This window comes from Lepidochelys kempii, chromosome 2 (genome assembly GCF_965140265.1).
Source record: "Lepidochelys kempii isolate rLepKem1 chromosome 2, rLepKem1.hap2, whole genome shotgun sequence".
Classification (NCBI taxonomy): domain Eukaryota; kingdom Metazoa; phylum Chordata; order Testudines; family Cheloniidae; genus Lepidochelys; species Lepidochelys kempii.
This window is the reverse complement of record NC_133257.1, coordinates 9224536-9277028: the sequence shown is the minus strand read 5'-3', so window position 1 is coordinate 9277028 and position 52493 is coordinate 9224536. Positions and strand designations below refer to the sequence as shown.

Below are 52493 nucleotides of genomic sequence, written 5' to 3'. Positions count from 1 at the left end.
AGGGGTCAGAAGAAGAGCCACAAGAATGATTTCAGGTCTGGAAAACCCGCCTTAAAGTGAAAGACTCAAATTCAATGTGTTTAGCTTATCCACGGGAAGGTTAAGGTTATGGTTTACAAGTACTCACACAGGGAGAAAATATCTGATGCCAGGTTTTTTTAAAATCTAGCAGACAAAGGCACACAATCCAATGGCTAGAGTTTGAAACTAGACAAATTCAAACTGGAAATAAGGTGCAATTCTTTTGAGCAGTGAGGTTAGTTAACCATTGCAACCACTTATCAAGGGATACAGCAAACTCTCCAGCCACTTCATGTCTTTGACTGGCTGTCTTCCTCTGGACACGCTGTCGCTCAACCAGGAGTTACAGGCTTGATGCAGGAATCACTGGGTGAGGTTCTACGGCCTGGGTTATGCAGAAGATCAGACTAGATGACTATAATGGTCCCTTCTGGCGTTAAAAATCTATGGGGAAAAATATCCAGCAAGTTACAGGGGCTACAAAAGCTGCATGCCTTGGTTTTAAAGCTGTAGGGGTTAATATACACTAGGGTGGCTTGCAGAAGGCTTCTCGGCTACATGAGCTTTGTATGGCTAAGCTGATGATTCCCAGATATAGCAGTAGAATCAGTGCAGATGTTTAGATTGCATAGATATGTACCATCTTCAACCTCCAATAGTTTGCTTTAATGATGACATCATGGATTTGTTTGCTTTACTCAGTGTTTGTCATAGGATGAAACATGATTACCAAATTTATACCATAGGCTCCTCTGTATATAACGGCAGGCCAAGAGGTTAGAAGAGCAAAGACTTCCTGGTTGTGTAGTAGGGATAAAGGAAAGTTGCCAGATAAACAGGACATAATTTCTGTCAAGAACCTATCAACAGATTCCCACTACACATGTGACCGGGCAGCTCCAGTGAGAAATTCATCTGAGTTGGCATGCTGGGTGCACTGTGGTATTTTCAGAGCAATGCTGGCAGGATGGCATTTCAGATTCTAAATAATATCAATCAGAGAAGGGCCTGACCCAGAAAGTTTGGAATCTGGTCTACTTCTGAGCTATCCCAAAGTTCAGGGGTTTTGGTTGAGACTCATCTTTGAAGCACTGTACAGAATGTATGCACAGGGATCATTTACTCACCAGGGAAATGCAGCTACCTCTGGGATCAAAGATAAGATGGTCCAATGCTTGTGGGGTATTAGGTTGCGACTTGGAAACTCAGTGTAACTCCTTGCTCTGCTACAGGCTTCTTGCATGACCTTGGGCAAGTCACTTTATTATTTGTATTATCATAGCATCTGGGAGCCCCAGTGATGGGCCAGGACCCCATTGTGCTAGGTGCTGCACAGCCAAGAACAAATACAGTCCCTGCCCCAAAGAACTTTCAATTTAAGTATAAAACAAGAGACAACAGATAGGGGAGTCCAAGGAAACAATGAGGCAATAAGATACTTAGTCTTTCTGCCTCTCAGTTGCCTATAATAGCACTTCCTTACCTCATGGGGTGGTGGTAAAGACTGTAAGTATCTAAGAGAGCCAGCAATATTACACAGTAGTGAAGAAGAGACAGAGGAGCAATCTTATGCCCTGAGATCTTTTAATAACCTTAAGAGGTCAAGGATTTGTTTGAAATACTGATCCAAAAATACCACCTCTCCAGGACTGAAGCCAGTATCTTCTGTTGAGTCATTCTGATGTCAAAAGAAAAAGGAGGACTTGTGGCACCTTAGAGACTAACCAATTTATTTGAGCATAAGCTTTCGTGAGCTACAGCTCACTTCATCGGATGTATTCAGTGGAAAATACAGTGGGGAGATTTATATACACAGAGAACATGAAACAACAGGTGTTACCATACACACTGTAATGACAGTGATCAGGTAAGGTGAGCTATTACCAGCAAGAGAATGGGGGCGGGGAGGAAACTTTTGTAGTGATAATCAGGGTGGGCCATTTACAGCAGTTGACAAGAACGTCTGAGGAACAGTGGGGGGTGGGGTGGAGGGAGAGGGAAATAAACATGGGGAAATAGTTTTACTTTGTGTAATGACCCATCCACTCCCAGTCTTTATTCAAGCCTAAGTTAATTGTATTCAGTTTGCAAATTAATTCCAATTCAGCAGTCTTTCGTTGGAGTCTGTTTTTGAAGTTTTTTTGTTGAAGAATTGCCACTTTTAGGTCTGTAATCGAGTGACCAAAGAGATTGAAGTGTTCTCCGGCTGGTTTTTGAATGTCCCCTGAATAGATATGTGGACACAGTTGGCAACGGGCTTTGTTGCAAGGATAGGTTCCTGGGTTAGTGGTTCTGTTGTGTGGTGTGTGGTTGCTGGTGAGTGTTTGCTTCAGGTTGGGGGGCTGTCTGTAGGCAAGGACTGGCCTGTCTCCCAAGATTTGTGAGAGGGATGGGTCATCCTTCAGGATAGGTTGTAGATCCTTGATGATGCATTGGAGAGGTTTTAGTTGGGGGCTGAAGGTGATGGCTAGTGGCGTTCTGTTATTTTCTTTGTTGGGCCTGTCCTGTAGTAGGTAACTTCTGGGTACTCTTCTGGCTCTGTCAATCTGTTTCTTCACTTCAGCAGGTGGGTATTGTAGTTGTAAGAATGCTTGATAGAGATCTTGTAGGTGTTTGTCTCTGTCTGAGGGGTTGGAGCAAATGCGGTTGTATCTTAGAGCTTGGCTGTAGACAATGGATCGTGTGGTGTGGTCAGGGTGAAAGCTGGAGGCATGTAGGTAGGAATAGCGGTCAGTAGGTTTCCGGTATAGGGTGGTGTTTATGTGACCATCGCTTATTAGCACCGAAGTGTCCAGGAAGTGGATGTCTTGTGTGGACTGGTCCAGGCTGAGGTTGATGGTGGGATGGAAATTGTTGAAATCATGGTGGAATTCCTCAAAGGCTTCTTTTCCATGGGTCCAGATAATGAAGATGTCATCAATGTAGCACAAGTAGAGTAGGGGCATTAGGGGACGAGAGCTGAGGAAGCGTTGTTCTAAGTCAGCCATGTGGGTACCCATAACAGTGCCGCTGATCTGAAGGTATACATTGTCCCCAAATGTGAAATAGTTATGGGTGAGGACAAAGTCACAAAGTTCAGCCACCAGGTTTGCCATGACATTATCGGGGATACTGTTCTGATAGCTTGTAGTCCATCTTTGTGTGGAATGTTGGTGTAGAGGGCTTCTACATCCATAGTGGCCAGGATGGTGTTATCAGGAAGATCACCGATGGATTGTAGTTTCCTCAGGAAGTCAGTGGTGTCCGAAGATAGCTGGGAGTGCTGGTAGCGTAGGGCCTGAGGAGGGAGTTTACATAGCCAGACAATCCTGCTGTCAGGGTGCCAATGCCTGAGATGATGGGGCATCCAGGATTTCCAGGTTTATGGATCTTGGGTGGCAGATAGAATACCCCTGGTTGGGGTTCCAGGGGTGTGTCTGTGCGGATTTGTTCTTGTGCTTTTTCAGGGAGTTTCTTGAGCAAATGCTGTAGTTTCTTTTGGTATATAAATCTCCCCACTGTATTTTCCACTGAATGCATCGGATGAAGTGAGCTGCAGCTCACGAAAGCTTGTGCTCAAATAAATGTGTTAGTCTCCAAGGTGCCACAAGTCCTCCTGTTCTTTTTGCGGCTACAGACGAACACGGCCGCTACTCTGAAACCTGCCATTTTGATGTCAGGCACTTGAACCTTGCAGATGTATTTTTGCTGATGTGTCTGATTAATTTCAATCGAGGAGTGCAAGAGAGGGAGAGTCTGTGAGAGAGGGAATGAGGGGCAGAGATGGAGAGGTCTTCCCAGGAATACCCCAGACAAGCTTGGGGTAAAAGCTCAGGCTGATTAATTTAAATAGTAACAACAAAACTATATCAACAACAAAGACAAAATCCAAGATGGAGATAAGTTTGGATCATATCCAGTGTGAATATCCTTTCAGCTGAGCAGGGTGGAAATGTCACCGGCTTACAGATTTGTGAAGCATTATATATTTTGAAGGGCTGTCAAGCGATTAAAAAATTAATCACGATTAACTGCATGATTAAAAAAAATCGTGATGAATTGCACTGTTAAACAATAATATAATACTATTTATTTAAATATTTTGGATGTTTTCTACATTCTCAAATATATTGATTTCAACTACAACACAGAATACAAAGTCTACAGTGCTCACTTTATATTTATTTTTGATTACAAATATTTGCACTGTAAAAAACAAAAGAAATAGTATTTTTCAAGTACTGTTGTGCAATCTCTTTATCATGAAAGTTGAACTTACAAATGTAGAATTATGTACAAAAAATAACTGCATTCAAAAATAAAACAATGTAAAAACTTTAGAGCCTACATGTCCACTCAGTCCTACTTCTTGTTCAGCTAATCGCTCAGATAAACAAGTTTGGTTACATTTGCAGAATATAATGCGTCCTTTTCTTGTTTACAGTGTCACCTGAAAGTGAGAATAGGTATTTGCATGGCAGTGTTGTAGCCAGCATCGCAAGATATGCCAGGTGCACTAAAGATTCATATGTCCCTTCATGCTTCAACCATCATTCCAGAGGACATGCGTCCATGCTGATGATGGGTTCTGCTCAATAACCATTCAAAGCAGTGCGGACCACTGCATGTTCACTTTCATCATCTGCGTCAGACGCCACCAGAAGAAGGTTGATTTTCCTTTTTGGTGGTTCGGATTCTGTAGTTTCTGCATTGGAGTGTTGCTCTCTTAAAACTTCTGAAAGCGTGCTCCACACCTCATCCCTCTCAGATTTTGGAAGGCACTTCAGATTCTTAAAGCTTGGGTTGAGCTTGGGTGCTGTAGCTATTTTTAGAAATCTCACATTGGTATCTTCTTTGCATTTTGTCAAATCTGCTGTGAAAGTGTTCTTAAAATGAACACGTGCTGGATCATTATCCGAGACTGCTATAACATGAAATACATGGCAGAATGCGGGGAAAACAGAACAGGAGCCATACAATTCTCCCTGGAGGAGTTCAGTCACAAATTTAATTAACACATTATTTTTTTAAGGAGTATCATCAGCATGGAAGCATGTCCTCTGGAATGGCGGTTGAAGCATGAAGAGGCACATGAATGTTCAGCATATCTGGCACGTAAATACCTTGCAATGCCAGCTACAAAAGTGCCATGCGAACACCTGTTCTCACTTTCAGGTGACATTGTAAATAAGCAGGCAGCAGTATCTCCCGTAAATGTAAACAAGCTTGTTTGTCTTAGCGATTGGCTGAACAAGAAGTAGGACTGAGTGGACTTGTAGGCTCTAAAGCCGTGGTTCTCAAACTGTGAGTCCGGACTCCAAAGTGGGTTCCAACGCCATTTTAATGGGATTGCCAGGGCCGGCGTTAGACTTGTTGGGACCTGGGGCTTTGGCTTTGGGCCCCCCTGCGTGGGGTGGCAGGACTCAGGCAGGTTCAGGCTTTGGTCCCCCCTCCTGGGGTCATGTAATAATTTTTGTTTTCAGAAGGGGGTCACGGTGCAACAAAGTTTGAGAACTGCTGCTGTAAAGTTTTACATTGTTTTGTTTTTGAGTGCAGTTATGTAATAAAAAAATCTACCTTTGTAAGTTACACTTTCATGCTAAAGAGATTTCACTACAGTACTTGTATGAGGTGAATTGAAAAAATACTATTTCTTTTGTTTATCATTTTTACTGTGCAAATATTTGTAATAAAAATAATAATATAAATGGAGCACTGTATACTTTGTATTCTATGTTATAGAAATCAATATATTTGAAAATGTAGAAAAACATCCAAAATATTTAATAAATTTCATTTGGTATTCTATTGTTTAACAATGTAGTGAATTGTGAATAATTTTTTTGAGTTAATCATGTGAGTTAACTGCAATTAATCACCAGCCGTAATATTTCTATAGTGCTGTATAAATCTCAGTTGTTACTATACACATTCCCACCCAGGATCCATAGGAGGACCTAACTCTTCTTTATCATGTCCCCCTCCCCTCCAACACACAGAGACAGATACGTTCAGTTCTTGGTTACAGTCACTACTGTCTTTCAAGGATCAGCTTTAAGACGGATCCTCACAAACCTCTATTGAAACAACTCAACCTTTGTATCTTTTTTTTTTTTGGTTTTCATCAAAGGTTCTTAAAAGATGATTGAAATCCACCCCACCCACAAATTGCTCTGGGGTGACACAATCCAAGGCAACAGGTTAATAGTCTTTTGGGGCCAGAATGCACCAAGCTAAGGAAAAGCTAGAGGCTGTAGCAGGCACACTGAGATCTCTTATGGCAACTCCAAGTCAGACGTGTGTTAGCCTTGGTGGGTGCTGCTTTTGGGGGCAGCAGGTAGAGACGGTGGGTTCTTCATTCAATTTGGATTGAAACAGAAGAATATAATGAAGAGTCTGATGTGGAAAATGTTTCCCTCACTTGGTCCCTTTGTTTCATCTCTCCTTGATGTTTTAAATGGGTTACATTTTCTGCTGGGCTGTCGCCAAGCTGGTCTTAGATTGTCAAGACAATGAAGAAAGCAGGAGATCAGAACAGGCTGCCAGTTGTTTAATTTCCTGCTATTAATGGAGCATAATCTAAACAGCAATGGCAAATATTTACCTTCACATTCCTCTGGTTCAGTGTCTTGATGGGTGATAGACAGCATTCGGCCCTTCTCATTCTTGATGCTTATTAAGGCAAATCCAAAAGGAGCAATGGAGACCGAAAGAAGGATGCTTATCTTTTGATAGATACAGACTCAGGCTGTTGCAATCAGTCGAAGTCATTGTTAGATTAACCCTGGATTTCTCTTGGGCATGCTCTGAGCCTGATTTCATCTGGGTGCTTTGCTTCTTGCAGAGGGTGGCTCTCAGATCTGTGTTGAGCGGCACATTCCCTCCGTGGCCATGGTAAGTGAGAACGAGGACTGTGCCAGAAAGAAAAGGCTAAGGGAGAGGAAGACACTCGGGCCCTGCTTCAGGGCAGCACTTAAACACATGCTTAAAGTTAAGTAAAACCCCATGGGACTTAAGTTAAGCACATGTTTAAGTGCTGTCTTGAAGAGGGCTGTTTTCCTAAATCAGAACCTAGATCAGTGGTGGGCAACCCGCATGGCGCATGCGGCCCAGCAGGGTAATCGGATTGTGGCCCGCAAAGCATTTTGCTGCAGGCACAGCCCCCCGTAGCTCCCAGTGGCCACGGTTCACTGTTCCCAGAAAATGGGAGCTGTGGTCACTGGAGGAAATTAATAAACAGCAGGTTTAAAGCAAACAAACAGAAGAAAGCATAAGAAAGTACAATGCACAGTCAACCTGTGGAACTCATTGTCAGGGGTTGTTGTGAAGGCCAAAAATATAAAATGGTTCAAAAAAGAATTAGGTGAGTTCATGGAGGATAGGTCCATCAATGGCCATTAGCCAAGATGGTCAGGGACACAACCCCATGCTGTGGGTGTCCCTAAATTTCTGATTGCTAGAAGATCGGACTGGACAGTAGGGGACGATCACTCAACAACGTGGCCTGTTCTGTTCACTCCCTCTGAAGCATCTGGTACCAGCAGTGCCAGAAGGCAGGATATTGGGCTAAATGGACCATTGGTCTGACCCTGTATGGCTGTTCTTATGATCTATTACTACTAAGCAGCTATGGGAGCTCTCCTTTGGTTCTCGTGGTAAAGATCTGCAGCATTACCAACCCCAAACTTTGAAAAATCATAAATCAGGCCTCGCAAAATCCTGGGATTAAAAAAAAACAAAATACTTTGTGGATGCTTTTTATTCATCTTCTGGTTTCTGAGGCCAGGTCTACACTAAAAAATTAGGTCTACCCTGCTACATTCCTCAGGGATTTTTTATACACCCGAGCAACGTAGTTAAGACAGCCTAGCCCTGGTGTTGATGGAAGAATTCTTACGTCAACCTAGCTACCACCTGGTGGGGAGGTGCTTAACTACAGCAATGGGAGAGCCTCTCCCATCCCACCCTGCCTGCCCTGCCAGCACATTTGGCCCCTGTCCCTGGCAGCTGGGCCCAGGCAGGGAGCCGAAGGAGCATGACCAGCCACTTCTCACGCCAGCCGCTCTGGCTGCCTGTGAGAGCCTGGCTAGGGAGGTGGCAGCGGCTGGGTTCTCTCTTAGGCAGCTGCTGAGCAGCCACCGTCAGCTAGTGTGAGAAATGGTTCTGCCACCTCCACTCCCCACCTGGGCCCGGCTGCCAGAGAGAGTGGCAGAACATGCCAGTGGGGGAGACACAGTGGGAGAAGGACAGAGCCCTCCCTGCAGAAAACTCTGGTGGGGTGGGGAGAGCTCAGCAGCCCCGGGCTGGGCGCATGGCCGGGGGTGTGTGTGTGTGTCACAGGGCAGAGGAGACACGTGGGGCAGTCATTTGTCCTCCCCTGTAGATTGTCCTCCCCAGTATTAGGAGGCACGGGTCATGTATGGATCTGGAGGTCTGTGATGCAGTGGGGGGACCCCATACAATGTGGGGTGAGCTTACCCCATCCTTCAAGCCACCCCATCTCCAGGCAGTGAGGCCTAAAGGGCTCAAGTCTGCAGAGTGACCCTTTTCCTCAGGGCTGTAAGGCTTAGAGGCCATAGTCAATAGAGATATCCTGATTCACACGGCAGCGAGGCTTAGTGGCCAGAGTCAATAAGGCTCCGCTGGTTCACCAGGCAGCAAGGCCTAGTGGCCAGAGTCAATAGAGTTGCCCTGCTGGATGCGGCTGGATGGCCGGTGGGTGGTGGCCTGGGTAGGGGGAACTTGGGCCCTCCCTACTCCACCGGGGCCCTGTCAGTGGCAAGTAAATCCACCACTGAGTCAACGGGGGTCCATCCACAACACGCTGACTACCGTCAGGACAGCAGCTAGTCCCCCCACAGGCCATGGATATCCTACCGTGATATCCATGGCAGCGATCTGTGAGTCTTCTGGATTCCTTGGCGGCCACAGCTCATGGTTGCTCAGACCTCTCTGGGACGTCTGCAGGTAGCTGGGCATCTGCCTGGGTCTCAGACCCTCTGGTTTCCATGGTCTGGGGCTTTGGCTGTTCCCGGGCTGGCACCGGCAAAATGCAGCCTTCCTCGCTGGTAGTCCAGCGGCTGGGCTGCTCCCTTTTATACAAGTACTGCGTTTGGTGCATGCCCGGTAGGACAAGGGGGCATGGCTTCCTCAGCCAACAATGAGGAGTTAACCCTTTCCCTTCCGGTGCGGGGTGAGTGCGCCCCGTCACAGGATCATAGCGGGTCACAAACTAAATATGAATCAACAGTAGCCAAAAAAAAAAAAAAGGCTGCAAACATTTTGGGATGAATTAGCAGGAATGTTGTAAGCAAGACATAAGACGTAATTCTTCCGCTGCACTCCGCACTGATTAGGCCTCAGCTGGAGTATTGTGTCCAGTTATGGGTGCCACATTTCAGGAAAGATGTGGACAAATTGGAGAAAGTCCAGAGGAGAGCAACAGTAAAGGTGAAAGTTTGAGAAAACATGTCCTATGAGGGAAGATTGAAAAAAATTATTTGTTTAGTCTGGAGAAGAGAAGACTGAGGGGGACATGATAACAGTTTTCAAGGATATAAAAGTTGTTAAAAGGAGGAGGGAGAAAAATTATTCTCCTTAACCTCTGAGGATGGGACAAGAAGCAATGGGCTTCAATTGCAGCAAGGGAGACTTAGGTTGGACATTAGGAAAAACTTCCTAGCACTGGAATAAATTGCCTAGGCGTGTTGTGGAACCTCCGTCATTGGGGATTTTTCAGAGCAGGTTCAAAAACACCTGTCGGGGAGGTCTAGATAGAACTTAGGCCTGTCACGAGTGCAGGGGATTGGACTAGATAAGTGGTTTTCAAACTTTTTTCTGAGGACCCAGTTGAAGAAAATTGCTGATGCTCATGACCCACGGAGCTAGGGATGAGGGGTTTGGGGTGTGGGAGGGGCTCAGGGCTGGGGCAGAGGTTGGGGTGCAGGAGTGAGGGCTGCGGAGTGGGGCTGGGAATGAGGGGTTCAGGGTGTGGGGAGGGGGCTCTGGGCTGGGGCAGGAGATTGGGGTGCAGGAGAGGGTCAGGGCTCTGGGCTGGGGGTGCAGGCTCTGGGGTGGGGCTGGGGATGAAGGCTTTGGGGTGCAAGAAGGTGTTCCAGATTTGGGAGGGCTCAGGGCTGGGGCAGGGGATTGGGGCATGGGGTTGGGGCGTGGACTTACCTCCAGTGGCTCCCAGTCAGCTGTGCAGCCGGGGGGCAGAGGCAGGCTTCCCATATGTCCTGGCATGGCGGACCGCGCTGCACGTGAAGTGGCTGGCAGCAGGTCCGGCTCCTAGGCAGAGGTACGCAAGCGACTCTGTGCGGTTCTGCACGGCTCTCACCTGCAGGCTCTGCCCCTCCCCCCCCGCTCCCATTGGCCAGAGCCGGTGCTTGGGGGAGGGGCTGTGTGCAGAGCCCTGTGGGCCCCCGTGGCTAGAAGCCGGACCTGCTGCTGGCCACTTCCAGGGCACAGCGCGGTGTCGAACAGCTAGGCACTTGCCTGCCTTAGCTGAGCAGTATCGCTGATGGGACTTTTAATGTCCCGGTCGATGGTGCTGACTAGAGCGACCCAGTGCCTGACATGCCATGACCCAATACTGGGTTGTGACCCGAACTTTGAAAAACACTGGACTAGATGACCTTTCAAGGTCCCTTCCAGTCCGACAGTTCTAACACTCTATGATTCTATAATAATCAAATGATGTTACTAATAATATATTCTTGCATGCTCCAATATAGAGGGTATGTGTGAAGATCTTCAAGTCCCATCAAAGTCCATCACCTCTAAAAATCAGGCTCAGATCTGCCTTTATGTGCTAATGGGACTTCTGTGCATAAACTCTCCACATCCGAGGGGTGGCAGAGGCCAAAGAATTAAACAGCACGGACGAAATATCCGTTGACTATGTGGAATGGATCGTTGTTCCATTTCCTTTTTGAATGAACAGGATTTAAATGCACACATGGAGGGGGGAGTAGAGCTCGTTAACTGTCCTAACGGAAGTTGGTAAGTTGGGGGACCAGATGTTTGGAGTCAAGGCTTCTCATGCTGGACGTACATCTGGCATTCGACGGAAGCATTTTAACCCTTTCAGTTGGAGTGTGTTTGCAAGCAAGTTAAATGCTGGTCATTGCTACACGCTGTCGCTCCGCCGTGCCCCAAACTGAAACATGTCTCTGTAAAGAAATATGTGGAGCCCTGGTCCATGACGAATGCCCCCAAACATGATAGCAATGCCCCTTTGAACTAGTGAACATCCTTCATGAAATCAAGGTGGCCCACACAGGCATGGTAGTAAAAGACAGCTTTATTTCCTGGCCTGCATCACCTGACATATGTCAAGGTTACAGAAGGTTATACACCTCTGCCACATGACAGAAGTCAGCACCCACTGACTCCCGCGGCTACTATTACACTGAATACAGAGCTTCTTGCAATACAAATTGTTTACATCAGATATAAATACACATGACATTTTGCAGATATTCTCTTTGTTAGCCATTGACAACCAGTGGAGGAGGAGATTTCACCAACAGTACTTGTCTTTCAGAGATTCTGGATACAGTCAAAGAAACCCCAGGAACCAAAGGAAAATGGACACCATGGCGACACTGAAATATATAGCCTTTTCACAAAGCTCTTTCTATTGAGCTTTTAATGACCTTTAGAGAATGTCTTCTGCTTTAAATTCCAGGCTTGATTATGTGGAATTTCCAGCCATCCCTATTATTATTATTTGTACTTTGGGGCTGAGATCCTGACCCTGCAAGCTGTCCATGTGCATAGCTTCCATTGACTTCACCAGAAGAATCGTGTGCAGAAGGCTTTAAGGAGCCAGCCCTACATTTTCAAACCTAGATGTCTGCAAAATATGTGCACTGTGAGGAATGCTGGAAGAGACCAATTCATGATGAAGGAAATAAAGTCCAGGCCAGCCTGACAGAAGAAATACACACATACTGCATCTACAAAAGAGGTGTTTAACCTCAGGCCAGGCCAGTGCATGCATGGGTACTGGTTTGTGTGTGAAATCTGAATGTGCACAATTACCCACTTTTCACTTTTCACGTGCATGCTTTCCTTAGGCACAATTCTCTGTGTTGTGCAGGTGCATTGTGGGAAGGGAACTGGTGTAGGCAGCCATTCATCCCTGGTGCAGCAGTGTAACAGCTGGGGAGGAGACCCACCTAATGCTCAAGAGACTTTTACGAGTGTGGCCTGGCTGGTGGTTCTCCACTATCCAATGGGGTGGGATCTGCTAGTTTGGGGGTTTGGTTAGGTGGTTAGGGGGTGTGGTTAGGTACAGTCTGTAGTTTGCAGTGTGTGTTAGCAAGGGGTGCTGCTCTGCTCCTTTTCACAGAAGTGGCAGCGTGCCCAGCACCGTGCCCACCCTGCCCTGCGCCAGCAGGAGTCCTCCGGGACCAGTTGCATCCTGGACAGCACCCAGGATGGCCAAATGTCATGCCTCGAGTGGGGCATGCACGCATCTGGCAGACGGCGCACACCTTCATGCATCCCAGTGAAGAGCTCCGGCATTCATTCCCCTGGCAGTAAGTTGCAATTCCTGTGGGCAGCTACAGGGGTTGCTGTGGTGCAGGTTTCTTGCAGCGAGGCGGGTCTCTGCCATGACCTGCTGGCGGCAGACCCATACCCAGCCCCCCAGGAGGAAGTGGTGGTGGCAGCTGGGCGAGGGGAGGAGTGTGTATGCGTGTGTGTGTGTGTGAGCGCACAATGAAGGACAGGGCTGGAGAGGGCAGAATGGGGGGATGCTAATGGAGTGCCACAGGTTCCCCCCAACAGTCTCCCCAGGCTCCAAACCCCTAGTGCCCCGTCCCCCTTATTCCCCAACAGCCCCAATGATAGACCGCCACAGGCCCTCCCCCACCCCCTGCCAGACCCTCATTGTCCCCCAATAGCCCCAACCCCAGGTTGCCACAGGCAACCTGTTCCCACCCCTCGATGCTCCATCGCCTGTTGCTTAACAATCCCTCTTCCAGACTCTTCCCCACTGCAGCCCCCTGACCCCCTTTAGCCCCCGAGGCCCCTGACTCCTTCCCGGACCTTGGCCTTCACTAAATCCCGCCAACCCCCCCTTGCTCCTGGGGCTTGCCAAGAATAGGCGCCTACCTCCCCCAGACCTACCGCCACTTGACTGAGGTGGGGGAGCACCTTGAGGGGGAAATCCCTGACTTTTCCCCACAAGCAAGAAATGGGACACATAAAGCTGCACAAACTCCACTGCCCCATTCCTTCGCTTGGCTCCCTGTAGCAAGAGCAGGTTTTGACCCTAATTTGTAAATTTTGGTGTGCAGATCTCCTTTGCTGGCTCCTGTGCAGAGTTTGCTAGTGGAAATTCCAGTGGGTTCCATTAGAATCCTTTAACTAGTCTCAATTGGTTTCTACTGGTTTAAATTGGAGGACCAGTAGTCCCAGTAACCAACAGACCAATAGATCCATTGCTCTGTTCCTCAAACCTAGTTAGCCAGGTGGAACCCGTTGAAAATATTTCAAGTGACATTTCCACTAGGAGAATAATCACAGCAATGATCATTTTCATTCATGCTCTGGGTCTTGCTGTTTCTCTGGGATGCTTTTTCATGCTTATGCTTTTTAAATGGTGCAATATAGAATGCAAACGATACAGCCACTAGCCAGCACTGTAATATTGAAATAGGGACTCTCATTTGCGCCGATGTTGTGAGTCAAACATTGCGATGGGATTTTTACAAAGGGTTGGCTCATTTTATGACACTGCACGATGAAAAGGGTAATTCATGCTCCAAGAAGGGTGTAAACCTACCCGCCTGCTTTGGGGTGTAAACTGATTGCTGCAGGGGATCAGGAGTGAATTCATCCCTTCCCAGGAACAGCATGACGGAATTTGAAAGAGGTGAAGTTCTTCCCTGGGAAAAGGCCCTCAACATAATTTAAATCCTAAACATAGGTCTTAAATTATGCCTAAGGTTCTGCCCTGAGATGGATTTCAACCTAGATATTTTATGGGGTTGTGGAGTTAGTTGTGGGATTTGTTGTTGTTGTTGTTGCTTTCCTCTGAAGCCTTAAAGGAAAGGTAGATACAGATTAGTTGGACCAATGGTAGGATCTGCTATAGCAAACCCTATTTTAATGCTGCATCACAAAATAAACTTAAACAAGGCTGACACATCTTCGTCTTTCAGTTCTGCTTTTCATCACCACCGATTTGCTAGAAGAGGGAGCAAATGTGGGAAACAGAGTTTCCAAGAAATCACATATGCTTGGACAGCTTCTTTCCATGCCTCTCTGAAACAAAAGGAAACTGGTGATCCAACTGAATAATCTGAACCAAGCAATACAAATCCTTGCATGTTTATATATTATATAAAGTCATACAAATCCTCTCCTTATAGCTGATATATTAAGGGTGTGTGTGTTGAGGGGGTGGGGGGGATATTGTTTTGCTTTAGAGTGCCTTCCCTGAGGAAGTTCAGATGTGTTTCAGAAACAACTGAATAGCTGCTAGTGACAAGTGGGTTAGATTTATTTTGTCCCGCTTCAGTTCAGTCACCTCAAACTGACAACTCTGCTTGGTGTCTTAAATCTTTGCTGTCTCTAGTAGCTTGGAAAGGTCAGCAGAATCCGCGTTACTCAACAACAATATTCCTTCCCGAGGCTGGGAGGCTTTCACCGACAAGAAGAGTGTTTATGGCCTTCTAAGTCCTCCTGCAGTTTGGTATCTTACTGTCACACTGCCGTGTGAAACAGTGAAAGAAAGACCACAACAGTAAGGGATTTGCTGCTAGTAAAACATCTATATTAAAATGCAAACAGAGCATTCCTGTTGTGAACTGTAATTAATGGACTTTCTTTTGTATTGGTACTAATGGCACTGAGAGTTCCTCTTTCCAAAAAGAGCATAATGTTCTCGTGGAATAAATTCTAACACAGTCGCTCCAAAGCTCGTATTTGAAAACAAGAGGCCAAGGGCAATAGTACCAGACAGCCCAGCAATATTCCACACTGGCTTACTGTAGCATGTCCCTCTAGGAGCTGATTATATCTGTGTACTGTTTGTTGAAGGTAAGCTCAAAGGGCTGCCTATTGTGTTTGAGAAGGCAATGATCGCATTTGTACCTGAGCCCTTGGAGCTCTTGTTCATAGTGATAATGTCCCCACTTATCTGCTCAGGCTCTGACTTCCTGAAGATATTTTTCATGGTCAACTGGAAGTTGTTGGTGACAAAGCAGTAGACGATGGGGTCCATGCAGCTGTTGAGGCTACTCAGAGTCATGGTCACATGGTAGACAATTAAGCTGATGTCACGGGGCATGTCTGGGTTGATGGAAATGGCCACCTGGCGCACATGGAAAGGTGTAAAGCAGATCATGAAGATGATGAGAACGGTGGTGAGGAGCTGAACGGCCCTCATTCGCCTCTCACGGCTCTGGTGCATGAGGCTGGGCTTGGACAGCGCACACATTATCCTGGTGGTGAAGAAGGTGATGATGATGAGTGGGAAGAAATACTCGCAGACCATCACGGCAAAGATCTTGGCGAGGCAGCAGGGTGCGAAGGTTATCGCCATGGTCAGGATGGAGAAAGTGACCACAGTTGCAAAGACCCAGATGAAGACACAGATCCCCTTGGCACAGCTGGGGTTCCTCCACTTACGTGAGGCTTCTACCTGCACGATGGCCAGGTACCGGTCGATGCAGATGCACGTCAAGAAGAGAATGCTGCAGTACATGTTGACGAAGTAGCTGAAGATGTGAACAAAGGAACATTTCAGGCAATCCCCTGCAGTGTAGTACATGATGATTCGGGTGGGCAAGGAGAAGCCCACCAGTAGATCAGTAACGATCAGGTTGATGGTGTAGATGACAGAGGTGGTTTTCGTCTTGGTGCGGAAGCAGAACACGTAGAGAGCTAAGCTGTTCAGCACAACTCCCACCAGGAAAATGATGGCATTTACCACCATCAGGGCTATCCACAGGCTGTAGAAGTCTTGGTAAAGTTCTTGGTCCAGATGGATGAACTTGTTGAACAAGTTGTCCTCATCTGAGATGCTAGAGTTGGGCGCCCTCGTGGAGTTGAGAAGGTTAAGGGCTGGTACTCGGGTGGAGGAGGCGTGCATACTCAGTGCTCTGGGGACCTGGAAGAAGGAAGCAACAGCAAAGAGACATTTACAGGCATGTGCAGGGGTTCACAGAATAGAACACTTGCAGCCACATTACGAGGCATTTTGAAGGCATTTACCAAGGGTTGTGGTGGATTCTCTATTAATCGCAATTTTAAAATCGAGATTGGGTGTGTTGCTAAAAGATCTGCGCTGGGAATTATCTGGGGGAAGTTCCATGGCCTGTGTTACACAGGAGGTCAGACTAGATGATCACAATGGTCCCTTCTGGCTTGGGAATCTATGGATAATTATATCTCCCCAGGGGCCTGCAGCCAGACCATCTCAGTCTGCGATCACATCACATCTCACAAGCTAAGCAGAGTCATGCTACTGCTCTGAACAGCTTACACTCCATATTATAGATACGGCCCAACATGATGGGATAACAAACCACAAGGAGGGAAAGATCTGTGGATGGACAAGAGGTACAGCAATAGGCAAAGTGAATGTAGGGAATGTCTACATTTGGAGCTGGGGGGAGTGGTGAATTCCAGCTTGAGGAGACATACCCGGACTAGCTGTCCTTGAGCTAGCAGACCGAAATACATGCCCATCAGAGACCCTAGGCATGTACTCAGGGCAACTAGCCCCTCCTGCTGGTTGCACTGCTGGGGCTATGCTCTATTTTTAGCACACTGGTAGGATGAGAGCTAGCGCAGGTATGTCTCCTGGAGCTGGGAATCGTACCCCCAGCGCCAAGTTCAGATGTACCTTTAGGCATGCACACATCTGTTCAGTTTTTAAAGTAAAGAAGACACAGATCTGTTGACTCACTTATTGCTGGGAGTCAATGAGAGGCACTATCTTTCAGCAGAGTTTCACAGGAATCGTGAGTAAGGACTGGGCAGACCAGAGCAGGGTGACTTTGTTCCTTGCATACAGGTGGTATGATTGATGCCACTGGGCACAGAGGTGAGCCAACCATGGTGGAAAAATGGTCTCCAAATTCTTCATTCTCATTTAAAAATCTTCACTTAGCGGGCTGGGGAAAATCCTATTGCTCAGAAGCTTGGGACATGTAGAAATGCTATCTAGGCAAGAATTAGGCAGCTGGTGTGCTGACATCACAGCCTGTCATGCTGAGCAGTAGTGTCTGATTGTTTCCTTGTGCTTCCACTATTCGTCTGTCTGTATCCACCTTGTGTCTCTTGTCTCATACTTAGATTGCATAAGCTTTTTGGAGCAGGGACTCTTTGTTTGTTCTGTTTCAGAGTAGCAGTCCTGTTAGTCTGTATCCACAAAAAGAAAAGGAGTACTTTTGCATCCGATGCATCCGATGAAGTGAGCTATCTCACGAAAGCTCATGCTCAAATAAATTGGTTAGTCTCTCAGGTGCCACAAGTCCTCCTTTTGTTTTTGTTTGTTCGGTGTTTGTCCAGTGCCTAGAGCAACGGGGTCAATGACAGGGGCACCCAGCACTATTCTCATACAAATCCATAAGTAAATAATAATTATAATTAAAGTGCCAGACAAGCACAGCAGGTGGGCCTTGGGGCAGTGTGGGAACACTGGCCACATCAACAGTGGTCTGGGGTAAGCTTCTAGCCCTCAAGCTTGGGAAGGTATTGAAAATATGAAGTGGGCATAACCAAGACAGCAACATCTGCCTGAGTGTGCAAAGAGCCTGAGACACTTGCTCTGAGAGGTGTGAACTGTCCTATGAATTTCAATAGGGTGTTAACTACACCTGGAAGTGACAGCAACATCTGCCAGAGCGTACAAAGACAGCAACATCTCCCTGAGCATACAAAGAGCCTACAATGGTTGCTCGGAGAGGTGTGAACTGTCCCATGGATATCAATGACCCGTTAACGACACCTGGAAGTAGCAGGGGCCCTGCCAATACTCCCCCAAGAGAGGATTGTGTGTGGCAGAAGGAGAAGGTGCAGCATGCCCAGCTCATCCAGCCAGGCAGAGACAGCTCAGAGGCCAGCATGTAAATATTGGGACCCTCCCCACTGCCTGGTGCAGTCTGAATGTAAGAAAGGGCCCCAGATCACTACCCCTGTCCCTGCCTCTCTTCCTTCTTTTGCCACTCCAGATGGAGGGGTGAGGCCATGGAGAAGTGATGGTGTCACAGCCTGGGACTGACCCACAGGGGCACTCTCTCTGCCTAGAGCTCTGTGTTGTCTTGGGGGTGGGTTGTCTAGGGGTTAAGTGGTAGCAGAGAAGTGAGCTTTGGCAGTGATGCTGTAGGGTTGAACTATGACCAACCTTGATTGCCCATTAAGAACAGTTCCCTCTCACAACGGGCCAAAGGAGAAACTCATTCCACTTGGATAAGTCTTTCTGTGAACACCTTAGGACGGATATGGCCAGTGGCTGCCCCTGTGAGTCAGCAAGCCATGTAAGGGCATGTGACATGCTCCTGAGGCCCTGGACTCCATCTTGTGCCAGTAATTTCCCGCAAACTGTGCTGTGAGCTTTGTTTGGGACTGTACATTTCCAGGCACATGACAAAGGGTATCACAGACCCCTGAAATGACTCCATTTTTCCTTCTCTGATTCTCTGGACTGTGAATTTACAACCAAAAGGAGCATATTGGACTATGGACTGAGGAACTTCCAATCTTTTGGAAGTTACCAGAGACTTTACAAGCCAGCCGTCTGTAACATCACTGCTAAAAACCTGCTATAAGAACATTGCCATTATTGTAGGTATATGATTCTATTAACCATTTTAACTCTCTTCTTCTTTTCTTTATTAATAAACAACTAGACTTTAGTGACTAAAGGATTGGCAGCAGTATGGTTCTTGTATATTGACCTGGCTGTGTGGTCTGATCTCTTTGTCTGATGAAACTGGATTTCAGGAACCACTCATCACAAAGTCCAGTGGTGCAATAAGGGCTGGAATGCCAAAGGAGCCTGCATATTTTGCTTCTTGTTAACCAGTGTGGTGAGACCGAAGTTTACTTTTATTACTGGCTTTGTACAATCTAATGATTATTTAATCTGCAGAAGAGAAGAATGAGGGGGGATTTGATAGCTGCTTTCAACTACCTGAAAGTGGGTTACAAAGAGGATGGATCTAGACTGTTCTCAGTGGTAGCAGATGACAGAACAAGGAGTAATGATCTCAAGTTGCAGTAGGGGAGGTTTAGGTTGGATATTAGGAAAAACTTTTTCACTAGGAGCGTGGTGAAGCACTGGAATGGGTTATCTAGGGAGGTGGTGGAATCTTCTTCCTTAGAGGTTTTTAAGGTCAGGCTTCACAAAGCCCTGGCTGGGATGATTTAGTTGGGAACCAGTCCTGCTTTGAGCAGGGGGTTGGACTAGATGACCTCCTGAGGTCCCTTTCAACCCGGATATTCTATGATTTTATGATAGAATAACCACCAGTTTGAGGTGAGCCTGCCCTATTTCTCAGCAGTTTGTCCTGAATCTGGTATTCTCAGCTGCGACTCACTGAGGCACGGGGACAGGTGGGAACAGGGAGAAGTGCCCTGTTGAGTGTACCAGAGGCTGAGCCTTGCTTTGAGTGTCTGCTGGTGCTCTGACCTGTGATTGGGGTGCGCAGATAGAGGGTCTGAGTTCTTCAGATACAGTCAGATAGTTTCCAGGCAGTTACCTTCGCCATAAAAGTAAGGAACAACTTCATTTTACACCCAAGACTCAGTCAGCTGTGTAGCAGCTTCTAGAGCTTTGTAGACATAGCAACATTAGCCTTGAGATTCCAAACCAAGCTGCTACTGCCAGGGTCCAATAGTTTAATTTTCAAATCATTCCCGACTTACCCACTATTTTAAACATATTGGTATAAAAACTATATATATGGAAACTTGGCTGATTGAAATAAGTGGTTTGAAAAACATCTGGAATACCTCAAATCAGCCTCTTGGGACCTGGGGGTTAACCCCCCCCCGAGAGCATCAGCCGAGGATAATACTGAAAGCCCTGGGCCAAACGAGCTTAAAGCACATGAGATCAATGAATAAACTTAGTAATATGAGAAACTTAGATGTAAACAGAATTAACAGAACTTGAAATATCCTTGGAGTTCCCGTCAGAGAAGGTGAAATGTCCTGTGCAATCTGCAGAAAGCCTGGGAAGGTTTCTAGAAAGCCCAGTGCTCTTCTAAGTGAGCGTTGGAGCATTTGAAGAGATTCTCTACATGTGCTCAACCACTCTGCTGCTCATGAGAAATTCTTGGAAACAGAACGAGCGTTGCTTTGCCTGCAAGAAGCTCCTATTAATAGTTACCCCTGTAAAATGCAACCTAATGAGCAGAGTGGGTTGGAAATTCGCCAGGGGAACGGGTTTCCGTCCAGGAATGCCGATTAGATGCAATGCTTTGCTTCAATTTCAGCGAAGTGGCGGGCTGCTGGGGAGCCCAGACTTCTAGGTTCCCAGCTCTTTGGCAGCCTATCTGGTGGTCTGATGGGAAACTGGGAACCTGGAAGTCCTGGGAGCACTGGCTCCCAAGCTCCCTGGATTGTGGTTCTAGGGCAGCATGGAATTTCTGGGCTTCTAGGGTCAGCCCATGAGGCAGAAAGCCCTTGAACTGGAGATCTCAGGGTCCGTGGCTCTGGGGTAGCCCATGAAGGGCATGGCCCTGGAGCTGGGGATTCCAGGGGTCTCAAGGTTCGCAGCTCTGGGGAAGTCATGGAGAATTTCAAAATGGTTGGGTTTTGTTCCAAATCGCGGCAAAACCAAATCTGAAATATCAAAATGCTCCATGAAACAGAATCCCCTTTCTCTGGCCTGCCCTGATGAGGAGAGCCACAAGTTTGCTGCTTTGTCTGACTCTCCCCCTGATAACTTCCTGCCACTGTGAAAATTTAAATAATTAAAAGCTAAAAAAATGCTTTAAAATGAACATTGATATTATCTGTTGAAATGATAAAAAAATAGAAATCCAATTCTGCCCCGGCTCGATCTGAGAGTTTCTACCTGAGTCTGAAATACAGAATGACACAGTCTCTATTCTGCCTCTCAAGTTGGAACTGAGGGTGGCAATGGCATTTTAATTTATATTAAAGTAAGGACAGAATTAAACATATGAGACCAAAGGCCTAATCTCCCATGAAAGTCAAAGAAACACGCCCACTGGTGTTGGATCAGCCCCCAAGTAAGAGTCAGATACAATGCAAACAAGAGAATAAAAATGAAAAACACACCGACACAGTGATCCAAATCAGAGAAAGCAGAACACTGGAGATAGACGCCTTCAGACAATTACGGCACCAAAAATATTTCATTGTAATTTACATCAGGCAGTGAGAACAAAGCCTTGGAACTGAGACAGCCAAATTTGAATTGTTAGCTGCCCTTGGTCATGTGATCCGGTTTGCTCTTTGTCTATCATCGTTTCTACGCATCCAGTCTAGTTTTAAATGTCCCAAGTTATGAGCTTCCACTACTTCTCCTGTGCGATTTTTCTTCCTCTGGCATAGGAATTTCCAATATTCACCCTACATTTTCCTTTGCTCCAGTTTAGTTCAAGTTAGCCACTTGAGCAAAATATGCTGTAAACATGCCTCATTATCACTATAATTGAGAGTGTCATAGGTATGCATGGTGCTTTACAGGCAAATAAAATGGACATGCCCCGGCCTCGAGGAATATTGTTCATATACTGTAGATACTTGAGGCAAATCATATGGCTTGTTCACCTAGCCCCAGTTTAAAGTGAAGCAAGCTCTTGGCCTTTGCAGACCTAGTATCCAAAAGGTGGTAGGTAACCCTTTGTCTGCCAAACTGAATTTACAGTGTTGGATTTTTGTAAGGGAGAGGCCAACATGGTTGGTTTAGATCTGTTCACCCTGCCTCTGCTTGTCTCCATGGAAAAGGGAAGGATCTGTGTCGGAGAAAAGTAGATACAGGATGGCGTGGAGATGGCTTCTATTTGGCGTCCCTTGTGCCTGCCTTGGTACCAAGGTCTCAGTAACAAAGCCCAAAAGGTTATGCTAAAGCAGGGGTGGCCCACCTGGGGCTCCGGAGCCCCATGCGGCTCTTCAGACGTCAATATGCGGCTCCTTGTAGAGGCACCGACTCCAGGGCTGGAGCTACAGGTACCAACTTTCCAACGTGCCGGGGGGTGCTCACTGCTCAACCCCTGGCTCTGCAAAAGGCCCTGCCCCCACTCTACCCCTTCCCACCCCCTCCCCTGATCCTGCCATACCCTCGCTCCTCTCCCCCACCCCCAGAGCCTCTTGCACGCCACAAAACAGCTGATCAGGAGATGCAGGGAGGCGCTGATCGGTGGGGCTGCTGGTGGGCAGGAGGCACTGGGAGCGGGGACGGGGAGGAGCTGATGGGGGGCTGCTGTCGTATTACTGTGGCTCTTTGGCAGTGTACTTTGGTATATTCTGGCTCCTTCTCCTGCTCAGGTTGGCCACCCCTACGCTAAAGGTTTCCTCACTAGCGGGCAATGCAAAAGCCGCAAGTTGGGCCCCATGCAAAAGAGAGCTTGCACCTTCTCCAGATCAGAATTGAAATCGTTACAGGAGAGTTGTAATATAAGGTGAGTGGACTTTTATTGTTGGGTCACATTCTATTATTTTTCTACCCCCATCGCTTGGTAATATGCGTTAGGGACTGGGGAGCTGGTAAGGCAAAAACTAAAAAGCCTCCACCCATATTTTAAAAATGAGATGGCTCTGGACCAAAATCCCAGTTAATATTACTTAGTACTTTTCAGCTGTAGAGCTCCGAGGGCTTGACAAAAGGTATATTGTCCTCTTCTGTAAAATGGGGATATAGAGGCACAGAGGGGCAAAGGCCCAGATTTCTGTAGGGGTTTAAGCATTGCTGCACTCAACTTTGTAATGCCTACCTGATTTAGGAGCCTAAGTCTCATTTTTCACAAGTGATTTAGGCACAGAGGAGCCTAAGTCCCATTGGCTGCCAATGGGATTTTGGCTCCTAAGTGCCTATATCCCTTTTGAAAATGAGACTTAAGCACCTAACTCTGTTGGGCATGGCAATGCTGAGTGCAGCAATCTCTAAACACCTTTAGTAATCTTGTCCAAAGTGACTTGCTGAAGGGCAAAGAGAAAGTCAGCGGCAGAGTCAAGACTCTCCAGAGGTCTCCCAGGTCTCCTTATTCCAAACCGGGTGCACTGCTCACAGGACCATGTTACCCCTCTGGCTCAAGCACCCCTGACATGCTGGGACAGTTTGGAACTGGACTGCGTCAGATCTTCGCTGCTCAGATCTATTTATCTTTTTATCCAATTATTTTCATTTGCGTGTCGCGGTGACAGCAGAGTGGAAGCATCATAATATCATGAAAAAGCTTCTTCTCCCCCAAATTCCTACCCATTTCTGCAGACCTAATCATTGTCTAAGTATCTGGCGTCAGCCTAACTGTTCAGTTATCGACACCACTGTCAGATACCTTATTATCAAAGGCCAGATTCAGCACCTGAGGTTGTAAGGATCTGTATGCTGTTTCTTTCTGGGGCCGGGGTGGGGAGAGCGAGCTCCCCCGGCCCCAGGGCTGCAGCAAGGGCACAGAACCTGCCCCTCCAAAAACAGTGACATTTAAATGCCTGCACATGCCCCTGGTTTCTTTAAATCTGTAGCAGGCAGCTAGGCGGGATGGGGGTTGGGAAAGGGAGAAAACAAAGGCTTAGGGTTGCTATTGTTTTCCTTATTCTGATCAAGCTCCTTGTTCAGTGTTAGAAGAGCAACTCTCTTAGCGATTCTTTATCCCTGACCCATGCCACGGGCTGATTCCATCCAGGGCCAGCTCTAGGCACCAGCAAAGCGAGCACGTGCTCGGGACGGCACATTTCCAGGGGCGGCGCTCCGGCCAGTCTTTCTTTTCGGGGCAGTTGCGCTCTCGGAGCTGCGCCACTTAGACGGGGCGAGGGCGCCGTGCCCCCGGCCGCAGCGGGAAGGGGAAGCCCCAGCCCCGGGATGCTGAGCTGCCAGGGCCCAGCCGCTAACTGGGGAGGAGAGGGCGAGTCCGGCCGGGGAGCCGGGGCTGCGCTGCCTTGTGCCACCCCTTATCTCGGGGCTTCTTTGCGCGGCCGGGCCGGGGGGGGAGGTGGGGGGGAGAAGCCCCTGCAGGCACTGTGAGAAGGTGACATTGCTCCTTCCACTTCCAGCGCCGCCTGCGAGCCCCGGCCCCACCCCAGCTTGGGACAGCAAAAAACCTAGAGCCGGCCCTGATTCCATTCCATTTCCAGATAGGAAACGGACGGCTGCTTTGCTGGACCAGACCCTAAAGTCTCTTTCCCTGTTGTCAGCTTATTTCTCAGCGGTAGCTCAGCCCTGGGACTGTTGGGCCGCTCCCAGCAGGGCAGAGCTGACCACCAGGTTTTCATTCACTGCATTTTTAGTTTTGCTTCTGCAGCGAACATCGACGTCAGCCTCGTCTTTAGGGGCCTGGTCCAATGCTTAGCAAAGACCAGGGAAGTCTTTTCACTTGGCCTTTGGCTCAGGCCCTCTGATGCAAAGTGGGATGCAGAAGACAGGCAGCCAGGGGGAATGAACCAAGCTCTGTTGTAGCAGCACTTGCACCGTTAAAGGGTTATTTAGCGGCATGAGCAGACAGGATCTCGGCACGGGGGCACAGAGTGAGGGAACGAGAGAGCCACATGGTGCGACAGCCAAGACCGAAAAGAACATTAACAAACAAGCCAGAGTGTAATTCAAATAAACAGTCGAAGTTAATGCTTCGGCTTTTCCCCGTCTCACAGCCCTGAATCTGAACAGCTGGGCTAATTCCTACCCACCTCCTGCCTTCGAACGTTACCCAGCTCTCTGGGAACGGCTTCGGCGTGTGTTTAGCTTTGCAGCCACTCTGTGTTTAAATTTCCTCCAGTGATTTATCATCTTATTTATAAACGAAGGGTTAAACCCGCTCTCTTTCCATTTAAAATGGTCAGATCCGCGTGCTGGCAAGTTCCTGCTCAACTATGGCTCAAACTGGCCAAATATGGTATTTTTTGTAGACAGAGCACAGCTTTTATGCCATGTGTATCTCAGTGAGCTTGGAAAGGATGGCTATGCTGCATACTGCCAGCAGAATACCCTGAGTTCAGAACTGTTCAGAAGAAAGGAAACTAGCTAAACAAATCCAGGGGGAAGCTCACAGGCTTTGTGGAATGTGCTGGTTTTTCTAGGGGACAGTTGACTCCATCACTAAAAGACCCATCACTAAGTGGCACCCTCATTGGCATTCTCAGCAGAAGCTAAGGTCTGAAGGCACCAGAGCGGCTGAAGGGATTTAGGCCCCTAAAGATGCAGGTGGACACAGTGAGATTTTTAAAAAGTGCTTAACTCCTATTGAAACCAGTGGGAGTTAGGCACCAAGATGCTTTTGAAAATCTTGCCAGGTACCTAGCTGCATCTTTTGGTGGCTAGAATCTCTTTAAAAATCTGTCCCTGACTGATCACAATCAGCCCTAGTCTGGCCCCCATCATATCACAGTTGAGACAGGTAGGCTGGGGTTGAATGGGGGAAAGTTGCCTTTACCAAGCTCAGTGTCCACTCTGTGGCTGGAGAATTTCAGTACTCAGGAACATCAGTTCAGCACTTTTCACATTTGTTCACATTTATTACCCTCTCTCATAGAAAACACTGTTACGCCAGCATCTGGCTTTCAGAACGAAACCCTGCAAATCGAGGATGCTGCAGTTAAGGTTACGCACACCACACTAACTCTAGTCAGGTGTGTTCTTTCACCCAGAACGCTGGTTAGGAAAAAAAACCCTGTTTCAAGTCTTTTTTAAAAATTAGACTATGTCTGCAGAGAGGACAATTTTCAAGCCCTCATAACTTAGTCAAATCAAACCCCCGCCCCGGCTTTTTTTTTTTTTTAACCAGACCTCTCCAATGAATTTCTTTTCTGTTAGGGCTATTTCCATGCCAAATGCAACTTTCCCCAGTTGCCAAGCTTCCTCGGTACGTTGGCATTTAGAGCTCTTCAAAAAAGTCACCAGGGTTTTATAAATGGGGAAGTATTTTGTTCAAACTTAAGGAAAAAGCAAGGCCCTGAAAGTTTTGTTCTGACGGGCGAAAAGTTTGGAAGTTGGAAAGTAACTGAAAAGGGGGTTAGAATGGAAGTACTCATGGACCTTGAATTATTATCCACGCTCTCTGCTGGCACACTGGGGTTTGAACTGCAGCCTGCCAGAGCTAAAAGCATGACCTGATACAACTTGAGCTAAAGAACCAAACTTCTGTAGCTTGTGGCTTTAACAGCTCACCGGCTCTGCGGATCAGCACCAACACACACTGAGCGGTGGGTTACACATGCATACAGGTGTATACAGTTCCTGCTCCTCAGAGCTTGCAGTCTAGGGCTAGGATCCTGTCAACTGACCCACAAGGATGCAGGATCCTTCACGGATCACATTGCGGGAGCATCCCCTCAGAAAACTATACCTATGTTCCAGCAATTATATATCCTAACGTCCCATCAGTGTCATGCCAAAGACCTAAAGGGATTTTTGTCAATTACAGAAGGCAAATTCAATTTTTCAGAATTATTTTTTTAAAGTGTAATTGGGCCATTCAGTTGGGCACAGATGCATTCTTTCTGAAAGCAGGCTAGAAGCTGATGCTCTGGCGAAATATCAGCAATGCTAGACACTCTGGAGACTCTATTTAAAACCCGGAAAGAGCTGCACTCCTTCAGCCCTGTCATTGCTCAAGCATGGAAAATATGGACTGAAGCTTGTGAAAATACAAATCTGCATACTAGGAAATATTCAAGGGCTTGTCTATTACTATGTTTATTTTGCAGTGGTGTAACTCCACGGACTTCAACAGTTACGCCTGATTTACACCAGTAGACGTGAGGGAAGAAGAAGACCTATATATATATAGAAATATGTCACTTGCCTGTCACTAAATATACACACACAATGGTCAGTGCTGTTATGAGTTTATTCTTATCACGAATCAGAAATGGTTACATTACCCTGGTCGCCTGTCTCAGTGCCAATAAAGCCTTCAAGCCACCACAGACTTGTTCATGCCATGTTTTAGAGAAGAGTTGCTCCTGAAATGTTTAGACTTTTCAAACATCTTATTGGTGCCATAGTATTTTGTATGTCCCTCTTCCTGTAAAGCCTTAGGTTGAGCGGTACATTTTCATATCTGTACAAATGATCTATTAAGCTCTCCCATTGTGATTTGGAAGGTTCAATATCTCACAATCTGCCAGAGCTAGAAACAAACACCATCTATCGCTGAGAAGCATTGGAATGACACATCTCCAGTGGACACCATGTTCGTCTCTAGACCGGAGATTGTGTGGGAATACAGACCTCATTGATCCAGGACTGAGATCTGTCAGTCCCGGTCGAGGGATCAGTATAACCGGGGGAAAGTCCATGTCTGTGAGGAAGACAGGCCTTTTTGTAACAGGATCTTTATTATTTTAAAAAAGGGGCCGCTTTCAGAAAGAAGCTCAGAGATTTTGAATGCTAATAGTACACCTGGGTGAGATGGATTAGTGAGCAGAGGCGAGAAATACATCTTACATCATGCTGTCCATCATCTCTGTATCTCTATTACGTAGTAACTCCCTACAAGAGGCAAAAGACATCTGTGCAGTACCTTTTTGAAAGGGAAGGTTCTTTTATTTGAAAGACCTCTGAGCCATGAGCCATTTGTGTATTAAGGTGAAGTTCTGCTCTTTATTTTTCCTCCAGCTGCCTGGCTGCTCTTAGATTTGACAACAGGCCTGAGCAGAATTGGCTGGGGCTATGAATGGCAGAGCCTTTCAACAGGGAGTTATGTTTGGTCCCTTAACTTTCTCGCCCAGGGTTACGTGCCAAACAAAGGCAGACCTATGAGAATCACTCCATCAGCATGTCATCCAACATATGACTTCCCCACATAGGCTTCCTTTATTTTAGTCATTGCCACTAGAGAGAACACTATTGGCCACTCCAGAATTTGGTTCAAATGCTGAGTGAAAGTGCAGAGGACAAAGTGTACACTGCTTCTCCTGAATGCTAATCAAAATACTTCAGAATAGCAGTTTCATCCCTTGATCTCCAAGTGTTTTGCGAGTACCCTTATTCTCTGTCTACTGACGGGGAAACCGAGGCACATAGCAGGTTAGTGGCATACATAGAAAGAAACTGCACATTTTATGACTCCCAAACAACTGCCCTTTCCATTGGACTGGACTTTCTTGCTATTTCTCTCTCTGTAGATCGATAATAAAGGTTCCACAGGAAATAAACGTTTGCTTGGTTGAATTCTCAAATGTCTGAGTCTCGACTCTTTTTAGTGAAATTTTCACCTCTTGTTCTATAGGATTTTAGCACTAGACACGTGCCAGGCTCACTGCAATTCCGACCAACTGTATGGGCTTTGCAAGTTTAATTTTCCCTGAGGAAAAGGTTTGAAATGAGCAACGGATCGAGTATTTTACCCCAATTTCCCACTAGTAGCAGCCATATCAAAAGGGCATGTCATATGACCATGCTAAAGTGTTTCTTCTAATAGTGACCTAGGCACTTTATTAAAAGAAGGAAAGCTGCATTGTTCTGAAAGATTCTCTCACTTTCTGCTGCGCCGTCAAGCTTAGACCTGCACCATTCTCCAGCCCTCAGCAAGCCTAGCTTTCTGTGCCATGTGTGAAGAGACAATGAACAGAGCAGCATGGCCTTCCTACTTTTTAATCTGTGTAAGCCAACTTTAACAAGAATTCAAGTTTAACAACCAAATACAGACCCAAAGTAGTGACAGATGTTAATGGCGATGTGATGCCTTTCACACGAGCAATGCAAAACACTTTGTAAACCTTAAATAATTCTCACTGTGAATTAGGTAAATTCCCTGTGAAGTAGATAAATACGGTGATACCATTTTACAAACTCAGCTGCAGAGAAGTTCAGGGGATGTGCACAAGGCCACACAGAACAGTCAGGAACAGAGTCCGGCCGGGACTCATTCCCCCTTCACGGGCAATGAGTGACTCAACCAAAACCAGAGAGTTACTGCAATGGGAAAATCAAGACCAGGAGAGCTTATATACCCCACTGTTTAGAGTGCACTACATCTGCACCTCTCCTCCCAATCCATGGACGATCTGAGTTGGCTACAGCTGCCTGCTATGGGACTCTCAAACTCATAGCACTGGATTGCTGAGTTCAGTCCCCCGGAATGACCAAGCAGAATTGATTCACTTACTCCAAACCTTTTCTGAAACGACTTCAGTCATTCTCCCTGGCGAATAACTGATCATTGTTCATCAGAGCAATAATTATTATGTGCTGCCTCAGAAGTGACAGGCTGACTTACCTCTGATCTGCTTTCCTCTTTTGCCTTTACAGAAGCCCTGGTTAAGAAAATTCCCTGGTGGAGCTGAACAATATCCCAAAAGGAGACATCGGTTATGAGGAGCAGAACAACTGGAGTGACTACAGAAGATGAAGAAATGCCTAATCTCTCTCTCCCCTCCCCCCACCTCCCTAAATATAGCATTGAAACCAAGAGGAAAAAATATACTAACAAAAAAATTCCACTTCTTGCCTTCAGCATTCAGAATTTCTTTGCAAGCATCTGGCTTCTCGCCCAAGTCTGTCTGAAGTTTATGAAGTGTTAGAAATGTTGGAGAGGACTTAAGACCTTCCCTGTGATACTAATGCCTAAGCATCTCTACTCAATAAATCTCGGTGTCCATTGCCATGGGGTAGCTTTCCTATCTCCATAGGGGAGATGAGCTTCCCCGCCTTGGTACAAATCAGGAGACATATTTTTTGCTTCAGGGTGTAAGTCAAGTTTTAAATTGCCTTTGTCTAGTCTCATTGCTCTTATCAAGATCTCCAAGAGCTTCCTCCTCCGCTGGTGAATTCAGGGGACAGGCGAGAGGTCCTGCAGACCATCTTTTGCACTTTCATTAATATAGATACCATCTGACATACTGCTTTGTTCCTGCCAAGCTCTCATACAGAGCCTGAATCTCTACCAGGGGCTGGGCATGGTACGAGGAGGACACATTGGGGGAGCAAAAAGGGAGGAAGTTGCCTAGACAGGGACTACTGTGTCTTACAGATTTTGGGTGCTACCACATTGCAAACGATAAATAATTTTTGATCTAATCTGTGGAATCTGCTGGCATTTTGAAGTGCCAGATGACTTGCGTGCCATGGTTTGGGAAGAAGAAACATCAATAAATGCCTTCCCTTTTCAAAATCCTACTCATTGGAACAATGGTGTTGATAGAAGTTTAGACAGCTATCTGCCTAGTGGCAAGTAGCTCATAAGTTAGATCAGTAGAGAGTCAGGACTCCTGGGTTTTGTTCCCATATGTATGAATTTATCCAAGCTACTTAACATCTCGGCACATCAGTTTACGCTTCTGAATGATGAGTTTAATTACTGTTCATAAACGGAGTTGAGATATTCGAAAGAGAGGCACTATATCAAATACTATGATTAGCATGATTGCAGAGTCTTAGCTAACCAGCTGCAAGCTTTTCAGACACTGAAAGGAGTGAGCAGATTGGCACCAGTTGAAGACAGGCCAAAAAGTGGTTAGAAGTTTCACCACAGAATCAGTCTCAGTAGCAGTGGTTTGATAGCTGGATTATTATGATCTGTTCTGAGTTTTGGTCAGACCTGGCTAAATAAAGAAACCCAGTTCTCATTACATGTGCATGTATTGTGAATGTCCAACTCCTCTTTGACACTGAATGCAGCAAATGAGAGGGTGTTGTTTCCACAGGGAGTTCACCAAACAAACCATCCAACCCATTTTATTGATAATAGTAACTAAGAGCTTCTTCCTGAAACAGTGCCAACACAAGACAAGCCTCCCAAGGCAATGGTCGCAGAGCGTGTCTGGAGTCGCTTCATGGACACTACCCCAGTAGCCCCTTTGACTGTAATACAGCCTCTGGGCAGGGCTAGGGAATGTTGATAAAGGCAGGAGCATCTACATAGCCTTGCCCCCTTGTCCCATTCCCACCCATCCCTTGTGCACGTTGCTGTGGGGGCACTAATCTGAGGAGCATGGAATGTGTATGGCACCCCGCAGACCCCCCTGCTACGGAACAGAATTTCACCCGCCATTGGGGATTTCATCCACAGCTGCAGAGGCAGGAATCACCTCAGTCATGAAAATTAACACTAACGGTAAATGTAGTGTCAAATATGATTAATTACGAAGCTGTTTTCTTCAGTGGCTGCCAAATTTCGATATAAATAGCTTAATGCAATATTTGAACACCGTGTGTAGACGCACAATAGAACAAACGGGGGAAGGCTGGGACACAGCCAATCAGCATGTCACAGGTTCATTCAAGGGAGATTGAACTTTGGGTCCATATGCCAGGCCCATAAATAGACCAATGGTAAACTCAGCCCACCAGTGTCTCACTGGAGCAGTGGTTATTAGAGAAGGTTGGTTGACCACACTTTCTGGAATGTTGTCATCCTTGGATCTTTCCCAGGGAGCCTCAGGCTGAACTTTGTGTGGTTCTGTGTTATTCTTTAATTGTCTATTTTTGGTTTTCCCCATAATCAGGAACAGGTTCTCTGTCCCTATTTCTGGAACATACTCCCTGACCTCGGGAGCTTTCCAGTTCAGTTAGCCTTCCCATCCTGAGCTCCAACACAGCTTTCCTTCTGGACACCCACGTCACTTGCGTGCGGCGAAATCCCAGGGACTTTAAAAGCAAGCAGCCTGGCAAGGGCTGCATGAAAAATCTCTTCCCAGCTAATCATTGGACTGATGCAGGAGCTCGCATCACACTCTCCCACCATCTTCTCCACCAAGGCTCCATCTTCCATGCTGGCATGCAATGGAATGAAGAGTACAACAGAGAAGTGGTGAACCCATGGAAACAAAGCAAATACTTCATTCTCCTCTATACAGGCTGTGATGGGAACGTAACGGAGACCTTCCAGACATGCTCTTGCCCTAGAGAGTAAATCTCAAGTTAAATGTGCTGGGAGGGCTTCTTTCCAAAGTCCTGGTCAGGGAGAAGGAGGGGATTTTTCTCCCAGGGTGTTCTCTTGATATTGGTGTTCTGTTCACCTGCTCATTGACTGGGTGGCTCCCTGCTTTGTCCCCCATGCTGACTTTGCATGCCACACAGCTGCTGTACTCCCATCCCTAGCACATGGGTTAAAGAGAGCTTTCCCTGCTGTCACATACTCTCCCTCAGTGCTGAATTTAGAGTTGTAGTCACAGTGGCAACAGCTGGAACATTTCAAGTGGCCTGTGAGTCTGTGCCGAGCATGATGTGTCGAGAGGCAGGTTTCCCATGGCTGCCTGTAGGCCTAGCCAGATGCTGCAGTTAAGGTGGAGACGGCCTAGCTGGTCTATGAGCCAAATGCTGGTGCAGGCACAGCTTTCACTGACTACAAGGAGGCATGGGCACAACTCAAGGGCAGCATCAGGGCCACTGTGTCCCTATTTTCAGTCATTTATAATTGTCTCAAAAAAACAAAAAAATGCCAAGCTTGTGGGCTGGAATTTCTCACGCTTGCTCAGATGGATATGTAGTGATGTAAAGTACTGTATAATGTGTTCAAATGTTTTAGGTGGGAAAAGGTACTAGTTAAACCTAAAACAACATATTGGAGACAGTGGGGTATTCAGGGTAGGGCACAAGACTGAGAGGCAGGGGACCTGGAGTCTATAGTCACTTATCTGCTTTGTGCCTCAGTTTACCCTTCTGTAAAATAGGGACAATGCTGCTTATCCAAGTGCTATGAGGCATCAGATGAGAAGTGTCATTATCTTAATTACACACGCTCACTGGAGAAACAGTATAAAATGAATGAACTTCTTTAACATTATAATTCTATTAGCAGCATAGAATGTACCAGTGCCCAGAACTGCGTGGTCACATAATGAAAGATTGTACTGTAGTTAGTGATGGCCCCTGACCAAATCCCCAGATCAAATCCCCATGAACTTTGCAGGAGCCTGGATCTGGATCGCAGGTTTGTGGCGCTCTCTTCTCTGTAATAAGCCAAACCAAAATCCTGAATCTGACCCTTTCCTGGACTTTTGACACAGTTAGATCTGGATTTCATGGGGTTTTTAGGGTTCAAGAAGGTGTTCCTCTTGCTGTCGGGCAGGGGAAGGAGTCCATATCCAGAGGACCCTTGGCTCCGGTAAAGGGCTCTCAGGCAGTAGTAGAACCAGTCTTGTGGTTTAAACTGAAATGATCAGTGGGGTTTTCTGTGGAAGAATAATTGATTGAAATCAAACAGTGGGAACGATACTGGTGTGTCTAGTAGCAACTTCTCTATTAGTTATGTGCAAACTGGTTCAGGAAAAAATGAGCCCCTCCCTCTCCAATATGTAGCAGTTCCTCAATTACCGATCCTGATAGACCAGGCCCTTCATTTTCTTGGTCAGCCAGGGTGGTAGTACCATGCAGTGAATTTGGCACAGGACTGAGAATCTGGAGGACTGGTGTTAGTTACGGTTGTGAATCCTGACACTGATTTGCTGGAAGACTGTGGACAAGTCACCGTAATGCTGCTCCACCCTAACCATCCCCGTCTGTAACATGGGGATAATGCTATTTTTATCTGCAGATCTCAAAGCACTTTGCAAAGGGAGGCAAACTGCAAAGTATTATTCTTTGTTCAACTTCATCAAACAATAGAGGGGGAAAAATAGGGTCATTTTCTTCCATTGCCCACAACTTACAAGAACTTCCTTCCTTGTGAAACATGAAGGAGGAACCTGCAGCGATAATGGAAATGTTTTCTCAAGTGTTTTGGTCCCATCATGTTTACATCAGAGTTGACGAGGGAAACGTATTTATTTCCCCACACTCCAGCAGCAGCAGCGGAGAAGGGCTCTGTGATTGGAGAGCAATCCTTGGACAGGAGTGTGGGAACATTTTCAAAAGGGCACTGAACAAACCGTTGGCTTCAGTTCTAATCTGAGGGACGGAGTGTAGTGGAGAAGGGGCGAGATTCCACCAGGTGACAGCCTGATTTCCTGGAGAGTGTACCCTCTGCTCACAACCCCCCCGGCCTAACTCGTTTACCTGCAGCAAAGAGAGGGGGATGCGAGTCAACCTGATCATGGAGCGCAGGATGCCCAGCTCCGAGAGAGCTGCTGGCTGTTCTTTTGTTGTAATGATTATTGGAGGGGACTCGGAGTCAGCAATCCTGGCTCCTCCTCCCAACTCTGACACGGGCCGTGTTCACGTTCTGGGAGAGGATTCTGAAGGGTTCTCATTTTATTCAGGCTGGTTCTCCCCCCACCCCCTTCATTTGGAGGCTCACGCTCCTTGAGAACTGGGCCCAGTTGTCTGAGGGGGAGCCTGATGCAAGAGTGGAGAAGGGCCAGATTTACCCCTCCTGTCCCTGGCTGGCTCCGGGGGAGTTACGGCAGGGAGGACGTTAGCTCACAGTGATTGCAGCTGAGGAAAAGGGCTAAAATTCATTGCTCAGGCAGACAGCTCTTGAATGCCACGGGGTTTTGATGGCCAGTAGAGTCCCTCCAGGGGCAAATCGAGGTTTACAGGATCAGGGAAGCTGGAAGGAAGCGTCTGCATGGGGGCCTGACGTTTTGGGTCCCCTGAAGTATTGTTGAGCCCAACTTACTTTCAATCCACCACTGCCACTGCGTGATCGGAAACCAAGCTCTGCTTCCCAGCCTCCCGCGCTCGATTTTGAACGACAGCCCTAAACCTAACATGCCACAGGACGTACAATGACTTGTACTGCAGCTGGTAGCCGGCTGTCAGATCAGACTTAACCCATCAGGGCTGGTGGCTCAGACAGGGCCAAGACTTGCTCAATCAAACTCTACCCTGGGTTACACCTCCGCCTCCTGCCTCCCCTGCATGCTGTTCTACAAGGGGACCTGTGACGGTGTGCCCTGCCACACCCCAGGTTGCGGTGCTGAGGTGGCTGCCACTGGGAGAGCAGCTCCTTGGCTACATCACGCACCCCGTGTGCCAGGCTAGTGCTCACCCCTGCTTGGAGGTGGCTCAGAACTAAACCCTGGAGCCAGCCCCACAAGCTCTTGGGGTCGGGAGAAATTCTGATTCTAAAACGAGATGCAGATTTTACATTGGTCCCCTAGCTATATCATGGGCTGAACCAACATGTTAGAGGGGGTTCAGATTCCGGATCCAGGTCTTAAATATTTGCTTCAGGCTCATTGCCAGCTATGGCGTTTGCCTCTTTGGGTTGGCCGTCTCAGATCGGACCAGTGAGCATCTTGCCTCCAGAAGGTGCCTGATACCTGGGAATTCAGAAGGACGAAACACCCTCTTCCTCCTCCTATACAGTAACCCAGCAGGCCAACTGTGCCAGGCCATGCTGCACACTGCGGAAATATTCCTTCCTGACTCCTGCTCTGAAGCATTTTCGTCATCGACCATTGTTATTGGTATTGTAGTGGTGACTAACGGCCTCCAATCAAAGATCACAGTTCCATTGTGCTAGGTGCTCTACAAAAATACAGGGAAACGGCAGACCCTGTCCCAGCGAGCTTACCACCTGTGTTTATAATTATACAGAGCAGGTGGGTGGAACAGACAAACGGGTTGTGGGGGAGATGGGGGATGAGGTAACAGTAAAATGAGCTTGTTTTACCCAAGAAGCAGGACTCAGCTCACCACCAGCCTAGCTGTTTTAAGCAGCACAAGATTCTAGCTGTGGATGAGTCGGGCTCTAGTATTTCCTCATGTTCTAAGAGCTCCGGTTCCCAAGGGTTTGAATGGACCAGAAGGGGACAATTGCTTTTTACCCCCATAGAACGAAAGGTGGCTTTTTGTTGAAGTCACCTTCCTGATCTTAATTCCCTCCCAAGGACAACCCACCCTTCTGGCTGAAGCATCATGGAAGCTGAAAATGGAACAGAGCTAAAAGCCCTTTTAATCCATATGTAGGGGGTCAGTTCAGGGTTCTTCCCTACAGTACAGTCTGTCCATGCCAACTTTAAGTGATGCGGACAATCAGGATACTACTCCTAAGGAGACTATCCTTTAGTCTAATACGTTCCCGATTGACCTCTCTTTGTGAGCTCCAAAGGGAGCTGTGCTCAACACATCTCAGTGAGAGCGGCTCTCCTGCTCTGAAGGGACCACATTGCCTTTGAACTGCCCTGATGGTCCAGGTCTGAACTCAGGTCCCTCCTCTGGCACCGCTCCATGTGATATCACTGCGCCATTGCTCTCACTAGAAGCTGTTTCTTTTTTTAAGCTTAAGAAGCTTTCTGCCAAGAATGCTACATCCAGTTTTGCAGTGTCACGTGGATCTTTCTTTAGTTCCCAGCAAAGGATTTCCTGCTGGGCTTGTTTGTCAGGGAGACGCAGAGGGACATTTGCATTTTGAGCAGGAGGATGTGTGTGTGTGGGGGGAAGGCGATCACTCTTGCGTAACAGATGCACTTGTGAATTCAGCACAGGCCCCCCTTATAAACTGCTCCTGCCCAGGTCCCAGCTTGTTGGCAGGTCAGCGCCCGGTGGGGTAATTCGCTCAGCTGGAGTAAGTGGGAAGGTGCAGTGGCTAGAGCTGGGCATGCCCAGGGTCAGCCAGAAGAGTGGAGGGCGGCTTTATGGTGAAAGTGGGGAAACCTGGCGAATTGTGGGTTCGGCAGATGAGTTGAAGACACTGGGGGCTGCTGAAATGACTCTGCAGGGAAACACAGTCTCAGTGGGTAAGGCCCTTCCCTCCAGCAAATAGCAAAAAAATTACGTTAATGTAACCACCTGGGTTTCAGCTGAGTCCTGTGATGGGAAGCCCAGCCTTCCTAAACCCATTTGCTCCTTACACCTTCCACGCATCCCCTGGGCACCCACAGGAGAGAAGGGTGCAACTGAGCTGAAGTGACCTCCTTCGTCACTGGGGACCTCTACCAGTCACAGAGGGGCCAGCCCTGAATTCCTGCCCTTGCTCCAGAGACAAATGTCCTGCCTGACTCAAAGATGTTCACAGGATGGGGCTGTGGGGCAAATGCACGGATGGGTTTGAACTACAGAATTCGGTCAGGATCAGGGTTTGGATTTCAGACACCCCACCCATAAAACCAGGGTTGTTTGGATCCAGAGCTTTGGATTGAGCCCATCTGTGTTTACACATGGTAGGCAGCGTTAAACTAGCGGTGCTGAACTGGCTCAGATTTCAGCAGGATGCAGTCGCCGATCTCTGTGTTTTGACCGACAGAAAGAAAAACGAGAAAAAAAGAGCTACGGCACTTGCAGATTACCAGTGCAGAATTTGATTGCCCCTGCCCTAGAAGGGGGTCACGCGGTGGATATGCCCTGTCTCGAAGGGGTGTTGTCAATATAACTTCACCAGTACCGGGGAGGTAATCAGATACACACCTAGGCCCCGATCGTGCAACTTGTGTGTGTGACTGTGCAGTGGGTTGCAGGACAACCGCCTTAGGGCCTGTCATAAATATAAAGGGAAGGGTAAACCCCTTTGAAATCCCTCCTGGCCAGGGGAAAGCTCCTCTCACCTGTAAAGGGTTAAGAAGCTAAAGGTAACCTCGCTGGCACCTGACCAAAATGACCAATGAGGAGACAAGATACTTTCAAAAGCTGGGAGGAGGGAGAGAAACAAAGGGTCTGTGTGTCTGTAGTCGTCTTGGCCGGGGACAGAACAGGAATGGAGTCTTAGAACTTTTAGTAAGTAATCTAGCTAGGTATGTGTTAGATTATGATTTCTTTAAATGGCTGAGAAAAGAATTGTGCTGAATAGAATAACTATTTCTGTCTGTGTATCTTTTTTGTAACTTAAGGTTTTGCCTAGAGGAGTTCTCTATGTTTTTGAATCTAATTACCCTGTAAGATATCTACCATCCTGATTTTACAGGGGGGATTTCTTTATTTCTATTTACTTCTATTTTTTATTAAAAGTCTTCTTGTAAAACACTGAATGCTTTTTCATTGTTCTCAGATCCAAGGGTTTGGGTCTGTGGTCACCTATGCAAATTGGTGAGGCTTTTTATCCAACATTTCCCAGGAAAGGGGGGGTGCAAGTGTTGGGAGGATTGTTCATTGTTCTTAAGATCCAAGGGTCTGGGTCTGTAGTCACCTAGGCAAATTGGTGAGGCTTTTTACCAAACCTTGTCCAGGAAGTGGGGGGCAAGGTTTTGGGAGGTATTTTGGGGGGAAGGACGCGTCCAAACAGCTCTTCCCCAGTAACCAGTATTAGTTTGGTGGTGGTAGCAGCCAGTCCAAGGTGTAATATTTTGTACCTTGGGGAAGTTTTGACCTAAGCTGGTAAAGATAAGCTTAGGAGGTTTTTCATGCAGGTCCCCACATCTGTACCCTAGAGTTCAGAGTGGGGGAGGAACCGTGACATGGTGGCACAGCGGTGGGATTAACCTGAAATCATTTTGAGATCCAGTTGAGATTTTTTGAACTAGAAATACAGATTTTAAAAAGGAATTTTTAGGAAGTCCAGGAAGCAGCTTTGAAACTGAAAGCAGCTTGGTTTCTCTCTGCTTTGTGGCCAAGCAGAGACAAAAGGGGATTATCTTGTGAATTGCAGGTTTTCTTTGCCTGGAGGCAGGGTACTTAACTCCTGCAGGGAAATTCACAGTCTTCCAACCCAGAGGTTTTTTTTTTTCTTTTCTTCCTAAAAGTAAATAGGGGGTGTGTGCTCTACCCATTTGCCTGGAGACAAAAGTGGCAGGGGTTTTTTTTAGGATTTTGATTTTTTTTTTGTTTTACAAGGAGCACAGGTTTGAAAAGAAATTTTTTTTTTCTTTGGGCTGGGTAAGCAGGTTTCCAAGTAGTTGGAGGTTTTTTGCTTTAATTTGGGCCCAGAGCAGAGACAAGGGAATGGTCTTTTTCTGTAGGCTGACAATCACTATCAGAGAATAGGTATTCTATTCCAGCACAGCAAAATTTTACAGCCAAGTTTTGTTTGTTTATTTCTAAACCTCGGGTGTAAAGTTAGTTAAAAACAGAGAGGTTAGAATGGCCAAATCCTCGGCTCGACTACAGCTGGAATTAGCCAAATTTCAGGCTGAGGAAAAACAAAGGGAACATGAAAGACAGATAGAACTCATGCGGCTGGAGAAGGAGGTACAGGAGGCTGCCCACAAGAGGGAAATGGAGGCAAGGAAGCATGTGGAGGAGATGGAGAGGATAAAGGCCCAGCAGAATATACCAACAAACCCTAGCAATCCTTCTCCAGGTACCACTTCCCATCCCAGAAAGTTCCCCACCTACAAGGCAGGTGATGATACTGAGGCCTTCTTAGAAAACTTCGAAAGGGCCTGCCTTGGGTACAACATCTCTACTGACCAATACATGGTAGAGCTGAGGCCGCAGCTCAGTGGACCCTTAGCTGAGGTGGCAACTGAAATGCCTAAAGAACACATGAACAAGTATGAACTGTTTAAATCCAAGGCGAGAGTCAGAATGGGGATAACACCCGAGCAGTCTCGTCGGAGGTTCCGAGCCCTAAGGTGGAAACCAGACATGTCATTTACCCGACATGCCTACCACATTGTGAAACATTGGGATGCCTGGATATCAGGAGCAAGTGTTGAATCTCCAGTAAATTTGCCCTTCCTAATGCAAATGGAACAATTCTTAGAGGGTGTTCCTGAGGAAATAGAAAGATACATCCTAGATGGGAAACCCAAAACTGTAATCGAGGCAGGAGAGATTGGAGCCAGATGGGTGGAGGTGGCAGAGAAGAAGAAAACTGGTCGCAGTTGGAGCGGAGACCAGAAGGGACCACCCCAGACCACACCCTATTACCGGGGGCCGCCCAAAACCCCACCTACCTCCCAAAGAACCCTCCAGACCCCTTATCGTCCCACCACCCCATTCTCCAGCAACCCACCTCGCCCTGGTGACCCGTCAGCTGGACGATGTTTTAAATGTAACGAGCTGGGGCATGTAAAGGCCAACTGCCCCAAGAACCCCAACAGATTACAGTTCATTGCACCGGAATCACACCAGAGGTCCACAGGCCCAGATACCTCCCAGATACCCTTGGAGCGGAGGGAAACCGTGAGTGTGGGCGGGAAGAAGGTCACCGCGTGGAGGGACACCGGAGCACAAGTGTCAGCTATCCATGCTTCCTTAGTGGACCCCAATTTAATCAACCCAGAGATCCAAGTGACGATTCAACCCTTCAAGTCCAACTCTTTCAATTTGCCTACAGCCAAGTTGCCTGTCCAGTACAAGGGCTGGTCAGGAATGTGGACTTTTGCAGTCTATGATGATTATCCCATCCCCATGCTGTTGGGGGAAGACTTGGCCAATCACGTGAAGCAGGCCAAGAGGGTGGGAACGGTCACCCGCAGCCAGGCTAAACAAGCCGTGAGGCCTAGCTCTGTTCCGGAAACTTCTATCAGGGCCCGGCCAGAGGTGATGGACCCGGACCCCAGGCCAATGTCTGCAACAGCAGTAGTGGATCCAGTCCCGGAGACCCAGACGGAACCAGTCCCAGAACCGGAACCAGCCAAACAACCAACACCAGACCCCGTGCCAGCACTGAATCCAGTACTTGCAACCTCAACACCAGAGGGCCCCACCGAACCTGAACTGGCAGCAGCCGATAACCCTACACAAGAGGCTCAGCCGGAGCCTGAATCCCAACATAGTGCACCAGCGGAGAGCGGTTCACAGTCAACAGAAACAGCTCCATCCCCTATATCGCTTCCAGAGGGACCAAGCCTATGTCCCCAATCCAATGAGGAGCTGATGTCTCCAGCATCAAGGGAACAGTTCCAGACCGAACAGGAAGCAGATGAAAGCCTCCAGAGAGCGTGGACGGCGGCATGGAGCAACCCACCGCCTCTCAGCTCTTCTAATCGATCCAGAGAATTAAAGGTTTGTCAGTTTACAGCCCAGGGAGGAGACGACGCTGAGTGGCCTGAAGGTGTTTACTACGAAGGGAAATGTGCTGGTGGTGTGGAAGAGGTGAACCTCTCCATGACCCTTGGGCGTATGCAGCGACAGCAGATCCAGGAGCTGTGCACTAGCTACGCGCCAACGTTCTCAGCCACCCCAGGACTGACTGAATGGGCATACCACTCCATTGACACAGGTAATGCTCACCCAATTAGAGTCCACCCTTACCGGGTGTCTCCTCAAGCTAAAACTGCTATAGAACGGGAGATCCAGGATATGTTACAGATGGGTGTAATCCGCCCCTCTGAAAGTGCATGGGCATCTCCAGTGGTTCTAGTTCCCAAACCAGATGGGGAAATACGTTTTTGCGTGGACTACCGTAAGCTAAATGCTGTAACTCGCCCAGACAACTATCCAATGCCACGCACTGATGAACTATTAGAGAAACTGGGACGGGCCCAGTTCATCTCGACCTTGGACTTAACCAAGGGGTACTGGCAGGTACCGCTAGATGAATCTGCCAAGGAAAGGTCAGCCTTCATCACACATCTCGGGCTGTATGAATTTAATGTACTCCCTTTCGGGCTGCGAAATGCACCCGCCACTTTCCAAAGACTTGTAGATGGTCTCCTAGCGGGATTAGGAGAATATGCAGTCGCCTACCTTGACGATGTGGCCATATTTTCGGATTCCTGGGCAGACCACCTGGAACATCTACAAAAAGTCCTTGAGCGCATAAGGGAGGCAGGACTAACTGTTAAGGCTAAGAAGTGTCAAATAGGCCTAAACAGAGTGACTTACCTTGGACACCAGGTGGGTCAAGGAACTATCAGCCCCCTACAGGCCAAAGTGGATGCTATCCAAAAGTGGCCTGTCCCAAAGTCAAAGAAACAGGTTCAATCCTTCTTAGGCTTGGCCGGTTATTACAGACGATTTGTACCCCACTACAGCCAAATCGCTGCCCCACTGACAGACCTAACCAAAAAGAAACAGCCAAATGCTGTTCAGTGGACCGGAAAGTGTCAGAAGGCCTTTAACAAGCTTAAAGCGACACTCATGTCTGACCCTGTACTAAGGGCCCCAGACTTTGACAAACCGTTCCTAGTAACCACAGATGCATCCGAGCGTGGTGTGGGAGCAGTTTTAATGCAGAAAGGACCTGATCAAGAATTCCACCCTGTAGTGTTTCTCAGCAAAAAACTGTCTGAGAGGGAAAGCAACTGGTCAGTCACTGAAAAAGAATGTTATGCCATTGTCTACGCTCTGGAAAAGCTACGCCCATATGTTTGGGGACGGTGTTTCCACCTGCAAACCGACCATGCTGCACTAAAGTGGCTTCACACCGTCAAGGAAACTAACAAAAAACTTCTTCGGTGGAGTTTAGCTCTCCAAGATTTTGATTTCGACATCCAACACATCTCAGGAGCTTCTAACAAAGTGGCTGATGCACTCTCCCGTGAAAGTTTCCCAGAATCAACTGGTTAAAATCGTCCTTGAGATGTGGAAAATATTGTTAGTCTTTATGTACTTGGTAGTATATTTAGAGATGCATGTGTCTTATTAACTCTGTTTTCCTAGAGCTCCAGGAAGAAATCCCAGCCAGTGTTTCACCCTAGCTGAGATTTGGGGGGCGTGTCATAAATATAAAGGGAAGGGTAAACCCCTTTGAAATCCCTCCTGGCCAGGGGAAAGCTCCTCTCACCTGTAAAGGGTTAAGAAGCTAAAGGTAACCTCGCTGGCACCTGACCAAAATGACCAATGAGGAGACAAGATACTTTCAAAAGCTGGGAGGAGGGAGAGAAACAAAGGGTCTGTGTCTGTCTGTAGTCGTCTTGGCCGGGGACAGAACAGGAATGGAGTCTTAGAACTTTTAGTAAGTAATCTAGCTAGGTATGTGTTAGATTATGATTTCTTTAAATGGCTGAGAAAAGAATTGTGCTGAATAGAATAACTATTTCTGTCTGTGTATCTTTTTTGTAACTTAAGGTTTTGCCTAGAGGAGTTCTCTATGTTTTTGAATCTAATTACCCTGTAAGATATCTACCATCCTGATTTTACAGGGGGGATTTCTTTATTTCTATTTACTTCTATTTTTTATTAAAAGTCTTCTTGTAAAACACTGAATGCTTTTTCATTGTTCTCAGATCCAAGGGTTTGGGTCTGTGGTCACCTATGCAAATTGGTGAGGCTTTTTATCCAACATTTCCCAGGAAAGGGGGGGTGCAAGTGTTGGGAGGATTGTTCATTGTTCTTAAGATCCAAGGGTCTGGGTCTGTAGTCACCTAGGCAAATTGGTGAGGCTTTTTACCAAACCTTGTCCAGGAAGTGGGGTGCAAGGTTTTGGGAAGTATTTTGGGGGGAAGGACGCGTCCAAACAGCTCTTCCCCAGTAACCAGTATTAGTTTGGTGGTGGTAGCGGCCAGTCCAAGGTGTAATATTTTGTACCTTGGGGAAGTTTTGACCTAAGCTGGTAAAGATAAGCTTAGGAGGTTTTTCATGCAGGTCCCCACATCTGTACCCTAGAGTTCAGAGTGGGGGAGGAACCGTGACAGGGCCTGAGTCAGCAAAGCACGTAGGAAGGTGAGTCGCCCCAGTGATGTCAGAGCCTTAGGGTTAAAGCACTGACTTAACATTCAGAAGAGGGGGCTTCAGTTGCTGGCTCTACCCCAAAATGCCTTTGCGGCCTTGTATCATTCAGACAGTGCCTCATCTGTACAACAGGGATGCTTCCTTTTTCAGCAAACCCTTTGTCTTGTCAATTTAGATGGTCAGATCTCCAGGGCAGGGATTGTCCCTCCTGGGGGGTGGGTACAGGACAATGGGTTCTGATCTCAGTTGGAGCCGTTAGGCATGATTGGAATGGATAATAATAAATACCATGCTGAAAGCCTGCAACCAAGTACATAAAATACAGGGCCCCTGTCATCTTCAAAAATCATGCTTCTCCCTGCAAATTCTGTGGCTGCTATCTCCACAAGGGGTGTGTAAAATCGCAGTATGTGAAAGAACCTGGTAAAAGAACTGATTTTTTTCTCTCTATTAATTGCCAAGTTTGTTTCCTTTGCACTGGCAGTTCCCCAGGATAGTTTTACTTTATAGTAATTTGGTTCTTCAGTCAGCCAGGCACCAATCTGACAGTGAGCTCTGGGTGAGTGGACCTCTGCTCCTGGCTCATTGTAGGGCTGGTGTCTCAGTTTCCCCCGGCTGAAAAAACCCTTATAAATACCAGAGGTACAGAAACACTGATATTTAAAAGGGATTTTTTTGGGGGAGAGAATTAGGAGATCTTATTTAAGGGGGTTTTATCAGAAATTGGAATAAAAAAACTGTTAAAAATTCAAAATATACAGTTTCTCTTAAATTCTAAAAACAGTGCAGCAGAATTCTACAGGCCCTGATAATCAGATTGGAGGGTTTTGTTTGTAAGATGACAGTACCTTCAATTGTTACGTCTTCAGAAAGATTTCTCTCTAGAATAACACATTATGAATTATTCCAGTTTTGTCTTTCCTGTTTCCTAGGGACTGGCTGAATGGAGTGACCCTGCTGCATTCTGCTATCTCAGAGGTAGCTCTGGTTAACGAAAAGTCCAAGAGAATTTTTCCCCCCTCGGGGATGTAGCAGCAGAGAGTAACTCCTGACAGGAAGCCTTGAACTTGCTGCAGAGCAGGCAACTAAAGGCAATATTTGGGGAGGGCCAGAACTAAATCATAAGGTCATCCATAATTCATCTTCTTGGAAGACTCAGGCCCCTCAATCAACCCTCATTTTTTATAGACACACGACGAGTTCCTTGGCAGGGACTTAAGTACAAACTGCCTGTGTTGTAAAATCTTGATTCACTTCTGCAGCTTTCTCTCATTATTTTGTTACATTATGTTTCATTATTTTGTCTCGGGCTGTGCCCTGAATCAACCCAAACCAGATCCTGTTTCTTGCCCTCCTAAGGCTTGAACACTATCATCTTGGAGCTCCCTAATGGAAATGATAGTCCACTTCATTCAAACAAAATCAGCTGGCCTCCCTCTGTTGGGTTCCATTGGTGGCTGTTGGCTTTAACTGGAGGTCGAGTGGTCCCAAGAACCAGTAGACCCACAAATCTGTTACAAAACCTAGTTAGCTAAATGGACACAATAGAGTCCAGTTTACAATTTGCACTTGGTTTGCATATACAGCAGTTTTAACATACCTATTTTCTGTCTGTACACACCCACGCATATCCATCATACACATAGACACACATATATTTGAGGCGTCCAAACTCGATATGACTTAATCATGAATTGGGTTTACATTTCTGTCTGAAACTGAAAGGACGTAGCACCGAATTAGCCCTTGGCATGGCTTCTGCTGTTGGGGCACGTTCTCTTTATGGTGATGTGTTGGCTTCGGCAGCAGTAAAATTGGAGACATCATCAGCAGGAAAGAGAAGGAAATCAATCTTTTCAGTTTATCAAGTCGAGTCTGGCGTGGGGCCCAAATATTTTGTGCCTTCAAAGCGGAGTGTGTCCACCTTAATCTGTATGACAGGTACAGCCTGCAGAAACTACAGGTCCTAGCATGCATTGCTCCACTTTTACCTAAGCAGTTTTGCAGCTGCAATTCACTCCTTTTACTATAATGCAACTTAGGTGATGCCCTCAGGTTGACAAGTTTCTCATTTGGACAAATTTGGTTCCTCCTTTGCAAAAATCTTTCGGATCACACAAGGATTCTTAAAATAGATTGTGCTTCCTCTTGTCTCCTTTCCTTTTCCAGGACAAATAAACTACACATTTTTTATTTTAAAATTTTGCCATCTCATCGTAGCCAAGTATAGATCAGTCCCAATATTGTAAATCATCATCTACTGTTAACCTCTCTTGGGCAAGGACCAGTGACTAAACCGCCTCAAGTGCATTTAATAAATCAATGCTTTTAAAATGATCATGCATATTCTTAGGTGTGTAATCATACCAAAGGGATTTATCATGGCTGGGGCATTAGTAGCTGGCTTTTTCTCAGTACATCTAATACTCATGAAAGTGAGGGACTCATAGCAGCAGTATGAACCAGACCAGACACAGACAAGGATTGTGCAAGCTTCCTCTTACACCCGTGCTAGTGAATCTTTGTTCTGACCTCCAGTAACAACTAGTATTTCCATCCTGAGTCCCTTCTGAGAAGAGGCTGCCAATTGGGCGATTTAAGTATTAATGGAGAATAGGACGGGACAATCAACCTCTCATGTGCCTGTGACCTAAGCCAGCATTTGAACTCAAATATTCCAAAATTGAAAGCTGGTCCATTAACTCACTGATATCACTTAATTTCTCTTCCCCTCCCACCCACCGCTCTACCCCAGCTGTGTGTCAAGGTAGTAAGTGATTGATAGGGAAGGTAGTGGGCTTGGTGGCTCAGGGACAGGAGCAGAGGAGTCAGTTGGAATGGGTTCTAGTTTTCAGCTCTACCATTGACTCACTGTGTGACCTTGGGCCAGTCATTTTGCCTCTCTGAGTCTCAGTTTCCCCATCTGTAAAATGCAGATAATACCACGTTTCATCTGTGTGTGGAAACTGCTGGCAGATGCCAAGCAGTGCTGTATGATAAACCAAAACAGTGACAGCTTCCTCTGCAGCTAACACACTTTCTACAGCCAGCACGAACCCCTGTGTTGTGTCTAAAGAAAAGGAGGACTTGTGGCACCTTAGAGACTAACCAATTTATTTGAGCATAAGCTTTCGTGAGCTACAGCTCACTTCATCGGATGCATACTGTGGAAACTGCAGCAGACTTCATATATACACAGAGAATATGAAACAATACCTCCTCCCACCCCACTGTCCTGCTGGTAATAGCTTATCTAAAGTGATCATCAGGTGGGCTATTTCCTGCACAAATCCAGGTTTTCTCACATCCCCCCCACCCCCATACACACACAAACTCACTCTCCTGCTGGTCATAGCTCATCCAAACTGACCACTCTCCAAGTTTAAATCCAAGTTAAACCTTGCAAGCTAGCCTGTGTCCTCTTGTTTTTTCCTACCCCCCCCCCCCCAAGATGTTTTGGTTTAACCTGGATTTAAACTTGGAGAGTGGTCAGTTTGGATGAGCTATTACCAGCAGGAGAGTGAGTTTGTGTGTGTATGGGGGTGGGGGGATGTGAGAAAACCTGGATTGTTGCAGGAAATAGCCCAACTTGATTGTCATGCACATTGTGTAAAGAGTTGTCACTTTGGATGGGCTATCACCAGCAGGAGAGTGAATTTGTGTGGGGGGGTGGAGGGTGAGAAAACCTGGATTTGTTCTGGAAATGGCCCACCTGATGATCACTTTAGATAAGCTATTACCAGCAGGACAGTGGGGTGGGAGGAGGTATTGTTTCACATTCTCTGTGTATATATGAAGTCTGCTGCAGTTTCCACGGTATGCATCCGATGAAGTGAGCTGTAGCTCACGAAAGCTCATGCTCAAATAAATTGGTTAGTCTCTAAGGTGCCACAAGTACTCCTTTTCTTTTTGCGAATACAGACTAACACGGCTGTTACTCTGAAACCTGTGTTGTGTCTGTCACACGTCTGCAGCCACGAGACCTTTGTCTTTATATTTGGTAAAAGGAGCCCAGATCCTTGAGTCTGACACCTGCAAAACAGGGTGTTTCATTTTTCAAAGCACATTTGCTGAGCTACCGTGTCCTTCTCACTACAGCTGATTTACAGGCATGATTGAGCACTGGAGCCTGTGTAATACCGCTCAGCAGCCTGGAGTGATCTCAGATACTCATTCCGTGGCAGGCTCATGCAATATGAATGACCAGGGAAAGTGCCAGACTGAAGCCTCTGGGAGACTGAAGTTCTCTCTGTATCAACAGAACAGGTACAGCCCTGGGTAGCGATAGCAGCAGCTCCCCCCACCCCAGCAGTCTGCTTCTAGCCAGACCCCTTAGCTGGATTCAAATAGGTGATCTCGAGGCAAAGGAGTCTCTTAATCCGGATGTAGGGGATGGCACAGCCATAGCGCTCAGAGCAGCAAGGCTGGGGTTTGTAGGTTTCCTAGAGCTGCAGGACTGAATCCCAGAAAGATGAAAGTCCAAACTGAGCTCTCTCTGTGTGTGTCTGGGGGGGAGGAGGGGTCGGGTCTTTTACAGAATATTTTAAATACCAAGATCCTGTCTTCTGTGCATGGCCATTAGAGAGCTGCCATACTTTTCATATGAGAAGCTGTTTGCCCTGGTGTCTTTGGCCATAATTTTCCTCCTGTTGCATGCAGGTAACCTGCTTTAGTACATCACTGTTGTGCCTTGAGTGTAGTTTTGGGATGACCTTTGAGATCTTTCTGAATGAAAGGTGAATGAATAAATGCCCTCTTACCCCATGAACAGCTCCCCGAGCCACACCAATACCCACTCGGCTGCTCCGTGCTTGGGCTAGGGAATCTCACAGTGAGCAGGGGTGCAGAGCTCCACTCACACAGAGTTCATGGTGAGCTTAGGGCCTGGATGACTAATGACGACACAGGAGAAACACAGCCTCGTACTTTAAGACCAGTTTGGTTTCACTGCCATTTTGCTGCTGGATAAAATGGAGATTTTCAGCAAACATCCCACACGGTTCTTAGAATGATTCATTGACACTTAAGATCGATGCTCATCAATGTTAGCTGGCAGATCAAAGCTTAATTCCCTCATGATGACTTAGATCTGGAACCATGCACCAAACAAAACCATTTGTTGATCATTCACTCAGTGTATCACTTAAACTTCCTTTCTCTGTCCCTCGCAGCACATCCATTGCAGAGGCTAGCAACATCAGTGTGCAAATGGCTGGGAAGCTCCCTGTCGGGCATGCTCTATGCGTGGGATTTGGCTTCGGGCACACTGCCAGAGCCCAGATCTTTTAACCTCGGGGACATGCTGCCAAGCCCACCTTGTCACCAGTCTTTATGGACAAGGCGGGCTGAGGTTTATCCTCAGGCTTTATTTTATTGCCCCCATCATGTTTGCTGGTAAATAGATATCTGTCAACGTGCGAGGAGCAGCCCTTTGGGTCGCGTATTTCTAACTGATGGAATGGGCACATAGCGAGGCTTTTATAGATCTAAATAAACAAGCAGTGAATAAAAAAGAATGGATCTTGGCAGCATTCGTATACCACAGTAAACGTCTCCTTGGGATTGATGCACAGATAGGAGATGGAACAGATATCATGTAGCTAAGGGGCACCACCTCATCTGGTGACATCACACCCATTGATGTCAGTGCCTAGCTAAACCTAGCCCCTTCTGGCCTATGATTCCTTGTCTTCTGGCTCCTCCCCTTCTGGCCTCACCTCTCCCACTTCTGTCTTTGGCCCCTGACCTCAACCCAATCTCTTCCATTTCTGGACCTTGCCAGATCCCATCCAGCTTCTGCCTCCATTCTCTATGGCCAACTGGATCAGAAGTCCCTCCCCTACCTACAAGGAGAGTCAATAGGATTTGCTGTGTGGCCTGGAGTCCCTAACCCACTGGCCGATTCATTGTGGCCCTGCTAGAAGTGATAAAGAGCTGCCGCTAAAACTCACAGGGAAAACTAAAGTATATGGAGGGAGAAGGGGGGGGGGGGCAGGTCCTTAAAATATTTGCAAAGGGGCCTTTGGAGGAGGACATTTGTAAGAAACGTCTGTAGAAATGTCACAGGATGTTCACCCACATGGAGAATTGTGTAGTAAACTGGTAAACACCTCGGCATTTACAACAACGCCTTATAATACTCCATGGAGCAAACAATGTATAAAAATAACGTGTCTTTTCAAGTTTTGTAAGCGAGCTAAAAGAATGCAGAATCACTGGCCTAAATTTTCAAAAGTGCTCAGAGATTTTGGGTGCACTACATGAGTCACCTCGGATTTTCAGCAAGCGCTGAGCATCCACCATCTAAAAACCAGGCCCCTTCCAGCTGGGCACCTAAACACTGAGACGCTCAGAATCACTATTCATTTCTGCCCACTCGGGCCACGATATTTGTTCCTCCCTCTGGACAGGGGATACAGCTGCTGACTGTTAGATGGAGCTGCAGGTAGAATGCCGCTGCCGTGCTGATCAGCGTACCAGACCTCGCCCCACACCCGCCATTGACTGCAATGGGATTTTAGAGAACAGCGGTGCTGAAGTGCACGCTGTGGGGAGCGGCGTTGTCGCCCTGGCCCTTGTTTACGTGTATGTGGTGCTGCAATCACATCGGGGGTGTTATTGCTGGTCTGACCCACTGCAACTCCCAGGTGGAGTTTTGCGTGGAACTCAGCCTTGACACAAGGAGAGCGTGCTGCAGAGGGCAGCTGTGAGCGGTCTCATCCCTCTGCCTCCTCCTGCCCCCTCAGTGACTGAAGGCTTTCTGGGGGCTTTTGGTTCCATTACACTCTGCAGAGTGGAAGGTAGACTGTGGCTCAGTATGTGTCTGAAGAGCTTACGGACGGGTTATTTTATACAAAGCGAGTGCCTGCGTAACCCACACCCCGCCTCGGTGTGGTGTTCTGTCCCATCTAGTGGGACCGAGACCACCCAGAGAGAGAGACTGAGTCTGCTCCACAGCCTTAGCTAACAACCATATCGCTTTTAGCTCATGCACACTAAGCTCCAGAGGTCCCAGGTTCGATCTCCCTCCTGCCAACAACTGGGGTCTGTCAGTGTTACACCTGGCTTTCCAGCTGAGATGGAGGCGGTCAAGTGGCAGAAATGGACCAAAGCAAAAGTTGGTGGAGTCAGTGGGATCTTAGACATAGGTGAGAGGTTTATCGCAGGAGTGGGTGTGTGAGATTCCGTAGCCTGCATTGTGCAGGAGGTCAGACTAGACGATCATAATGGTCCCTTCGGACCTTCATATCAATGAGTCCCTGAGACTCACTTGAAGGATTAGGTGTTAACATTGTGCTGGGACTTGGGGGCAATTTGTCTCTCTGGTTTTTCTCCTGGATTGGCTGAGGGGTTTATTTTCTGGCAGAAGAAGTTTAAAACATTCTCATTTTAAAAGTTGACCAGACTACGGCCAGCGCTTTTCCCCTCACTTATTCCCGGTGTGACCCCCTTATGTCAGTACCGTTGCACAGAGGGTAGTGTTGGAGGGGACAGATTTTTCACGTGACCGGTTGCAAACGTGATTGGTGCATGGCTGCCGTCTCGTCCTGCACAGCTATGTGTTTATTAGCGATGAGCCCAAGGCACAAAGTTTAGATCTAAACCCAGAAACCAGGGTGTTTGCACCTGGGTTTTCATCAGGGACTCTGCCTTTAGTATATAAGTAGGGATGCCACATTTCATATACACATTGCCATCCTGTCTTCGCTTTCTGATACAGCAGGTTTTGTTGCTTTAATAATGCAGCTATAGCTCCAGGAAGATACCAGATTTTAGCTAAGGAAAGAAATGGGAGTCTGCCTTTAAGAAATGTTTAAAGAAAAGGTGCCTTGCATTGATTGCTAACACCATTGTGTGAAGTGAGCCAAAAGATAACTGAGTTTTCAATTAAACACACCCACCCACTAACTATGCTGTGAGCACACTGGGTGTGCACCGATACAGAAAAGCCAAATCATAGACATTGCGGAGACCTACGAGGCCATTCAACCCATCCCACAACTAGACCAGGATTGGTCCCGATAGTACATTTCCCAGTGCTTTCACCAGTCCGCTTCTGAATGTCTCAGGTGATGGGGCTTCTACCCTGGGGAGACCTTCCCACACCCCAACTGCTTCCATCACTAGGAAGTTCATTCATCCTGATAGATTTCAGACTCAGTTTTCATTATCTTAATTTAAACTCATTACTCCTAGTTCTGGATTTATATATACACACATGTACAATCTACGGGTATCTTCTATCAAGTAAAGCTATATATATTATACCAAATGCTAACAGACATCTATCCACAGGATGTTTGTATATACACCTGTGCTTGTGCGGGTGTGTAAGTATTGACACACACGCACATATAGCAGACAGATATAAATAACGTGTTTATTTCTATATACAGATCAGTTCTGATATAATTGAACAACATGGAAAACACTGGATTTTTCCCTTGCTAAACTGAAGAATGATATTGACATTTTTGAACCAGATACTTGACTGTTAAACTCCAGAATGACCCTGCTGTCTAGAAAGCCATCAATGACTGAGACTTTCTGTAATTTAAGGACCATTGCTACTTGTATTCTGCTGCCTCTCCCGTACATTTAACAAATGCCCTCCAACACATGTATAAACCAACCGCCAGGACCGAACATGCTTCATTTCTAAACTGCAATTGCTAAAACTCCCTGAGGGAACATCAGACCGACTGTCTGCTCAGGGAGGTCAGTGCAGAGGAGAGCACAGTACTTACACAGTTTGACTGAGAAAGATCAGCTGCGGGTCTTGAAGGCTGCTCCCAGATCCTCGAATCGAATGACAGTGCAGTTACTCCCCAGCGCGGAGCCCTGCAGAGTAATACAGGAACCAGACCTCTTTGGTTTACTTTTACATTGACGTCAGTGCCTTTTTCTAGCATCCCCGGCTCATTTTGGTAACAGGCCATTTTAGGCGGGGGGGGGGGGGGGAGAAAGAGGAGTAAGTGGGCTAGTTTTATAACTGTCTTTAGGAGGGAACCAGGCAGCT

General features: G+C 47.0%; 1 protein-coding gene across 2 annotated transcripts; it reads right to left on the bottom strand.

The window, feature by feature from the left end:
* Window positions 1-14262: 14262 nt before the first annotated feature.
* On the bottom strand, window positions 14263-52240 carry GPR20 (G protein-coupled receptor 20). Of its 2 annotated transcripts, none has more exons than XM_073329334.1 (2): window positions 52222-52240; window positions 14263-16129 (listed from the first exon to the last, which is right to left on the bottom strand). In XM_073329334.1, the coding sequence occupies exon 2, from the start codon at window positions 16109-16111 to the stop codon at window positions 15032-15034; it is 1080 nt and encodes a 359-aa protein (XP_073185435.1). In that variant the 5' UTR covers window positions 16112-16129; window positions 52222-52240; the 3' UTR covers window positions 14263-15031. The 2 variants fall into 2 exon arrangements, with proteins under 2 accessions (XP_073185435.1, XP_073185434.1); XM_073329333.1 differs by lacking the exon at window positions 52222-52240 and adding an exon at window positions 29376-29615.
* Window positions 52241-52493: the final 253 nt, after the last annotated feature.

Excerpts from the sequence above, each read along its gene's own strand:
- GPR20 (XM_073329333.1), bottom strand. The coding sequence starts at position 29,615 with ATGCTGAAGGCAAGAAGTGGAATTTTTTTGTTAGTATATTTTTTCCTC. Across the intron at positions 16,130-29,375 it reads AAGAGGAAAGCAGATCAGAG|GTCCCCAGAGCACTGAGTAT; the intron begins GTAAGTCAGCCT and ends TCCTTCTTCCAG.